Source organism: Coffea arabica, chromosome 10e (assembly GCF_036785885.1).
Source record: "Coffea arabica cultivar ET-39 chromosome 10e, Coffea Arabica ET-39 HiFi, whole genome shotgun sequence".
NCBI classification, from domain to species: Eukaryota; Viridiplantae; Streptophyta; class Magnoliopsida; order Gentianales; family Rubiaceae; genus Coffea; species Coffea arabica.
Window position 1 is genome coordinate 15,153,777 of NC_092328.1, and position 72,089 is coordinate 15,225,865.

Consider the following 72,089-nt stretch of genomic DNA (forward strand, 5'->3'; position numbering starts at 1 on the left):
CACAGTTGGCTATAAGAGAAATATAAAGGCGTTTCTCTACGGTCGTCTCCTTACCTTGATTTTTCAGCATTTTTGTGACGCCCCCACTTTTCCCAAGGGCGAACCCGAGGGTATCGGGGGGACGCCTGCCTAGCTCGCGCCAGGACTCGAAAATACAAAACAATAAAAACTAAAGAAACCAAAAGAGCACTATTCACAATATACAATCCCCAAAAGATTTCTATTTATATTTTCAAAAGTAGATATCCAGATCGCTACATCATCGCATGATAGTAATCAAAATTAGAAAGTAGACCCAAAGAAGGGTTTTTTAATACAGGTCACCAAAACAAACAAAAATATCTTATTTGTTCAACTATTACAAACCAAACCTAACTATACTAGTGATAGTGTTACAAGGGTGTCCCCGCGTCGTCCCCTGCTAAGGAAAACAAAAGAAAAGGAGTAAGCTATATGCTTAGTAAGTAAACAGGGGTAAAACTGTAAATTTCACATATTAAACGAACAGTTACATCATAAAGATGTCAAATCGATAATATAAAAGTAACAACACAAGTTAAGGATACAAGTTGGCTCCAAAGCCAAATCGTATGCCACGTGTGACCTCCTGTCGACACTCCGTCGACCACAAATAATGGTCCGTAGAACTCCACTTGTACTCCCACCGTACACCTTATCACCCTCACTGGCCAGTTACCTCACAAAATGACTCGACCAAACGAAATTGATCTTGGTTCACAAGCTCGGTTCACATACTCGGTGAATCGGATTCACAAACTTGGTGACCTCAGACTAGGTTGGACTGACTTCGACCAAGCCCCGGCCGACTCGAATAGTCCGTCTAGGTCTTGAGATCGGGCCCACAACTTTATCATATTTCACAAAGTTCACAAAAGTCACCCCGAGCTACAAGCTCAAGGGGTTCAGCACCAAAATAATTCATATATACACAGCTCATAAAGAAGCACAAGTACAAATTAGGGTTTAGGTCGAGTGTGATCAAGTACACCCTCGCCTAAGTACCCTCTCATCCACACCAAAGCACATAAGCAAGTTATACACAAAAACGGCCTGAATAGTTACACACAGAACAAGGATAGCAAAAGCACGAAAATCGCGTCGCGAATGATAGCTAGTAGGCCCCACTAGCTCCATCTAGCTCACCACCGTCTGAAATAGAAGAGTGTACCACATTATTCCACAAACGACTACTAGAATGCATAAATCAAGCAAAACGGCAAAAGTGGCACATGCATGCACGGAAACGGCTTGCGGAAACGGAACGGAAACGGGCATAGTTGCTGTCCCAATCTGTTTTGATCAGATTTCAGGCTACAGGTATTGGATTGAAGTGCATGAGATACCGTTGCGAAGCTAAGAAGAAGGGCTACAACTTTGATGAAGACACCTCAAGCCAGATCTCAATGGAACTAGGACAAAATTGCACAAAACAGTTCCAGCCGTTTCATTTCAGATTACCAAACAGGCCCTGGTTGAACGACCATAACTCATTACTCACACATCGGAATCAAGAAATTCCAAAGGCATTGGAAAGCTTATTGATAAGGCTATAACTTTTTTGTTTTGACCAAAAACTGAATCAGTACGAAGCATAGGGAAAAATGGGTCCAAATTTCCTGTCAGAACTGGCCAACTTCAAAGGCAGTTCTGACGCCCGATTTTGTTTTAAGTATAACTGGAGCTACAGAACTCGGATTTGGACACATTTTATACCGTTTCAAAGCTAAAACAAAGATCTACAAATATTGTGAAGACCTCAACACCCAGTTCACACGTTGTCGAGGTGAACTGAGCATGGTCAGAAGCGAAATCAAGAAGCGCAGCAAAATTCTGGGTTTAGAATAGAAGCGAGTTTTTTGGCCATAACTCAGGTTACACAGATCCGTTTGACCTGAAATTTTGTAGGAATAACAAAGACTTAAGAAGCTACAACTTTCATGTTTTGGCCAAACTCTGAATCAATACGTAGCATAAAGGAAAAAGGAGCCAAAGTTCAGGTTCTGGTCTGCCCTGTTTTCCAGATTTAACCGTTTTCGCACGTCTCAAACGCATGGTCCGTTTTCTTGGTTCCCATGCAAATTTTCCAACCAATGTTATACCAAATATACAAACATAAACCACCTCCTATTTGCCCTACAAGAAAACCGAAATTCCTTTCCCAATTTAATCCCGAACTTATCAAACACTAACCTTAGTCTAGGCACTAATCTTGCTAACTCCAACTAACTTCAACATCTTAACCAACTAAACCCTAGTCATCCAAACCCTAACTCAACCAAAATGCCTCCCTATTAAACTAGGGTTTCATGGTCAAATCTGTTTTTGCTAAAATCTAACCATACAAGAACAATTAATACATCACAAATGCCATTTACAAGCCATCAACCAACCAAATCAACTTAATGAACCATGAAGCAAAAACCCTAACCTTTCATAGTCTTGACCGAAATTTAGGCAACCATGTCCCAACAAACAAAAAAACCATTAAACTTCAATATAAACACCACATACACCATACAAGTCCATAATCACAACAAAATACATCACTCTCTATTAAACTAGTCCCTATTAAACTAGGGTTTCATGGTCAAATCTGTTTTTGCTAAAATCTAACCATACAAGAACAATTAATACATCACAAATGCCATTTACAAGCCATCAATCAACCAAATCAACTTAATGAACCATGAAGCAAAAACCCTAACCTTTCATAGTCTTGACCGAAATTTAGGCAACCATGTCCCAACAAACAAAAAAACCATTAAACTTCAATATAAACACCACATACACCATACAAGTCCATAATCACAACAAAATACATCACTCTCATGGCTTCAAAAATTAATCCCCCAACTTTAACTTCCAAGAGAGATAACTTACCTTCAAATAGCCTTTGTAGTTGATCAAACCTCAACAATCAAGTACCCAAGTTGATCCCTTAAGCTCCAAAAGCAAGATGGAAGGCTAGAAGATGAAGAACTTGAAGGAAATTTTTTCTCCCTTCTCAAGCTTAGGTTCGGCCACCTCTCTCTCTCTCTCCCTTGGTTTGTTTTGTTTTATTTCTTAAGCTTATCTAGCAAATCCTATGATATATAGATTAGTCAAAGCTTTGGAAGATATTTTTCTCTAACAACCAATCACATAAAAGCTTCAATTTGCTCTTTAGCCCTTACACTCAAACTTTGTATTTGATTCACTCTTGCCCTTAAACGTTTGAACTTCTTGCATTTTACTCCATAGGATCTAAACTTAATCTAATCCCAACTAATTAATCTTACTTAGTTTCTCTACTAATCACCCTACTAACTTAGTTATCTATACTTAAACCATGTATTAACATACACAAATGCAATCAAACAACAATCTTTTTATCATGGGAAATATTAAGGGTTTAAAAACCCAACTTAGGATTCTAATAAATCATATCACTAGAAACTTTTTCTAATTTAGGGTTTTTCTAATTTTTAAACTCACGTAACCTATATAAAATGGATCAAATCCTATACTTACCTGTACTAAATCACACACTAGAATATCTAACTTTACCTACAACTCGAGCTTGTGAGTAATACAAAAGCTAGGGTTTAATCTTAACCTAAATTAGGGTTTGCTAATTAACCCTAAAACCCAATTTTTTTTTTTACCGCACAAATAAGGAATCTCACCTAATATCAAACTTAAGAACTAACCGGGGTCTCACAATTTTGTTGTAGATGTTGCTAGTAAGAATTCTGAGATAGCAGTTACTATGGTCAACAAGTCTACCATCAACCACATTGCATACAAGCCTACTGAGAATTCTAGTGAGGACGAGGAAGAGGAAATAAGGCACATGGAGCCGGGAACGGGTTCATCCCAACAGACGATTGGACCTTTTGTTCATGATTTGTTGCAAACCGTATTAATTGAAGTCCGGGGTACCCATGAAACTGTGGAGCACTTGGAGAATCGAGGGACGGGGATAGATGCGCTCTTGACAAGCATTGAAGAGGGGCTAGTTTCTTAGCATCCATATCGATAAGGTCCCCCTTCATATCTGTCTTTCTTTTTGTTATTTTCATCTTTCTTGTTTTGGAGTTTGGAGGTGGTGTGGTAGTTTAGGTTTTATTTTTTGGGTTAAATGCAGAAAACCCCCATGAACTTTCATAACTGTTGCACAATACACCCCGAAATATGTTTATAGGCACTTTGCACCCAAACTCCATTGAAAAGTAATGGATCTTTACACATCGTTTGCTTTATCAGTGAAATGACAACTTTATCCTCAGATAATAACTAAATGGACAAAAGCACTCTTCGTCCCAATTAGCCATTATGTCGCCTGGAGAGCTGTTCAAGGCAAAAGAAAAGTCTGAACTCCTTTTCATTGCTAAAATTCTTGAGTTTGCCCAAATTTTTTGCTTTTTTCTTGCGATCGAAGAAGAAGCAAAGAGGAATCACTGCAAAGGGTGACTAGAAGTGGGAAAATAACAACTTGAAGAATCTAAAACAAGGTAGAATCTTTATAGAAACTTAGTAAATCAGGTAATATGTAAAGCCCTAGTTTTTTTTTCTTTAATCGATTTTTTACCCTTTTTCTAGATGTCCGAACTTGTAGTTTGGGATTTAGAATGTGTATTTCTATGGTTATGATGAAATATATTGCATGTGGTCCTTATGTTGGTTTAATTTCAGGCCGATTGCGATCAAATTTTGTTGTTTGTCCTTTTCATGCAATAATTGGGTTGTTTGCAACTTTCTTTGCAAGATTCTATTGTGTTGAACATGGGTTGGTGTCTAATAGTGTGTTTTAAGCTTATTATTGCTAATTACAGTATGTTAACTAAGTTCCATAAAGGTGCTTTTGTGGTCCCTCACATATATTATTATTTTTTTTGTCGCATACCAATGTGGTCATCACAATTGAAAAATATGCTCTCATTCGAAGTCCATTATGGGGGTCATTTTGTACACAATCCAGGACTAACATATGTGGGTGAGAATATAAAATAATTCAATGATATTGACCCAGATTATCTGTCAAGATTTGAGATTTGAGGGATGCTAAAAGGAATACAACTGCCCATAAACATTCAAGTTTGCTATAAAATGCCAGATGATGAATTTGCCTTACTAAATAGTGAAGCCGTAGTTATGGAAATGTTTGGAATGTTTAGGGATGAACTATACATTCATATATATGTTGGAGAGGTAAATGATAATGGAGATGTAGAAAATAATAATGGGGATGAGCAAGATGATAATGGAGCTGAAGTAATGGCAATATGAATGCTAATCAAAGAGTTGGGAATGGTAATGGTAGTTTAGGGGTTGGTGGGGTGAATGATAATCTTGAACCAAAGATTGACCATGATGTGAATGAATTAGAAACAGAATCTGATGAATCATACACACCTGAAAGTGAGCAATCTTTTGAATATGACTCAGATTTTGATTATTTCTTAGATGGGGACACATTAAATAATGGTTGTGATATTGGTGATGATACTACTGAGGTAACTAGTGGGCTGGATAACAATATTAACTTAGGATAGTACCAATAATATGTTGATTTAATTAGTGATGAATATATATCTTTTATTGAGGCTAGAAAAGAGGGTACATTTGTTGAGCATGAAAATATTGTTGATATTGAAGTACTAGAAACTGCCATTCAGTCCTCTGATGATAAAAATAGAGAACAATTTCCTGAGTTTAATGAGGAAAGAGACTTGGCTGATCTTAAAATTGTGGTAGGCCTCCTTTTCACAACCACACGTGTTCAGGAAGGCAATTTGGATGTATTCCATTCTTAGAGGTTTTGAGTTGAAATTCCAAAAAAATGATAGTAACAAAATCATTGCAATATGTAAAAGAGAATGTGGTTTGAGGATATATGCAAGTTATTATAGAAAAATAAAGCATTGTAGGTCAAGAGCATAAAGGGCACCCCTCATAGGTGTCCTTGGCCTTATAAGAATATTAGTGCAAATTCTATATGGTTGGCTGAATATTTCAAAAAGGAATTGGCTGATAATCTTGACTAGGGACTTAAGGGATTTCGAAGCACAATTAAAAGAAAGTTCAAATTAAGAGTTTCTAGATGGAAGGTGTATAGGGCCAAGAAACATGCACTTTCTAAAATATAGGGAGATCATAAGAAACAATATTCCAGACTTGGAAATTAGTATGCAACCATTATGCTTAAAAATCCTGGTTCTACAGCCTATATAATGACAGAAGTTGTTCCTGTCTCTATCAATCCTATATTTCAGAGAATGTTTGTTATGTTTAGGGCATAAAAGGATGGATTTATCAGTGACTGCAGACCAGTTATATGTTTAGATGCTTGCCATCTCAAAGGAAGATTTGGGAGACATCTAATGCATGTTGTTGGGAGGGATGGAAATAATTAGATGTTTCCCATAACAATGGCATGTGTGGAATCTGAATGTAAGGAAAGCTGGCATTGGTTTCTAGAACTTCTGGCTACTCATATTGAATCACCAGTTGACATGAATTGGGTGTTCATTTCTAACAGACAAAAGGTAAACTTGTCATTTATTTTTCCAACATTCATATTTTAGTTTATTACTATTATACAATTAAACCCAATCTGATTGATGGTGTTTTTGTTTTGTAGGGTCCGGTAGAGACATTTGCTGTGTTGTTTCCTGGGGTGGAACATAGGTTCTGTATTAGGCATATGTATGCCAATTTCAAACTTAGGTTTAAGGACAAATCACTTAGAGATATCATGTGGGCTGCTGCGAGGGCATAAAAGGCAGATGGTTGGACACAAAAGATGAGAGAACTCTAGGTTGCTCATAGGGAAGCTTATGATTGGTTGACTGCTATTCCAACTAATCTTTGGTCAAGGTGCATGTTTAATCCAAGATAAAAGTATGATCTTTTGAGCAACAACATTAGTGAATCTTTCAACCAGTATATTAAGGAGGCAAGGGAGGAGCCAATTTTATCTATGTTTGAAATGATTAGAAGGCTTATTCTGTGTAGCTACCAAGAAAAAAGAGAATTCATAGCTAAGGTCAAAGGAAAATTTTGTCCAAGAATCCATGACAAGGTGGAGGAAATTAAGGCATGAGAAGTGGAATATGAAGCTGTTCAAACTGGTCAAGACATATGGGAGATCACAAGCTATGCACGGCACAAAATTGTTAACCAGAATGCAAGAACTTGTACTTGTAGAGAATGGGATATAATTGGTATTCCTTGTGTACATGCATGTGCAGCAATTATAAATTTTGATTAAGAACCAGTAGCCCTTGTCCATCCATACTATAGTGTAGAGTACTACTGTAGAGCTCATAAGAGAATGGTGGTTCTTATTCCAAAAGATAATCTACGGGTTCAAACAGGTGGATTGCCCATTCAACCACCAAAACTAAGGAGAAGACCTGGCAGACCAAGAAAGCTACGAAGAAAAAGTGCAAATGAGCTAGTGAATAGTGATGTGGTATCCAAAAAGGGTACTATAGCCCACTGTAGCAATTGTAATATGTCTGATCATAATAAGAAGACATGCAAGCAACCAAGACAGGTTGTGTATGATGCTTTAAATTGTATTTGATAATTTCTTTACTTAGCTTATTTACTGATTTGGTTACTTTAGTAGGATGAAGGTGCCACTCAAACAAGAAGGGGAGGAGGCACAGCCCCACCAAGAAATGTTGGTGGAAGACCGAGAATAGTTAATGTGGACACACAGAGTGCTAATATCAATGTAACTAGTGGTAATGGAAGGGGAAGAAGTAATGGTAGAGGAGTGGAATCATCAGCTAGAGGTGGGGGAAGAGGGAAAAGAGGGAGAGGTGCATTTTTAGGATGTCCTCCACCGCTTTCTAGATTTGGAAATTGGAATGGTATTAGCATTTTTGACGGTAGAAACTTCATCCCAACTGATGTGGTGATCTAATATTATCTTAGGCATTATGTAGATTTCTAGACTTTGTTATTTTTAACTTGTACTAATGTCTTTCTCATTAATGGCAGGTGGCAAGAGTGACCATGCAACCTCGTAACACTTCTGAAACCCGGATAGTTCAAATGGCAAGTATTTCAGATGTATTTTTGTACACTTTTGCTTTAATTTCAGCTGCATTTTAACTAACTAATGTCATGTGTAACTAGTGGACAAACGATCTCCTGACTGGAGGCTCACAATTGAGCACTAATACCAATGCTAATGAGGGTAGTATACCCACTACTCAGGTACATATTGTTACTACAGTTCATATACAATTCACAGGCAAGGTAAATTAAACATACATGACCAATATCTTGTTTCTATTTGTATCAGATCCAAAGGCATGCAAAAAGATTTGGTGATGTTTTATTCTCCAGTCAATCTTCCAGCATTAGGACATGTATGCATCAAGATTCTCGGGTACCACCTAATGAAGGTTTATCTAACTATTAAGACGATAATATAGCCCATAAATGATATATTCCTCTTTTGTAATGGATACATACTTTTGAAGGGTTTAGACAACGTACATGGTCTTTTTTGTTTGGTTGAACACTAAAATATGATATTTTGGTATTTTGTATTAGTAAGGTGGAAGATGATCTTCCTGGTAGTTTATGCAGTATACTTTATAGTATTTCATCAGTGAACTATGGACTAGTTTATGAAGTTATTGTCTTTGCTCTTTCTATTGTTATGTTGTTTATTTTTTCCACATTGCTTTCTTTTTTTCTCTAACATGAAACTAGCACTGTGGTGCAGTTTACAACAAACCATAATTTTACACTAGCTTAAAAGATTCATATTACATGGTGTTCATGGTAGGAAATACACTTGTTCCTTTTTCTTTTCTTTCATTACTACAATTACAACTACAACAAGCACCACTACAATTAGAGATATCAGCTTCCTCCCTTTGGAATTGATTTTTCTTCTTTCTTTAAGAGCCCCTTTATACTTGGCCACTGTTTCCTACAATGACTGGATTGTAACTTTGAATTCTTCACATTTGGTCACCAGCTATTCATTTTGAAACATAGTAGCAACTCTTGCAACATTCACTCTTGCATATGCTCTTTGTAGCTACTCATTTTGTTGCTGCAAATGGTTAACCCTTGCCTGCATTTCTTCCATTTGGCCATGAAAATATTCTCCAATTTTCATTCCTTTTTTTCATGTTTCAGGTTCCACCCATTTTAAATACTCGCATGCATTAGTATTCTGTTTTTAAAAAATCCAAAATAAGCAGCTATTATTACCTTTGATTCACTAAAATTGTATGAGATTTGGACTTACCGAATAATTAGAACATGCTAAGAATTTTCTTCCTAGATTGTGAATGGTCCATGAAATCCGTAGAGGTGCTATTCTTCCACACCTGCATCTTGAGTTGAAGTTTGTTGTTTCATATGCATTGCTTGAGCTGCAACTATTTGGACTGTGTTCCATATGTGTAGAAGAATTGTGCATCTGTGAAGAAGAGGAAATAAAAGGAAAATTTTATGAGGAGAAGCAAAGGTAGGTGGAGACATTTATATTCGTTTGGAAAGAGGGCAATTCTAGAAGCAAATTTCAACATACAGAAAGTGCAAGCCACGTGCTTTGTTTGACCGTCAAATGTGTGAACAGTCGTTTTCTTAGGGTGCAATATAAACATACTTCGGGGTGTATTGTGCAACAGTTATGAAAGTTCATGGCGGTTTTCTGCATTTAACCCTTTATTTTTTTTTAGGTAGGGATTTTGGTGATGTATTAACTCATATTTGTAGTTTTCATTTCTTGTTTTGATGTTGAAAAGGCTTCATTGGAGTTGGATATTCCCTAGATGACGAATGGCAGTTGGATTCTTCACATTAATCTATCAAGGGAGTGTTACTTTCTTTTCTTTTGCGTTTTTATTTCTTTATTCCATCCTAACATTGGGGACAATATTGCCTTAAGTGCTGGGGGGTGTTCCAATATTGCATTAAGTGTGGGGGATGTTCTCTAGTTGAAGAGAAGTGACATTTTGGTACAAAATTTTTAAAATTTTTTTGTGCAAAAATTTTCAAAATTTATGTTTTCCTTTGGTATGCAATGACTTGTATCTCAAGTGTGGTCATTGTTAAAGTTTATCTGTATGAATGTGTTAAGTGTTGAATAGTATTGTTTTAAGGCACTTATTTGGTGAATTGTTGATGTTTTGAAGCTCTTTCAATTTATGGCTAACTTTATTAGATATTGTAAATATTTAGTTAGTATTTCTAGTGTGAAATTGACCTAATTGTTAATCTTAATTCTTTATGTTATTGGAATATGAAACAGACTGTTGTGTCATATTTGTGCTCAAAAGGTGTATTACATTTTGTATTGCGCAGGTAGTCGTTGCCTAGTAACCGAGAGTTTTCACCTAAAAGTGTCAACTTTTGTATCAAAAAGTAACGAGAGTTAATATGTGGTTCTTAAGCTGAGTAATCGGGTTCCTTCAATTGGGAGATGTCGGAGTTCACGTCAAAAAGTTTGAACGGCTGAAAATCAAGTAATTCCCCCGGTTAAAATGTGAAAAAAAAACTTAAGTGTGGGAGAGTTTAAAAAAAAAGGGAAAATGTGAAAAAAAAAGGAAAGAAAATTTATTATAATGTTAGCCTATGGATTCATGTAGGTATACATTTCAAATTTTGCTTAATGGTTAGGCCAGTTTACTGAGAAATGTTGTGAAATATTTTATATACTTAGTTTAGTTAGCTAGCATTGAAAGAGTTGATGGTATTGAAGGTTAACCAGATAAGTGATTCCTTGGCTTTCACTTTTAGCACCTAACACTTGTTTTGCATGGTTACCTTAGACAATAATTTCCTTGACTATAACCACTGTGCATGTTTCACTAGTATTATTTGGGTGCTTGGGGACAAGTAAGGATTAAGTGTGGAAGAGTTTGATAGAGCATAAATTAGAGGGTTTATGATTAATTATTTACGCCGTATATGATTAAATCAAATAGACAACAACTTATTTGGTGTTATATTTTTCATAGGGAGTAAATTAAAAGATTAAAGAAATTGGATAGAAATTGCACGAAGATTTCAAAGTTTGGGGCTAGAACCCATTTCAAAAATTGGAAGCAGAAAGTCAGGCCCCAAACATGGGGTCAGATGTAGCGTTGGACATCTTCTAGAATAGAAAAAAATTGGAAGATTGCTAAAGTTCGGTGCCAGACTTGTCTCCGGACTTTATCGGAAAGTCACGTGTGTGTATATCTAAGAAACCTATTCCAACTGGGATTCAATTGTAATGTTTAGTAACTATAAATAGGGGCTATTTAGGATGTCTTGAGGGGTTGGAAAACATTAGCATAACTTAGTTTAACATTGTTTTATAACTTTTCTTTAGTGATCAAGATCGAACTCATGCGAATCAAAGAACGCGTAAGGAGAAGACTGGAGCGAGTGACTAAGAAGTTTCTTTCTTTGATCCTTATCTTTGTATTAATTCAATGAATTTGTGGTTCTAAATTTTCTATCATGTTGAGCTAAATTTACGTCTAGGATTAGGGTTTTTATAAAGGGATTTGACTAATTTTTCAAGTTTAACTTCTTGACTTTTACTATGATTTGTCTATCTCAATTTTAATTACATATTTATACCAGATCAACATGAATATGATCTTTGAGTTGTATTAAGCTGAAAAGTGACACATAGCTACGCACTAGATAGATGAACACGCTTACGAGAGTAGGTTAGGGTTCGTGTGGCTCCATTAAATCACCTATGTTCTTAAAGGATTTAATTAAATTCTTGTGATCTCGAGAAAGACATGAGATTTATTAGACACACTTTAGATATGTCAATAAATAATCTAAAATACCTTAGCATGATTTGTTCATAGCCAATCCAGAAAATAACTAGTTAAATTAACTTGAATTTTGGATAAAAACCTAAAACCCTAGGTTCTCAACTGTTGTTTTCTCAACCACTATTTTATTTGATTTATTTCCTTGTGTTGCCACTTACTGAAAAGTTTAATCGCTTAAATTTAAATCTTGTTATTTGCTAAAATTTGTTAAATAATTGAAGTAGAGAATTAACTCATTTCTATGGATTCGACCCCTGAATTACTCTAGGTGATTTTTATTACTACGATGAATCCTATATACTTGTAGGAAATTGTCGATCAAAAAGTCATTTTCAAAGCAATTTTTACTTATCCTCACTATAGTTCCTCCTATTTCAAAAGATGTACTAATAAATAACTAAGAACTATATAAAATTATCATCAAAACAAGAGTTGATCACTAATTAAATACATGTGATGCAACTTTTTTCATTTATTGTGAAGTTAAGAACATTCTTATGTACCCCATCTATTTAAACAAGATCAAAGATATGAAGATCACTAGATGGATACCTAATTCATTTTCTTATATGATGTTAACATATATAGTATAGTATTTAAGTATAAAATTGGCAAATAACATCACAATCTTTCTACTAGCACAAAATAATATGCTAAATTTAACTAAATCAGGGTACAATGATCTAACACTTAAACAAGAAGATACATTATACCTAGTGGATAAACTATATCAAATTTAGATAGTTTAGCATAATCTACATAAAAAATTCATAACAAGTTAATCATAAAGGATTTTGAACCATATAAATACTTTTGAAGAATAAGACCTCCCTCTTTCTTTTGCAAGTCATGAACTCATTTAAAAAATAATGGGAGTTATCACAATCAAGCACTCATATGTCCAATCAATTCAAATCATATTTTTATACATAGAACATCAAAATAATTAATCATTCTAAAATCATGTGTACTATTCTCAAAAAAAATGTAAATTAGAATGTATAGTACAACTAAGCATGTAATCAATTCAACTTGTAGCATCAAGATGTGAAGAAAATAATATAGTTTGAGTTTTGAGATCATACGCCATTGTTGACACATTTTCTTTTAGCTTAAGAGACTTATTTTCTTTTGTAACCCAAAATGAATCCTATCATTACTTTAGCTTCTTGCTTATTTCATTCTTTTCTATCCTTTCATACTTTTGGTTTCAAGTAGCATTCTGTGACATCCATTAAGTTTTACTTGGGTCAAATTCCCATAGTAAACTTAAACAAGAGAAATTATTTTGGTGTTCATTTGTTTTTGGGTCCGAGAGGAATTAGTGGTATCTCTCAATATCCAATTGACATTCATTCTTAAATTAGCATTTCTTTTCACATAACAATCATCTTTCATATGGCCATATTTACGACAATAATTATACACAACATCATCATTTTTAACATGAGAAGTATTCATAAAGAAAAGACCATCCTCTCTAAAAATAGCAAAATTTTTGTTAACAATTGGTTCCCAATATATTTCTTTTCTAAAATATCTCACTTCTCCTTTTGAAGAAATTCACAAAGATCATCCACTCTTTTGCTCAACAAGATTTGTTCTTCCTCGTCATTTCATAAACTTTTATCTTTTTATCTTCTCATCCAACGTTTCTTTTCAAATCTTCATCTTTATATGAAAACTCAAATTCATTTTGCTTTAAATCATCATTTTCTTTTCTCAACCTTTTATTTTCTTGAAAAAGTTTGAAAATTTCGTTCAACAAAGTATTTATTTTAATTTTCAATTCCTTATTCTTAGCATAAAATTCTTTCAAACTATCATCCAATTCAATTATAAATGTCTCATAATCATCATCATCATCATTTTCATCATGAGAGGAGTTATTAGAAAATACCTTATTATCTCCAATGGCAATGAATATTATTTGAACAGTTTCACCTTTTTCTTCAACTTCATCATCCGAGTTGCAATCAATCCAAGTAATTTAAAAGTTGTTGAAGTTTTGCCCTTTATCTCCTCTTGTTTCTTTCTTTTTCTTCATTGGGCACTCATTCATGTAGTGTCCCATTTGATCATATTCATAACATTTCTCTCCTTACCTCTTGTTGTTACTTGATCCTTCTCTTCTAAATCTTCTCTTATTGTTGTAGATCTTCTTGATGGTTTTGGTCATAAAAATATAATTTTCATCAAACTCCAAATCATCACTATCAAAATGAGAGTAAATCATTTTCTTCTTGAAAGGTTTTAAGTGCAATGCTCCTCTTAAGTCTAGTTTCCTCTTAATCTTGCACTTTTGATTTTAGTTTCAACTCACAAGAGATTAGTAAATTGACAAGAAATTCAATCAGCATGGAATTCAAAATTTTTGCCTCTTCAATAGCCGTGGCCTTAGTTTCCCAATCTTTAGGCAAAGTATTCAAAATTTTTCTATTTCTTTCATTCAAAAAGTGTTCTTTACCAAACACTTCAAGATTTTTAATAATGTCATTGAATCTATAATACATCTTATCAATATTTTCATGAGGTTCCATTTTGAAAATTTCATATTTAACAACTAGTAAAGATTTCTTTTGTTCTCTAATAGTATCACTACCCTCATGAATTTCTCTTAATTTATCCCAAATCTCTTTGGCCAATTTACATCCTTTTAATCTAATGGATTCATTGGTATCTAAAGTATTATACAATACATTCATAGTCTTTGCATTCAAAGTGAGATTAGTCTTATTTGAGCACTTAATTCACTTCTAGTTTAGGTCTAAAACTACCCAAACCCGCATCTAAAATATTGGCTGCATAAGGACCTTCATTATGTTATTTCGAACTAACATAATTAACAGCATTAAATATAAGAGGTGTAGTAATAGATTGATTCTCTAAAAACAAATCATTATTGGGTGCCATAATCCTCTTCGCATCATAGCTCATTGAGTTTAATCTCTTAAAGAACAAATTTTGATACCAATTGTAAGATCCAAAAGCAACCTAAAAGGGGGTGAATTAGGTTGTTCACACAAAAAGCAAATAATAACAAAATTTCACCCAATTTGTACTAGACAAAATAACCTAAGTGCCCACACACTTAATTTAATACAATGGCAATGAAAATGAAGCAATTAATATATACAATCTGCTAAGTGCTTCATCCAATGTTGGTGAAGCAAATCAACTTGTATAAAGAAGATCTCACTTCTTGCTCATGCCAAGTTTTCCTACTCTAGTTGGTCAAGAAATTTTACAACTTTCCCTAATTAAACCTCCCTAAACTACAAATGAATGCCCATCCAACCAATAAAGAAGTTTTACACTTTTCAACTTCATAATGAATACAGGTACACCCACAAATAGTATTTTTTTCCCTCAAAATCATTCTTACAAAACTTGTAATCAATGTAGGAAAAAGTCCCTAAATGTTTTAGACATCTTGGGTATTTGTAGTGAGTGAAAAGCTTTTCAACAGTCATAGATATAGCTATTGAAAAACTAGTCATTAGGCACTTCGACCGACCTAAGTCAGGTTCAGGCGGCCTAAGTGAGTTCTGCCAGTTGCTTAGGTGGGCTAACTACTCCATAAGGCACTTTTAAAATCTACTACAGTATTGCACTTTGGCAAGTAATTCGACTATCCTAAATAGAATTCGAGTGGTCTACTGACTTCGGCCATTGGTTCAGGCAGCCTACAATACCTTTGTTACAACAACTTTTTCCAATTTTTCTGGTGTTTCTTCTTTTCTTCAAATTTTCTCAACTTCTCTTTCTTCCTCAATTTTTCTTGATGTAATTGAGATTTGATTCAAGATTTAAACCACCATTTTTCATGCTCCACTACATTGATACATACTTCTAGACTTTTCTTCATTTTTGAATATCATTCTTCATTGGAATAAAGCTTTTTTACCACATGCTTGACACTTTCTTGAATTCTTGATCATTTGTAACCACTTTGTTTTGAGTTATTTTGCAATGATCCTTGTGACAATCAAAGACATCCTAAGCTCATTTTCTTTATTTTCTTGCTATTTTGAGACTTTCTTGACTTCTCCTTGAGTTGTGTTCTTTGGTGAAACACTTGAATAAGGACTTTCTTGATCTTGTTTGATACTTCATTTCTTATTCATTTGATGCTACATTTTTTATATTGCTTCACAGTGATTCTCGAGATGGCCAAACATGCTTCCAAAATTTCGTTTCAATTTTTTTACATGTTTACTTGTTCTTCAATCATGTTTATACGTTCTCATCCTTTTCTTTGATCCATTTAGAGCATTCTACTCCATGACATCCAAGTTTGAGTTTATTTCATCTAACAAATCACTTAATTGAACCATTAGTACTTCACATCATTATTTGTTATTCTTCAAAAAAAAAAGAGCTCATTTAGACATGTGGTCTTTAGTGGGTCATTTTTTTTTATCTCTCTTGGGAAGAATAAACTTTCTCGATAACTTTTTGACTCACCTTTGTTTCAATCTTCACAAGTACCGAGTTCATTTGCCATAGACTCCTTATTGTTGAGCTTTGAAGGATGCTTTCCCCGATTCTTGTTCTCTTGTCTCTTATTGCTTTGACAAGGAGGTTGAACCTCTGTTTTCAAACTCGGACCGGACCGGCCGGTCGAACCGGGAACCGGCCAGGTAGCCGGTCCGAGTCACATTAAAAAACCGGAAATTTAAAACCCGGTCAAAGCCGGTCAAAAACCGGGTTTGACCGGGAAAAAACCAGTTTTCCGGTTCAACAGTATTTTTAAAAAAAAAAATTCAAACTTTTTAATATTATGTTTTGACCCCCTAAATTGTTAAAACTTATTGATATACCTCAAATATTTGATACTTTATAAATATTGTCAGAAAATTTGATGTTATTTTTCAATTAAATTCATAATTTTAATTCTAAACTTGTTAATATTTATTAAATAATATAAATTGCTACTTGATTGTTCTAATTTCTTTGTATTTTCTTGTTAAATATATTTGAAACATCAAATATATATGGATATACCTTTATTAATATCAATATATTATTAGATATTATATATATAATATTTTAATTTTTAAATAATTTTTATTTATGACGTCATCCGGTTCGACCCCCTATCGACCCCCGGTCGAACCCATTGACCCCTGACCTCGGCCGAGTCGCTATCCGGTCCGGTTCTGAAAACATAGGGTTGAACACTAGGAACTTGAACAAGAGGACCATCAATTGCATTAGCTGGAATGCTCAATTCCATATCATCAGCTTTAATAACTAATTCTTCAAAAGTGCTTCAACGGATGCCTTGCAAAATGTAGCTCAAACTCCAATGTATACCTCGTTTGCACATCTCTATTGCATAAGCATCAAAAAGTCTATCTTTACATTTTTAGATTTAAACTTCTCCACATCTCGTTTGCACATCCCTATTGCAAAACCTTCAAAAAGTTTGTCTTTACAGTTTAGACCTAAACTTTTCCACCTATCAATATAGTTGACCATAGGCTCAATTTTTCACATGTGTGTGTTAGTCAACTCCGACATGCTGACAGTTCTCGAAGTGCTGTCGAAGCGATTGAGAAACTCTTGCTCAAGTAGCTCACAACCATCAATGGATCCAAGTTCAAGATCGGTGTAGTGTACTAATAAGAAACATTGCCCATCAAAAATCAGACAAACTATTTGACAAGGAAATCACCATAAGTTCCAACATTGTTACATGTTTCGATGAAATGGGCTATGTGTTGCTTTGGGTTCCCTTTTCTATTGAATTGCTGGATCTTGGTGGTAGCCAACAGGCATCACGAGATTGTCAGTCCTGATGGTATAAGGTTTGGAATAAGTGAAACTTGATTTCGAGCCGCTTTCTTTCTTGGCTTTGATCCTGTCTTCAACCAAGTCTTTTAATTGTTCTATAGAAATTGCTTCTTTGGTGGTCACGTGCACTTTTTTCACTTTGTTTTTTCTTTTGGATGATGAACTCTCAAATTCTTGTTGTTCCTTAAAGTTCATGCAACTTCTTTCAGGGATGCTGTCTTTCTAGTTGAGGAGCTAAGTGATGAAAGTATCTTGGTCCTTGTTATGTTGCATCATTGTTTCCATCATCTTGTATATGTTTGTCACTTGCTCTTCCAAATTTGAAGTGTTTGTCATCATGAGAGGCATCATAGAAGAAGCAGAAAAGGTAGTAGAACCTTCAACAGAAAGCTTCAATTGTGGAGTTCCATGGGAGCATATCGATCCAATACTTGACAGGTCATCATCGTTACTTCAAAGATTTAGATCTAGAGCCAATCTCAAGCATTACAAGAGTCTTCTCTATTGAAACCAAAAAATCTTTGAGACCCAATGTGGGTGAAGAGATTTTTGGTGATATTGAACCGAAGATATGAGTTGATGGAGAGGAAGGCTCTAGGCTACTTTGAGGGAGAGCTCTTGTCACATTCCTTGTTATTGGATCAACAATACAAGGATTTGTAGTAACATATACAGGCTCATTAGCAAATTTGGCATCAAAAGCCGTGGAACGAGTAGCCATGGATTTTTCATTCTTTGGGGCCATTGATTGATTTATGCAATCAAATATATGAAAAGAAGAGATAGAAGGTAGAAATGGTCCACGGGTTACGCCAAAAATTTGTACGCGATAAAATTTTAAGTCTACAAGAAAATTACAAAAAAAATATGCGATAAATATAAGTTATATGAATTTAGAAAAGATATGAGTCGCAATTTTCAGGATTTCTCAATATTGTAGAGACTTTCGTTCAATTCTTTTGTTCGATTCTTTTCTTGAAACGTTAATCCAAGGGCTTTGCAACTTGCTTTTGGATCAACCATTGACTTCTTTAAATCTTGATATGGAAGACTTCAAGAACTTGATGAACACGATGAAGACTTCAAACCTTGATATGATGAAAATTTGAAGAAATTTTTGAAGATTCAAGTCTCGATATAAAGAGGACTTGAAGAACTTGAAGATGCAAAGCTTTCACAGCCTTGGATCTTCAACAAGTTATGAGATATGTATCTTGTGTCTTTGGTGCAGAGACCCCTATTTATAGCTATAGAATGGGGTAGAAGCCGAAAACATGTACACCACCTTACTAGTCTTGCAAGACATACGATCATATAAAAACTGCACCACCTTGAATATTGTCCCTTTATTTTGTATTTATTAATAAAGAAATAATGATGATAAGTATTTTCTTAATTTGCCAAGATTCTAGAGATATACAACGCGGCACAATTGAACTAGATGAACCATTGTAGTATATAGGACATAAATAAGGATTAAATAACTCTAATTTTATCTCTTTAACAAAGAAATAAATATTTAGATATTTATCCATAATTTGCTAAATCATAGGGATATATGACATGGCATAATTTTATTGGTGAAGACATCTTAGTATTTTTAATTGGTCAGGACACATCAACTTGGCATGTGGAGAGATCTAATTGTCCAAATTTTCAAGTGTGTATGACATTTGGTAATATTCAATTGAATAAAAATAAGTCATGAAAAATAATTTAAAGACTAATTAAATATTAAATTAATGAAAATTTCATTATCTACAATATCTTCTATGGAAGTAAATCTAAATAAAAGAAGTTACCTTCCCTTAAAAGAACCTGAATTTGTGGGTGTTAATGTAACTGAACATAATCTCGTAAAATATCAATACTAAGATGATGATAATTAGCTAGATAACCCAATAGGTAAAGTCAAACCTTGTTATATGTTGTTGGATGTTAGGAAATTGATTGACCACAAGAGGGCCTCGCTAAGCAACCCGAAGTTGGTTGGATAAAAAGGAAACACATAAAGTACTTCTCTACAAACATTTAAAGGTACTTCTCTGCATTCATTCGAGTTATCGTTACTATATTTTGATTCACTATTTTTAGACCATTCTAAATGACAAAATCTACCGGCATGTGCCATTAAAAAAATGAAGGGACCACCGTGAAGTAACAGTCATTCAATCGACTATGATAACGTGCATAAGACAGTAGATTCTGAAGTGTGAGTTGAGCGTGAAAAAAAAAAGTTTCAATGGCACCACTATGATGTAGCAGTAATTGAACAAATTAGAAAAGTGGAAGGGCTAGTGAGAATTATTGATGGAGAATGAACAAGACGCTCGGAATTAGAAGATTGGTTGAAGATAAAAGGAGCTCCAAAGGAGGTATGCCCTCACAATGGGAGAAAGAGCCTGTCATTTACGAGTCACCTTAATATTTCCATATCTAATTTGTGTGAAATATAATAACATGTTAATCAATAATTAAAAATCCAATAGTGACATCCACCAAATCTTTATTTTTTTTTTTCAGGGCAATCGAATCTTTATTTCATATAAAAATTAGGCTGTGCGAGTCCTGATATCAGCAAGGCATACTAATCCAACTTGTTAAACCCCCAACTACCAGCCCAAAACGCATTTCGTCCAAAATTTTAAGAATACTTAGAAGCCATTCATTACCTACTACTTCCAAGGGCGAAGCCGGAGGACATTCAATAAGCTATCGCACACAAGACCAAAAGAAGTCGATGGGTTTGAGACAATTTCGGCATCACACTCAAAACCAAGTTCACCAACATTGCTCAAGTAGTAGATTTCATTGTTGAAGAGGTACATTTTAGTGATATACAAGCGGGAGAATATGGTGACAACTATTACCGTATCCCTAATAAAAAAATATAAGACCGGCGGAAAGGCGGCTAACATTTACTCTAATGTTAGAATACACAAAATTGAAGATGTACTCGAGATCAATATTGAGTAAAAAGGAATCGCAAAACCTAGCTATTGAGTACAACAATGCTTGAGAAGAATCTTGAAGCATTCAAAAATACTGAATGTCACAAAACCTGGTTGACGTTCTCCCCGAATCAGCAAAAGAAATGTTGTTAACATCTCTCCAAAACACAAAATCAATAAGCATCTAGACATTGTAAGCTATTAGTTGCATAAATCAGCAGTCTTAAAAGAATGCACTAATAAATGCAGCATGTAATGACTCAGAATCGTAGTTTCAGCAAGGTCTCATTACAATAGCTACAAAGGAAACACTAGAATTAGCACGGCAACTGTATACTATGAGCTCAAGTAACTTCAAACCTATTGCTGCAAGATTACCTGGATAAAAGCGTAACGGCAATGAATACCACAAAGTTATCTCATTGGTGATGTACAGTTTAGTTCAATCTTTAGGAGTCAAAGAAGCAATAAACAGCTATCCATCTTCTGGATTTTATGTCCTAATTTTGTTCTTTAACATGCATTACGTAACTAGGCTTTGGTGTCACTTTCCCACATGACCTGAGTCCATGACAACTCTTGCCTATTAATGACATTCCCCACTGGTTCTCTTATTCATTCAGTATCTTTGATCAAGACTTCTTATTGCCTGCAACCAAGTTTAAGTTATAACAGATCATTCAGATTCTGTTCTAATCCTTCGATATCCAGATTAAAACAGAGAATGCACAAAGGAATGGTCAGATAAATGCATCAAACGTTCTAGAGTTTCTTCATTTACGACTATTTGTTTCCATCCATGCACGAGAGCATCCATGCGTTATGAGACCCAGATAATTACTACAAAAGAAATTTTTTTTTTTAAGTTTCGTGGTGCGGAAAAAAGAAATTGATCACAACAGTTTTAAATAGGATTCTTGAGGGCTCAATTCACCTTCAGGTACGAACCCACAAAGGTTCCAGAGAAAATGGCTTCTCACTTCGGATTTGAGTTGCAGCAGCCCCAAGGGGAGGTGCATGGACAGTTATCGGAAGAAGCCACTCACATTTGTCTCTTCCCTCTATCAGAAGTGGATGCTCATATCTGACACGAAGCAGTAGTTTCAACACATCAAGTTCAAACTAATCGAAGGAAATACTAAGAATGATTTAGACACACAAGGAAATATAACTGCACAAGTACTCAATAAAATGTGAAGGCTAGAATAGCACTCATTTGCTTACAATCAGTTGATAATAGCACCTCCTAGGCTGCAAGCTGCTTACAGGCGGTCTTATTACTTTTTTTTTTTTTTTTGGTGCTTGTGTGTCTGTGTGTGGCACATTTAGGTGCTGTTATATAATTCTGTTTGACTTATGTAAAATGTTGAAAATCATGATTGTCAGATGTAGCCCTTGAAATGCTTCTAAAAACAGATTTTGGCTTTTCAAACCTGAGAAAGGAAAACGTTGAAGTTTTCAAGCAATCATTTCAATATCCAATTCTCCATAATTAGTTTTAAGACTAACAGAAACAGGGGCTCTGAAACAACTATAAATCTCTACCGCCAGAAGAAAAGGAAAATGCCAAAATACACTTTAAAACATGTTAACAAATGTACCTGTTCAAAACCAGACCAAGAACTGGCAAACAAAACATATCTCAAGGAAACTCGGTTAACTAATACTATGGAGTTTCAAACATGTGTGTTCTTTCACATTCCTCACGTTTAATGTTTTGCATCTGTCTGTTACTTCCAATTGGGCATCTTAATCTGTTAATGTTTCATAGGTAAACAGAACTTGATTTTATTTTTAATTTTCTACTTCTCTACATAAACTAAATATGTACCACTAAAAATTATCCCCATAAGACGTTAGTTTAACAACATTATCAACTGGATTTGATACTTCAAAACCCTTTACAGTTTCCCTCAATCTAAGGCATGTACCATCTGTTTTAGACAACACTGCTTCAAAAATGTAGCGCATTAACTCTATTATCTTTAATGGCTTTAAGGTGCGACCTTTTCTCTACTTTCCATATCCAAAAGAACAAATGCGCAAAAAAGCTATCAGTTCTACGGCAAAGTTAGAAAACAATTCGAGATTCATATGCTCTTTAAAATAATGCAAACATGCACAACTGCAAGAGAAAACACTAAAATATCCAAGAGACACCCCTAGAAGAGAATGCCAAAGCTTCCAATTTCGTCAGAAACTTTAGTTTCTTGATGTCCAAAGAATTAAAAATAAGACAAACACTTAGAATGACCACCAAGGTGCCAACACAAATCCCATGTCCATCACAATTACCAAATATTATATAGCCAACATCACAGTTCACTATCCTCTTTGTTTTATTTGCACAACAGTATACATTCTAAACAACTGCACTTAAAAGCCAAGAGGCAGTCAACCACATAAAGCTTGAGGATTTTAATTCTCCCAGGAGACAAATAAGTAAGAACATTACTCTTAAGAGAAAATACCCACAGCACTAAATTATGCATAAAAGCTACATTGTTGGTCTTAAGAAGTGCATCTCATCTCAGTCATTTTTTTCACTGCTTATTTTACCGTTGGCAAATAAACTTTCTGCAGCTTGATAAGACCTACAAGTCAAATCAACTACTCACTTTCCCCTGACTTCAACATCAAAACAAGTCGAGGAAATAGCTTATCCAAGTTTTTTTGAATGGGAACTACAGCTTAAGAAGTGAGAATGGAATATACGGCACAAGCACCACCTATGTTAAGATGTTATAATCTGAGGTTAAGGCCCAGATTCCTAATTTTAGAGAAAACTCTTTTCAGCAATAGTTTTTTTGAAGTAGTATAGTCTTTTGCATGGCACTATGTCTTCTACATAAAAAGCCATATAAGTCCATAAAGTTATCATCAACCAAAAGTTTTCCAACGTTTCTTTATTTCCCATGTTGATGTACCTCTCTGTGTGTTTTTTCTTGTCAAGAGAAATATCACACATTAAAGAGTATTTGTCGGGTTTTGGATGTAAAAAAATTCCATTTTCAAAACCAGGTAAACATATCATTGTACCATCATTCCACTACGAATCTACTAGCGTTGTTAGCATTCCAAATTAATTTATGTCCAAATCAAGATAAATATCAAATTGTGGTACGTGGAATTTGTACTGCACATAGGCAATTATACCTGGTCCAGTCGACATTCTTAGGAGTGGTAAGGAATTCGAACCGCAAAGCCCATTGTACAGACACATAACGAGTGGAAAAAGACATAGGCCCATCCATGGGAATGGAAAATAAAAAGCTTGTCTGCACTAGATCTGCAACAACCTCATGGTGATCACTGTGGACCTGCACAATAGGCGTAAAAAAATTGTAAGAATATTTAGGACAGCATATAACATTGGATTCCATTTTTGTGGTACCAAAAAAAAAATAATCAAATTGCCTCCAAGTATTAAAAGATGCACCTGTCCTCAACATCTTCATTGCTATTTCTCTATTCCTTAGATAATTTTATTTATAACTACCAAGCCAAAGGTATGCAAAGTATCAGAGGCACACCAGATTAGCCCTTAACAAAAGGAACGACCACTAAAACACAAACAGAAACTGAAAGGAAAAGGTTGAACATTATACCTTATTCCAAAATATAAAGTGAACCATATGTCATTTTCCTAAGAACTTTCACAATAAGGCATTAAATTCACTATGTTCTCAACTTCCAACACCATTTCTAAAAACCTAAATAACAGTTGCTGTGATATGATAATTCACATAAACTTTATTCTTCTTTTCCTTTACTAAATAAAGGAAGTTAAGATCTCCAAAACGAGAATGAGTATCAGTGACCTTCTAACTACAGAATCTGAGGGCTTAACCAACCTCAAATCAACTAAAAATTAGTACACAACATGCAGAGCTATGGCAGCCTGTAACAGTTATGATAGTGTCAATTACTTAAGAATCAGTTAATGTAACCTTGGTAATAGTTGGAGAATGTTTCCTAGATGGATGGACAAAGCGCCTACTTATAGTCTCTGTCATCTCCAGAGTAACAGAAAGCTGAAAAGCACCAGTGAAGCTGGTCAGTTCCATACCATACGGGTTAAAGAAGAATAAATCAACATAATATGACTATTCACTAACAATTAGTCTGACATGGGCACAAACCTCAAGGCATCTTCTAGCTCCTTCTTCATGAAAAAAAGTTAGAGTTCCACCTATCTGATGACAAAAAGGAGGTAAAGGAAATCAAAATTAAAAACATAAATGTGCACAAGCATCTAGATATAGCATTATACCATATCACTGAAGTAATAAGTAGAGTCAGAGTTCTTTGGAGAAAATCTTAGTAGAACTTGGTCATCCAATCTGATATTATAAGATCTTCCTCGAACAAACCCTTCTGCTGCAGAAAAGTTTAGCAGCTAATTAGATTTGAGATTAATGCATTAAATGAGTCAAAATAAGTAGAAAAAAAGAAACACTGCTAAAAGATGTATACAAGATTACAAAGCATGTGGATTTACATGCTCCAGCTTCAACAGTTCCAGGGGCAGATGGTACTCTTGTTTCATCATCTAAGGAAAGGGATCTTGTGTGTATCCGCAGTCGACTTTGGAAGGCAGTATCATCAGACTTGCTGGGGAACAAGACTCCTGCTCACATAAATAAAGACATGACAAATAAAGCAACACAGTCAACTCAAAAGTTAAAATACACATAGGCCAAGAGAGGATAATTAGATGATATTCTAAACTTTATCCTGATAGTATGCAAAATTTTCAAAACATCAGGTGCAGAAGTTTAAACAACTTGTAGACCTAGACAAACATTTTACCATCACTATTATCGTGCAAGACTTCAGCCACTGCTACTCGAGGTAATGCAAGATTCGAAGATATGCTTGCACGTCCTTCTAGATTTGACAAGTCTTTACTGGAAGACCTTGCAAGAGTTGACTGCAGTGACAAGGAACTCCCAAAAGCTCGGTGAATGTCTTCTTTAATGTAGGAAGAAACTGATAAAATTTCATCCCTCGAACTTTCATATCCTTCCTCCACTCCATCAAAACTTTCATTTGCCCTAGTCTATACAAAAGAAAAGCTATTGCTCTCAAAAGGAGGAAAAACAAGCATTTCTTTAAAGAATGGAAAGTAGCATTTTTACGTTACTTTACCCATTCAGAATCTCCATCCACCTCTTTCCAATACACATCCAAGAGAACAGAAGTTGCAGGAACAATACCTGAAAAACAAAAAGGAAAAACAAAAAGAAAAGAAAAACCCAATTATCTTACTGCTTAACTTTCTTACAGCACACAAAAATGAAATAAAAGAAACAAGCTCTGCAGAACAATAAAGGTACCCCATGCCCACATGACTAGAATCCAAGCCTGGAGCAGATGCAATAAAACAGTATAAATTATTCAGCATAAAATTGCGTAAAAAAAAAGTCTCTTTCTCCCAAACTGGGACAGAGACAACTCTATAAACACAAGAACTCCCATATTCTTCTTTTGTAATCAAAATATTTGGCAACATCTTTTGCCTCATCCTCTTCTTCCCCTACCAGTAATACATATCATACCACTTACTGAGCAATATAGAATGTTCCAACCAGAAATAGAACACAGTTGTACATACATTCATTGGAATTCATCTACATCTAGGCATCACAATGGAAACAACCCATAAGATGGTCATTCATCAATTGCTATTAAATTCTTCTTGACCCATAAGTTTTCTGCCTAAAGAAACACTGGATATTTAGATATATCTAATAGCATCTACATCAATACACCACAAACCAAAAACTCCTTGACATGACAAAACAACACTACATAGGAGGTGAAACAACTGACATTCAAACAATTCAGGAAAATGGAGTTTCAAATCGTCTAGCCAACAGGCCACTAGACAATATACTTGAGAAGATCAAAAGGTCTCCATCTTTGCTGCAGAAAAGCATACAGCCAAATTCAATATATTAATCTACACCTCAAAAATTACCTACAGACAAAATGGCAGCAGTGGAAAATCCCCTAGTCTCATTCTTACATTTTAACTACCAAAGGAAACAGACTGCTCAGTTTATGGAATATGTTTTGGACAGATGACTGACACTTGAGTATGATCTTTCATCATTGGAAATTTCACATGGATAGTCCTAAATTCTAATATTCATAAACCAGCGCACTCGGAAACTGATGTTGCATAAGTTCTTTTGAGCATAAATGAAATAACTATGAGGTACTTACAATTAATTTCTCTCACAAACCCTACATATTACAGATAGCAGATAATGTAACAAAAGGTGGAGTTAAAATAAAGCCATGACCAACCATCCAAAATCTTTCCATTTTCTTTGCACATCCCACATCTGTTATTCTCCCTGTTTAATTTTACTTTTAAACATTCATCAAAATCAGGTGTCATTCCTTAGTCAGGGAAGATCTTCCTTGTGGACATAAATTTTAGACCAGAACATCAATCTTCATAATAAATTGATTGAAATGGCTCTGATTTTATTGACCTAATATCATAGAAAAACTGAGAAACCTCACCAATACCCACTTTACCATGAAAATCTTTAAAAGAACCCATAAATAATCAGTTATCCTATCTAGTCAAGCCGAACATCAGGCACTACAGATTTTTTAATTAGACTAAGCAGACAACCACATATTGCAACAGTTTCTATAAAACCTAGCTCAACAATTAAGTGCATTAGTTCCTACTTCATTCAGACTTGAACGACAAGACAATAATACATCAATATACTTCAAGAGTTTACGCATTGTGCATCAATCAAACGACAAATTTCTGATACACCATGATGCAGTTTTCTTAAACTAAGAAAGTAGTTATCCACCAATGGAGACTAAATGAAGCATCAAAATGCTTAGCACTATTAACTGTCATTCCTTCTCGTGTCTGTTTTCCATCCATAACATCAAACCTACAACAGAATGCATCAGTGGACATTCTTAGAATGATGCCAGAGACTATTATGTAAGTAAACAATGCTGCAACATGTGGTACTTGTTTCATGAACTATTGAGAATTCCTAGGTAGAGAATCATTCTCATAATAAGAAATGTTTAAGAACAAAAGGGTGGGTGTACATCTTGAACATCAGTTGGCTAATGATATGTCAAACAGGCAGAAAAATATCTAAGATCTGACAGGGAACCTTAGAATTGTCCAGTTGAATAAAGGAAAGTGTGGCAAATGATAGAAATTCGTATTCTGAAACTTTCTCAGCATCAGATGATTTATATCCACAAATGTTAATGAAATAGTCTTTAGATGCTAAGCATAGATTCATAGATTTTATAACCAAAAAACAAAAAGATATAAAAGCCAAGAAGAAAAACCAGTAAAAGCAACAAGATTAGATGACAGAGTAGCCAGAAAACAAATGGGACATATAAAAAGGTTTACCATCATTATAATCTCCTTCACTCAGTAAACCATTGGTTTTCTGAGTAACCCATATCTGCAACGGTATCCGGGCTTCCTGCAGACATTAAGTTTCTCAGAAAATAGTCAAAAGAAAAATAACAGAATTGATGGAAAATTCACACATCGACTATTACAATATGATATTTATTTTTAAGGTAATTAATGGAACATGCATTAAAATAATTTTAGCCCAAACCAATCCCGTTATACATCATCATCCCAGAGCATATGCAGGTTACAACTACCAAACCATCTAGGATATGCAGAAGGCATTCTGCAAAGCATGATGCAAGATGGTTATCTCACAGGCAGTCAAGGTTCATTAACTGATTTCCATAGTATTTGGGATACTGACTAAAATGCTTATAGAGGCAAATGTTTTTCTTCAAGGCCTTTGACTTGTCTATAGTTCTGTACAATTTACCTTGATTATGAAATTCGATTCTCAAATTTAGCAACGTATATGGAAAGAAGACCTGTTGTAGCATTAATACTACCAGTGTATTTAAAGGCACGTCTTAAATTGAAAAAAGGTAGTATCTGTAGTTTTCAACATACAAGCACCAATACTACCAGTGTGAGGCATTCTACTTAGACTCGCCAATTGCCATTGAGCACAAAGGCATCTAAGATAAGAGAGGTTTGGACATCAAAGCTTTCAGCAGCACTTTTGTTTTGCTTGATTTGATTTGGGTGCTTCTTACATTTAAAAGTATATTTAATTCCCCACAATTTCATACTCATACATGAGGAAGCAAACCTTATCTAATACTAGTATTTCAAATAAATTGACCATGATTGTTACATGCATTTGCTAGCCCAAATATCATAAGGCAATTCAATATTGGGCAAAGAATGTCCTTTTAGAATTAAAACAAAAAAATCACAATTTAAATCTATTGAACTTCTATAATCCTTGAAAAGCACAAGATACCATTTATTTCATGCTTTATTGAATAGAAAAGGATTACTAGCCTATAGTGTGAATACAGATCAAATGACCTGCAAAAGGCCTCAGATATGCTCCAAGAAAATTTGAAAAGCCTTCAGTTGAACCTAGGACTATTATTTGAAAATTTGGCTGAGGGCATGTAGGCATATCACACATCCTCTGAATAAACAATAATTTCATTTCTACCAGATTTTGAACAAAATAAACTTATTAACCCTCAAGTGATGCAACCATCAATCAGAAGATATAGGTGTTTTCTCAATTCATATTCATTTTTCATATTTTACCCCTAGGTGCTCAAAATGAATGAGAATCAATTACTGCATACTAGTGCTCATGCCTAATTCTCAAGGAGAACTGTAAAAGTTAAATCTCAAGCAAGGGGAAATGAAGGCACTCGGACAATCTAAATACATATCAACAAAGATTGGAATATAGATATCCATTGAGCAAGGTAAGAACCAGAAAGATGCAATTATACGTGCCTTAGCAAATTTCCAGTTCATTATAAAATAAAAGCCACCGATAATCCAAGGGGTACGAAAAACAAACCATCTCAGGAAGGTCTTGTATTGACTCTGTAGCAGAGGGACCATTCTCCAATATCAAGTACTTCCCAAATAACGTGCTTCTTGCGTAGTATAAGTAACGAATTGTTGCACCTCTATATGAGGGTGGAATAATGTTAGGTAGAATCGTTCGCACAACATCTGTAAATGAAAGCAGCATTCAAAAGTTAAACCATACTTAAAAGGGATTAATAGCCAAAAAACACCAACTGCATATCAAGCATGGTAAGAAACTGAAAGTTCTGCTCTAAGAACTCCCAATGCAATGACAACATTTTGCAAAAGGATTAGAAAACCACTGTACAATTTCTTCATCAAAATTCCAAATAAGGCACCAAATATCTTTTCTCCTTGATCATTATATTAAGAACTATTAATCATTTCTCCTTAGTCATGATTTGAGAACACCACAATTCATACAATAAAAATACCTTTCCATGAAGCAGAAGTTTTCTAATCCTAGGTTTCAGATGCTCTAGATGGACTTTGTTTGACATCTTCGCGGTGGCAGATCTGTTTAGGGGAGGAAATCTGTAAAATACTTTTGATCATAACTAGCTAGATTAAACATGACAATCGGAAGTATTTTGTGTTTATGAACATAGGTGATGTGGAATCCCTTAGACACTATTTACCTACACATGAATTGAGTATACAACTTCAAAGACACTAACCAATATACAATTAATACCAACTTCTTCCACCTCAGGACATAATTACCTTGACTTCTACTGACCTAAAAATCATTTCTTTATAAGAAATAATAGCAGAATCAGAAAAATCACCAAGTGACAAATGGCAAATGGTTATATGGAATTGTCATTTAAAAAATGAGATAGTACAGAGACGATAAGGGAAGGAATGTCACACAAACATATAATAGTGCTTCAGGGAAAGTTTTACCCCTAATAGAAGAAGGCCAATACCAATTAGCAGTTAAAAGTGTCAGACTTTAAGAAAGATTATCAGAAAAAGCAGATGAAAGATAGAAATTTTGTGACATTTAGACTGTCACTGGTCCTTTCATAACTGAACATGCAAGATGCCCCCAGAGTAATTTTGGCCAGTAAATGAATCAGTATCACCAAGAGAACCATCCAATAAGTAACATAGCCTTACATCTCGTGGTTGCCCCAGCTGCAATGATTTGATTTGAAACTATAGTAGGTGTGAACCAGTCCATGAAAGTATATTCTCCTGGCAAGCAAGGGATAAGGATATTCAAATTATTTCCAGAAATGAAATTAAACAACATCATTAGCTTCATCTTTTGCAGTAATTCTGCAGTCACAAACTTAAAGTGCTAAAACACCTAAGTTAGTTAGATCAAGGGCCAACTTAAAAGTATTACAATATGTAATAAATAAATAAAGAGATGATGCCAATAGAGATGAGTCCATGCAATATGTGAAAGCACTTTGTCTAGTGATGGCTTTGCTTATATTGAGCCTAAACAAGATATCAAATAAAATTCCATAACTAACTCGCAATTACAGAATAAAATTTGAGCTGATATAAGAGGACCGATTAAATCTCTTGTCAACTAATTATACATCATTACCACCTGTACGAAATGCAAGACCAATGTCCTCAAAGTCCAAAAGAGTAGATTAAAAAGAATCAATAAACAAAACAACGAAAGAATAAACAGTAGTTAAAAGAAAAATATTTCCAAAAGCTACATGGTTACATTGTGTTCTATTTTCCAAGTTCTCAAAAAGCTAAAAGCTGTCCTCAAATGCACTTCAAGGGCTGTTTCTCAACAAATGAAAACAAGAAAACCTCAACCACAGGTCTGAGCTTGAAAATGCCATAAACAGCTGAATTTAATCAAAAGAGAACGCGCATTAATTCAAAATGGTCATTAGTCTTCCCACCAGTTTTTCCAGTTCCTTCAGAATTTGTAACTTTTGTAAAACGAGGGAAAAAGGAAACATAAACTTGATAAATTGTCCAATAATGCCTCTATATTTCTCCATTTTGTATTTTACAAGTTCAACAAAATGCAAGACCATTTCCAAAATCAACAACGCTTTCCCCATCTCCAAACCTAAAATCCGAATGAAATTCATAACTTTATTGCACATTGCTTAAATTTATTAAAGCAATATCACCATGAGCCCCAGCACATTATCAGTTCAGTACATTAAGTAATGCTCAAAAAAGTAAAGCAAAAAATACACCATAATTCCACAATAAACTACAAATATTAAGAAGTAACAGGGAAATAACAAATTATACCTCGACGCTGCTTAGAATCAGGGGAAGGCTTAGGAGTACTGAACCAATTAGTATCCAATTTCTCGATCCCTTTGATTTCGAAGCTAAGTTTTTCGATCAGAAGCGAAAACAACGCCTTTGGGTTCTTGATTTCAACTGTAATGTTGACTAGATCACCAGGTCGGTACACTTCCCTATCCGCCTCCATGTTCAGCTTCGGTGGATCGTCGGTTTTACCATTGTCTCCGGCTCCGCCACCTCCGCCGCCAGCTGCGATGCCGAAGAATGAGAAGCCGCGAGAGGGTTTTTTCGGTGGTGGCATTTTGAATTTTAATTATTATCGTTTTGAGAATTAATTAAAAAAAAAAAAAGGTTTTTGTAGAGTTTGAGAGAGACAGAGGATAGATCGTTAGTAGGACTGGCAGAGTTACGCAAGTACTATTGCTGAAGGGATATAACTAAATCTGGTTGCAGATGAAATGATCAAAAAGTAAAATACGAAAAAGACCCCTATGATTTAACTTTATCCTATTTAATTCCCGGCATTCTTGAAACAGACATTTTAGCGCCTCATGGTTTAAACCACTTCGCAAATTTGATGTAAATTGTCAAAAGTAAAGAGATTTGCAAGATGCGCTTCATTTGGCAAATGAGTTTTTTAACTATTTGTCTAAAACTTTATTATAACTTAGGCCCCGTTTGGAACCTGAATTTTTTGAAAATTTATCTAAAACTTTATTGTAAATCACTATAGAAGTTGTAGAAAAACTTTTATAAGATGAAAAACATTTTTTCCTTTTCATTTTCTTTCTTTCTTTTTCTTTTTTCTTTTTTTTTTCTTTCTTTCTTTTTTCTTTTCTTTCCTCCCTTCCCGCTTTTTCTCCCTTCCCCTTCCCTCCCCTGTTCCTCTCTCGAAACTGCCATCAAGCAGTCTGCAGCAGAAAACATTTTTTTTTCTTTGCATTTTCTCTCCCCATTTCCTATCCCCCACCTCTCCCTCCCCCGCCACCCATTTTCTCCTTAAACCTCTCCCTCTTCCCCTCTCCTCCCCTCTGCCCCTTCCCCCTCCAACACAAAAATTTTAAAAAGCCAAATCCACTCTCTCCATTTCCTTTTCAGTTTCCATCACTCACTCACACTCTCTCTCTCTCTCTCTCTCTCGCTCCGTTCTTCTTGGCCGTTTCCGGTAAACCTCGTTCTACTTCACTGCTGTAACTTTCCATCTTCATCTTCTCCACAAGATCTCGCTCAAATCACCAAAACTATACTGCGCACTTCACACAATGCTTATCTACGCGCGTATCTGCATTCCCGTATAAGTACTTGTAACTGCATGTGAGTTGTCCTTTATGTTTTTTCCTGGGTAATTTTGGTGTGTTTTGTGGTGAATCTGCTGAATTTTAGTGGAAGAGGAGATTTGTAAAGGAAAATGTGGAAGCTGAAGATCGCGGAGGGAGGAAGTCCATGGCTGCGGACGACTAACGGCCACTTTCCCTATCAGTTTTGGGAACGCCGCCGTTTCCGAGGGAGAACTAGCCGCGATCGAGGAGGCTCGCAAGAATTTCTGCATTAATTGATTCGAGAAAAAGCACAGCGGCAGAGGGGAGGATGGTTGGGGAGGAAGAGGGAGAAAGGGAAAAAAAAGGTTGACCGGCACCGGAAGAGGTGATCGGCGCCGAAACCGGCGCGGGAGGTGGTGGTGGGTTGGGATGGGGGAGGAAGAAGAAGAAAAAGGGAAGGGAATTTTTTGGAAGTTTTGTGTGTTTTGGGTATTTTGAAGTGTGTATGTTAAAAACTTTAATAAGTTTTTTGGGATTCCTGTAGCAAAAGTTGTTAAAAAACTAGTAGCATACAAATTTTTGAAAAAACTGAGCTTCCAAACAGGCCCTTAGTGTAGAAATTGTAGGAAAAATTTTTAAAATGAAAAACTTTTGTTCTTTTCTTTTTTTTTCTTTCTTTCTTTTTCTCTTTCTTTCTTTCTATTTTTTTTTCTTTCCTCTCTTATTTTTCTCCTTTCCCCCTCCCCCACAGAAAGTTCCAGCAGAAATAATTTTTTTTTTTTTGCTTTTTCTCTCCCCCTCTTCTCCCTCTCCCTCTCCTCCTCCTCCTCCTCCTCCCCAACCGGAAGTTACATCAACATAAACATTTTTTTTGGCTTTTTCTCTCCCTCTCCCTCTCTCCCTCCCCCACCACCTCTTCCTCCCACTCCCTCTCTCCCCCTAGCAAGATCATAGCTGCAATTTGGTCGCGAGCCACAATCTGGTCGCGTACGATCTCGTCCCGTGATCAGATCGGGCAAAGAGGGAGAGGGAGGGTGGTGGGGTAGGGAGAGGAGGAGGAGGAGGAGGAGGAGAGGGAGAGGAAGAAGAGAGAGAAAAAAAAGTTGTGGCCGGTGCCAGAAAAGGTTGCCAGTATTGGAACCGACGGCGGATGTGGTGGTTGCTTGAGGTGGAAGAAGAAAGGAGAAAAAGCAAATTTTTTGTGTGTTTTGGGTATTTTAAATTGGATAGTTTAAAATTTTTGAGAAATTTTTTAAGGTTACTATAACTAAAATTACTAAAAAATGGTAAGAGACAAATTTGGCCTAAAACTCATTTTCCAAACAGGCCCTAAGGTTGTTAAAAAATAGATTTTTAATATACAAATGTGACCCCATTTGCTAAATATACCCTCGCGTTTGAGTTAAAAGCACCTGAATGAAAACGTTTGCTCCAAAGTCGCTATACTCTTGCTGAAAAATAAAAAAGAGACCAGAAGAAGAACATATTGGATTGAACTCCAATTTGTGGTTTACGTTGTGTGCACTTGAAGTTAAATGTAAGAACTTTCCTTCTCTTATGTTGAATTAATTGCTGCTATTGGTTAGTGGGATTTAATTGCCACCATATCATGTTGCATTACTAAAGTAAAGTAGATAGAAATTTAAAATGTCTTCTTCGAGCTCTTGTGGTGGTGGCGGTAGAATTAGGTCTGAGGTATCAGTACAAGCTTTTATGATTGTCAGTGGAAGATTATAGTGAAAATTGTTGATCCAGAAAAGCCATCAAGAGGCATGTGACACTTGGTCTGTGAACTGGATGAATGCAGCGTTTAATTTTGACGTAATTCGATAAGCCAAGAAGAGCCAAACAGCTAGGTTAGTTTTGAGGCTCTAGGTGCTTCAGGCCGTTCGAACTTCGATGGTGGTCTATTTTTTGGAATTTGAAAATTGAAAAATGAAGTGAAAAATATGAAGGTTTAGTTGTTTGTAGTCTTATGGTGTTTGTAATTTCAATTGTGTTGTTGATGATGTCTATGAAATGAACTGAGAAGGTTGTATTTCTTGTTCTCAAGTATTTACAATGAAATGAAATAATTTTAGATCTTGGCAGAAAATGCTAACAGTTTTTTTGCTATGGCTACTAATAATTCTTTAGCTGAAAATTGGAGATAGAGCAGAATGGAATCTTGAAGGGCTATGATTGTGGAAAATTTTGTAAAAGAAAGATAGTTGTATAACACGACATAAAACTATGTATTGAAAGTAAGTTATACATATTAATCCAATAATATTCGTTGACACAAAGTAGCATAAAATACTTTAAATCTACAAGTAACTATGCGCAAACATCATCTTTTAACCAATCCTTGTCCCATAATATTCTAGAGCATATTATGACCCTCCTACCTACATATTCTATCTACATGTGTACTGAATGACATTAAAATACAAAAGATATTTCTAGACAAAAAGAAGCCATATGCTCTATGTTAACTAAGACTATGCACTTTTGAATTTCTTGATCCTAAGTTTCTATAGCATATATGAAATAATAAGGCCTCCTAGCTTTCTTTATAGGTTCATTTGTATTTGCAAATACACCATTTGCACCTCTAGCACTCAAATTTCAGTAGGCTGCACTAGCAAAACTAGTAGAAAAGTAAAATTGAAAGTACAAAAAACCTACACTATATATATATATATACCTTTTTGTACAAAAAAGCATATATATATATACTTTTTTATATACTGAAATGAAAAATATAACCAAACTTTGAGTCAAAAAATGATACTCGATAACAAACTTTGCTCTTATTGGAAATTGTTAGTGGTGTGTAAGCCTTCTTAAGGTATATTTGATAAATTTGAAATTTGAAATTTGAAATTTGAAATTTGAAATTTGAAATCTAAAATCTAAAATCTAAAGTTTGAATCCATTAAATTAATGAATTGTTAAGTACTAAATTTGATACATTTAAGTGCATATCATATGATGACATATTCCTAATTATATACAAAATATCATATATATATATATATATAACTTTGCAGATTTAGACATATAAGATTGATAACACAATAAAAATTTTAATAAATTTAATATCTCAAACACAAGTATATATAAGAGTTCAAATTGGTATAAATGTAGCATAATCTTGAAAAAAATATATGGTAATTTTAATCATATTTTTGGTTCCGTATCTTTCAAATATATGTGTATTATTCACTACAAATTTATATGTGTAATTTTACCGCATGCGTATTTTTTGCGCCAAACTTTTAATTGTATTTTTGAAAAAAATCCATATAATATGTGTACATATAATATCCACTATTATGCATGTCTCGTTTTTTTCTAACTATTGCATTAACAATCATTATCCTAAAATTCATTGAGATGTGATGTTAACCATTTTTCTTATATATACACACATATTAGATATACCCAACTTTTGAGCCCTCGATTGCTTTATTTTTCTTGCTGCTTTTGCTTGTGTTAGTTATTTATTTTATTAATTTTTGTTAATTTGAAGCTAATGAACTTATCATGTATGGTTTGTCTTGATTTTTTTTCTTTTGCATGGTTAAGAAATCAAATTTGTTGAGCGAAACTTTTTTATTACTTTTTTTATTTTTTTCCTGATCTTTATGTGAATATTTACTTAACATTGTATTCTTTTCTTCGTTGGTTGTGTTAGATTTGCTTTCCCAATTAGATCTTTTTGGAGAATAATATGAATTTTGCTTTTATTTTGGTGTTGCTAATTTAGTTTCAACACTCTGATTGATTAAACCTCTGGTTAGCAACAATACTTGAAACTTAGTGTTTGCTTCAATTGTTTTTGGTGTTTTAGCATATTTGCATAGTTAGAATTGCACTTCTTAGTTTTAAATTTTTTTTCATTGTTTATGTTTTTTAATTGGATGTGCATAGTTAAATTTGGTTAGCATGAGCACTGATATTGTGAGTTTGGTAGGATTCTAAATTAATCAAGTATCTAACTTTTGTTCAAACCTTTTAACAGGTGATGCAATCAATAGACTTTTTATTTGAGTCAACATGAGCACTATCGATTTCATGCTGAACTATCATACTCTCAGTTTTCATATCAAACTAAAAACCATGATCATTTGCCCTACATGTCACTATAAATAATATATGCTATTGTTTTTAATTGTGGTTAGTTTGATATCATTAGATAGCTTATGCTATTTTCAGTATTAAATATTATAATTTTTTTTTGTTCAAGGAGAGACTCCAAACCCTTACAAGAGGGAAGGAGAAAGGGAAGGGATTAGAGCAAAATTATAACTATATCAATTAGACTAGCATTTAGTAAAAAATGCTTAACTTTCCTTCAGTAATAATTTGTTGGTTCTTATGTCTATTTTTTTATTAATTAAAAGAGGTACAACATTTGAAATCATGTTATTTGATTAAGGGAATTTCGCCAATTTGGTCCCTAAACATTTTCACTTAAATCAATTTCGTCCTTCATTAAATATTTTAACCAATTTAGTCCCTGAACTAGTTTTTTACTTTCAATGTAGGACTTTTTACTACATTTTACTCAATTCGCGTGGACCAAAGGGGTATAATTGTCACACTGGCTTAATCTCCTGCAATTATCCACTGAAACGGATTAGATATCATTATCCCGCCCATGCGATTATCCTTGGAAATAGAACTCAAATGGGAAAAATTGGGAGAACAACTAGGGCGAGCGGTGAACAGACGGTGGAGGCCAGAATCAAAATGTCTACGCCACGAGCTTAGGCAATGGACGATAAGATTCTGTAAAGGATGGCAACGATCAAGTGGAGTCATCGGGCTTCGGTGAACAGACAATGGAGGCCAGAATCGAAATGTCTACGCCACGAGCTCAGGCAATGGACGATGGCGATTCTGTCAAGGATTGCAAAAATCAAGTGGAGTCATCAACAAGATCAGGTAACTCGGCTTACTTCAAACCTAACCTTCATCAACCGTATGCATAAGGTGCTTGAGTTGAGTGCCACTACACACTAGTATGTTGGAATGGTGATATAATGTATAATGGAAAGACTTGAGGGAGGGGGGTTTAATTTTGCAGTATTGTACTTCAGTGGCGAGGCATGAACAGGTTAGGGGATATTAAAATTTTTTGTTAAAGTGCTTATAGATTCCACATGGGTAAAATAAAGCATTTAGTTTGGGTATGGTACTTTCAAAATTTTACTTTGTTTTCCTGAGATTTGTGATGTTGAAATGTTGGTAATTTTGAAATTGAATATGTATGCTTTTGATTTAGGTGGTGAAATTTGGTCTCGATTAAAGTAAATTTGTTTGTTTGTGAACTGTGATGTGGTCCCTGTGCCTTTAAAGTATACTATGCATTGCTTTCATGTTGATGAAAAGTCAAACATAACTGGGGCCAAGGTTCTGCATCTGAGAAATAATAAAAGATTTCTGTTTTTTTAAATAAAAAAGCAGGTCAAGATGTGGACTATTTTACTTTGAAAGTACATTATGGTGGTGTCTATGTTAAAGAGCCAAAACAAGCATACGTAGGGGGTAACGTGGAAACATTTGAAGGAGTTATTCCAGAAAGAGTTAGTAAGTCAATTCTGAGTCACTTTTGCACTTCTGTGGGCTGTCGGGAGGATTCAAAGATGATGTATGGAATCCCCTGTGAAAAAAATGTCCTGAAGTTTCGGTAAATAGATAGTGAGAATGATGCAATAGACGTGGCTTGCATTATTAAAAAATATGGAGAAATTGATGTGTATGGTGTCTATGAATTCCATATACAAGATGTTAATAGCAACACTGATTTAGGTGCAGCAACTGTTGAGGAGATTCAACTAAAAGATGATAATTTATATGTGGGGCTCACCTTTGATGATATTGATCTAGCTGACTTAGAAGAAATACCAGTCAAAGTTGAGCAAATGATGGAGCATGTGAAGTCAAAAAATGAAAAAACAAAGCCTGCTGAACATGGAGGAAATGATGGTGATGATGATGCTGTCCATTCGGATTCATCTAAAGCTGAAAGCTTCCATGATAGTGATTATGATTTCAACCATGATGAAGAAGATGTTATATTTCAGAGTTGCGTTGTTACACCTAAGCAAGGGTTAGGTTGTCGAATTGGAAAGATACAACCTAATGGTGGAGCAAAAAGTAGGGGCAAGGAGTGTAAGAAACAGAAAAGGTCTACGCCTGCAGCTGAGAAGAAAAAAGATAGAGCCAAAGATCATTCTTTGAAGGACTTGCACTTAGATGAAGGAGATCAGATTCCAGTCCACGAGGAATCTGATTCGCTTACCTCAGATGAGTTGAAAAGTTGTTAGTCCTCCTCGGATAAAGACAACAAAAAGAAGAAAAAGGCTAAGAACTCGAGTCTTGTGAGTTTTGAGCCTGATGTGGATATGGAAGATCCTAAATTTCATGTTGGACAGGTTTTTGATAATAAACAATTGTTGAACTTAGCTGTGGATAACTACACAGTCAAGTGGGGCAAGGATATCTAATGGGTAAAACAAGATGCTACACGGATGAGAGTTAAATGTAAGGCAGAAAATTGTCAATGAATGTTGTTTGCCTCTAAGGTTGAGGCCGGTGATGACTCTCTTGTGATAAAGACTATGGCACCTGAGCACACTTGTGGCCGGACATTCTACCACAAGAGAGCTATCTCTGGTTTTCTGGCTAAAAAATATGCAGAATTTTTAAAGTTGAATAAGAGAATCACTATTGAGGAATTTAGGGAGAAGGTGCATTTGGAACTTAATGTTCACATCACTATAGCACAAGTATACAAGACATTCATGAAAGCAAAGATCATAATCCATGGGAGCTATAAAGAACAGTATCAAAGGCTTTGGGATTATTGTGACGAGTTGCTAAAATGTAATCCGGGTTCCACTGTGTACATGGAGACAGAGTTAGATGAAGACATTGGGAGAGAGAGATTCCAAAGGCTGTATGTCTGCTTTGGGGCACTAAAAAGAGGATATAAGTCTGCATGTAGGCCCGTCATTGGAGTGGATGGCTGCCATTTACGAGGTCCACACCCCGGAGTGCTATTGACAGCTGTTGGGATTGATCCAAATGATTGCCTGTATCCCATTGCTTATGCAGTAGTAGAGGCTGAAAACCAGATGTCTTGGAAGTGGTTCGTCGAATTTTTGAAGTACAACTTGGAAATTTATGACCAAAGAAAGTGGACACTTATTAGTGATAGACAAAAGGTACTCTCTTGCTGAATTAATTAATTTTCATTCTTACGATAAATTTAATACTTAATTCTTACTGAAATTTAATAATTAATTCTTACTGAAAGTTAATACTTAATTTTATATGTAATCTTATAACAGGGTTTAGGGACTGCAATTCATGAAGTGCTTCCAGAAATTGAGCATAGACACTGTGTTAGGCACCTCCACAACAACTTCAAGAAGTTGCACCCGGGCTTGGCATTGAAGGAGAGATTTTGGACTTGTGCTAGGTTGTCCTACATGACATGGTTTGAAAATCAGATGGAAAGTTTGAAGGAATATGATGGAAAAGCAAGGAAATGGCTAATTGAAAACACATCACCTTGTCATTGGTCAAGATCGCACTTTCGGACCACACCAAAGTGCGATATTCTGCTCAACAATTTGTACGAGAGTTTTAATTCAGTCATTATGGCAGCTAGGGAAAAACCAATTTTGGGAATGCTTGGGACACTCAGAATTTATCTAATGGAAAGACTGAGAACCAAAAAAGAATGGATGAAGAAGAGAAATGACAAGATATGTCCCAAAATTCAGAAAAAACTTAAGAAGGCAAAAACAGAAGCTGCTTCAAACATTGCAAGATGGTCCAAGGAGGATCAGTTTGAAGTGACACATGCATATGACGGAAAGTATGTGGTTAATCTCAAAAAATAAACATGCACGTGCCGAAGATGGGACCCGACTGGCTGGCCTTGTTGCCATGCCATATGTTGTATTTCCTTGACTGGTGTAACTCTCGAATCGATGGTTCATCAGTATTACTCAAGAGAGAATTACTTGAAAGCCTATGAACCAGCCATAGCTCCAATGAGTGGTCCGAATGCTTGGGTCCAGTCCAAAAAAAAGCCGATGCTACCTCCAACGAAGTTAAAGCTCCCTAGTAGGCCAAGAAAAGCACGGAGAAGAGAGCCTGATGAGCCAAGGACCAATTCCGTAGGTGTAACAAAACTGCCTAGAAGAGAACTTGTGAAAATAAAGTGTTCAAACTGCCATTTAGAAGGTCATACTGTTAGAAAATGCCCATTGATCATTCCAGTGAATGAGCTGCCCGGTTCATGCTGTGGTAGGCCACCATCGTCTAACTCCAATAAATGCAGCTTCTGTAAGGAGAAAGGCCATAATAAGAGGACTTGTCCACAACTAAGTAAGACAACTGAGAGGCCTGAAGTGAATGAAGACCATGGATCAACTACCACAGCTGGTACTGAAGATTGCTTGCTGAATTAATTTTTTTTTATGATTAATTCAAAACTAACATTAATTGATACTTTTTTGTTTAACAGATGTAAATCAGGCCTTCAATGATGGGGAAAGTGGAAGAGACCAACAAAAAGCAGCTACCGTATCTTCATCAAATAATGGTTTGCTGTGTTTCTATGTTTTTCTAAATTTTTCTGACTACAGTTCTTTTAATGGCTGTATGTTCTTTTACTCAATTAATTGTAAGCTTTTCTAGTCCCAGGTGGAACTGCGGAAGCTGGTACTGAAGATGCTGAAGTGATAGAGTTCCAGCTTTCGGCTCCCCAAGCTATTTCTACTGATTTGCGGAAAAGGTGATGAAGTGTTCAGTTTGCAAGAAAACTAGACATAATAGGCAAACTTGTGATTCCTTTTAGGCTCGATCTTGGAGAAAAAGACGGGCTGCTATGTCAGTTTATGGTCCATTTCCTCCTTCAAAAGGGAAAGGGACCAGGAGAAAACAAATGGTCCGTTTGCGTGTATAATTGTTAAGTAAAATTGGAAATTCGTTGTATACTCTATTCCCTAACGCATGTATATGATTTATACCGGCGCATAGGGTGTTAGATGAAGATGATGATGAAGCTGATATAGCAATACTGGAGGGATGATTAATAGATGTGAACCCCCCTGACTGCTTAATTTTTTGTTGCACATGTTTAGGGCATGAAGTCTCCCTAATATAGATCTTACAATTATAATTATAGCGTACTGATCTTGTGGGGGAAAGAGAACAGAAAATATCATTGTGATTGTTTTGTTTTGTAAAAGTCTGCCGATGTTACCTTGCCATGTATCTCATTGCCTAGACATGAGCTTGGCATTGATCTCTTTTGGACAATTGGCATTCACTGGTTATATGAAATTCCTAATATCTTTTGTTGGTTGCATATTCATTAGGTGTTACATGGGTTGGTTGTGTTTAGAGAGTGTCAAATTTTAAGGCAAAATCTTGCCAAATTTTTTAAGACACCATTAGCTACCTGAATGGCTATCCTTACCATCCAGAATGAGATTAAAATTGCAGAATTAGCATGTCTATCCTTACCTAACTCTGGATGGTATAGACATTTCTAAGTTTAGTAGCACAGGTATGAGAGATGGAGTCATGACTTTCTCGTGCTTATGTAGCTTTCCTTTTGTCTGCCTTCTTGTTTGATATAACTAACTCTATCTAGCAAAATAGTAGTTTTTATTAATTTTGCAAGTTTTATTAATCAAGTTGTACAGCTTATACATGGAGCAGTCAGCTCAGTTACATTAATAGCTCATTAAACATATCTATATATTCCTTACTATGAACAATGAAAACATAATCGCAACATGATACACCTATCAAAACAATTATGAGTGAAATGTTTGTGGCAAAGCAACCAAAGAGTGAAGGAGAACCGAGGAATGCTATCTTTATCCTACACAAATTTGCATCATTCAACCTTAGCTCCAACAGGTCTCAAAGCCGATGTGAAATGTTCTGTAGGAACCAGCTAGCCATTTAGTTTGATCAGCCTTATCTAGAGTGGGAACAAACAGATTTGGAGTGAGGTTCTGCAATTCCCTCACTAGCCTACATCAGATAAGGACACTTGAGAAAGTGAATAAAACTGCGGATCAACTACAGGTTCCAACAAAATTTGCTAATTCTGCATTTCATCAACAGAAGACAGCTTCCAACAAAACAGATTACGATGGGCTAAATCTAATTTTTAATCTCATTCAGGAAGGCCTATCAACATGTCCATATACAAAATTTGCCCAAAATTCGATATATATATATTAGACAAATGCTTTATCAACTGCTTACACAGCCTTACAACCAAATCATAGTCAGACAAAATTAAGGCCAACCATAGCCACCTTACAACTTCGTGAACAAAAGGCTAACAGCAACTACATACGTTTCTCTAATTCATCTAAACTAACATTTGGAGCCCGAAGTCTTTTTTAGCATGTCCTCTTTTCTCATTACCAACAAGCACAGCAATTAACAAGCAACCACAACAAACAACAACAAAAACTAGCAACTTGCTCTTATATCTTAACTTTCGAATTTCAGCCTTCATCATCTTCTTCTTTTCTTTCAACCTTGCAAGTTCAATCTTCATGAACTGGTTCTCTTGTTCAGCTTTCCTTAGTTCCTTCAAAAGTTTTGCCATTGTATTTTTTGTCATCTCCGGCATTGGTGGATCATACCACAAAAAGTACTTGCAAGCCTTTGGTGACTATAATCAATATCAATACCTCAATTAGATTACATATTATTGCAAGTTAATCTAAAGCACAAATTACTACTAAATACCCATATCCGATTATACTGCCAAAATTAAAAAATTAATTCCCCTGAAATATATTAACAAAATAGAAAAAAATACCCCATAATTCTTGCAGCCGTGGAATCTTCTTCCTGGATTTGACAATGTCCACGAAGTAGCTATTCGACATGATTCATTACAATCACAAAACACGCTCTCAGATCCATTGTACTGACCTACCTTCTCTCTCTTCACCCCTAATAAATTTTCACTTTCCTCATCCTTATGATTTGAGTGTTGGAAGCTGCACGAACTTGATGCTCCATTGAAATATTTTTTCCCTTGATGCATCTTACATGTGCTCCTTTGCAGATACAATTGGGCAACTAAAAATGAGCCCTAATGTCTTCAAACCAGATGCTCGCCCCTTTTTGTAATGATATCTAATCCGTTTCAGTGGATAATTGCAGGAGATTAAGCCAGTGTGACAATTATACCCATTTGGTCCACGCGAATTGAGTAAAATGTAGTAAAAAGTCCTACATTGAAAGTAAAAAACTAGTTCAGGGACTAAATTGGTTAAAATATTTAATGAAGGACGAAATTGATTTAAGTGAAAATGTTTAGGGACCAAATTGGCGGAATTCCCTTTGATTAATCATTAACCAAAATTTCTTGGATGGCAAAGTCGTTGCTCAAATTCATTACTGAGGTCCCTAATTTTCACAAGGCTTCGTGACTATCTCGACTTTTTTTTTTCTTACCTCATTTGTAAATTTTTGTTGCAAATACACTAACATGTATTTTGTTGCTAAATTACAGGTCTTTTATGTTATAATTTTAAAGGGTTGTAGAAGGAGCAAGATGATTATAAACTTTCATAAACTGAATGTTCCACTTGGTATCATTTGACCTATTGGTTAAACAAAAGAGAAGGTCCTTTAATTTTTTTTTTCAAATTTAGTCTACAACATGTGAAAATTTTACTTTTTGTAATTAAAGAAGTAGAACATGATAATTTGAACTAAAGATAGAACTCAATCTATGCATCCAATTTTTTTTTCCTTTCTTTTAATTTGCATGCACTTTCTTCACTTTCTTTCATGGGATATTTTAAGAAGAAATCCTTTCTCTTATTTCTATGTTGTTGTTGAAGATAACTTTAGGTTATTTTTGCTTTTCTTGAAGATATCACTAATGGTACCTATAAAAGATGCAAAAATGTCCATTGAAATATTGACTTCGACTTCCAATGATAGATTAGGCTGAGCTATGTATGGGTTTCTTTATTCATTTGGAAGTGCTGGTATTCCCAATTAGATTAAAATGAATTAGGAGTTGTGTTCAAATCTTGATAAAAAGCAAAATACGTAAAATTTCTGTTGTGTGTAAAACTTTAATTAATTAATGTAGTTTAACTACGTCCTTGGTTTCTTTATCAGCATATGGTAAAAATGCTTGTTGTTGTGTTTTTTTTAATACTTGTTGTTGCTTATTCTTCATCTACAGTATTAGGGCTATTATGTGCACATGCAATTTATTGTTCATTGATCTTGTCTGCTTGGTTTCTTTATTGGGCCATTTGGTGATGTTTATGCCTCATTTTTTTTTCCTTGGGAGAATTGGACAAACAAAAATAATAAAACATTATCTAGTTCCTTAAAACACCAAAAATAAGTGTTTGTACATGTTTAAAGAACACATTAAATCAAAAGACGTGGATGAACAGTGAACTTAAATGAGGTGTAGCCATTGACCCTAAAGGACTTCATTTTTTTCCTTCTATCCCTGTCCTGAAGTTGATGCAATCTCTAACTCCCACTGCAATCCTCCAGACCTCTAGGCTGCTTTAAACCGTAACAACCCAAATCTAGTAACCATAACAAGCCTTCTATCTTGTTACTTTAATTGAAGTAGATCGGAATTTAGTTCAGGAAGCTTGTAAACTAGCTACTGATGCACAGAATTTAAAAGGAAAAGAAAAAAGATGTTCTGTTACATAACATTTTTTCGATGTTGTCTATCTTTTTGCAGATTTTTTTTGATAGGAAAGATGCAGTACTAACATTAAAAAAGGAAATATAGAAACGATTTTAAGAGTCATAGATTACAGTCATTCCAGGAATAGATTAACCTCTAACATAAACAAAGGGGATACAAAAGCGGGGCATGAAGAATAAAAAACAAAAAGAATATTAAGCTCGGTGCCCTTCTTTGCCCATGTGTCCACATAATGGTTGGCTTCCCGGTGGTCATGCTTCACGGTAGCTTGTTGGAAGTGCTACAACAGCATCTTGGAATCAGATATCAAGGGGTACAACTCACGAGTGATAGATAGTTTGGACTTCAATAATTTGACTAACACCTGAGAGTCTAATTCAACTTGCAAATGAGAAATATTTAATTGGCCACCAACAGCATCCCATTTCTTAGGCCCCAACACTCAACAGCTATCAAAGGTGAAGCTGATCCAAGTTTTCTGGAGAAACCCACAACTCAATTTCCCTGGCAATCTCTAGTTAGTCCTTTCGCGCTAGATTCTGAAGTCCTTAGTTTAGAGGATCCATCTGTATTTAGGTTGAAAAAATGGTACGATGGGGGGGGGTCCATTTGATAAGAGATTCTTCTCTTCTAACAAAGGAGAAATTTCCCAGCCCTAGGAACAAGAATTCTGATGCTTCCTTGATACACATTTTTACAGGGTCCATTCTCCTGATATTGAGCTCAAATAAAAACTTGTTCCTATTCTTCCAAATAGCCAGCCTGGTATCCAAAAGAAAATAAGGTTCCCCAAGGCATGTCTGCCACATGGGAAGCATTTGAGTCTAAGCATCCTTTCTTCATCCAAGATATGAAATCTTAAATTTCTGAGTCTGTTCAGAAAGGAGGGACAATTCCTACATAAGTTATTCTATAAAAGGCGAGCATAACGGCACGTATTAAACACATGTTCATTATCCTCGGAAGGATGATTATAGAGTGGGTAATTGTCATCAGGGTAACATTCTGTTTGCTAAGTCTGGACTTTGTGGATAGTTTGTTAAGGAAAATGAGACAAAGTAAATGTTTGACTGAGGTTGAGGTGTTCACTTTCCACACCCAGGTGCAACAGTCAAGAAGACTATCAATGCTAGAGGAATTCATCCTATCTATGGAATGACACAAATAATAGGCAGATTTGGAATTCAATAGCCCATTTGAAGAATTTTCCCAAAGAATGGAGTTAGTTTGCTGATGATTTTGAGCTCTACGGTAGCTGAAATTGCCTCTCTTATGTTAGGGGGTAGGACAAAGGATATTGTGGACAAGTCCTGTGTGCCATTTGGACCAAACTAGCAGAAATATACCGTGCTTGCGCACGGTGAAGAATTAATGTAATGCCCACAATGAGCATTACAGAGTATGAATTTAATAAAGTACTATAATTTATATTTGCAGTATGATGTGTATAAATTATGTGGTTGTAGGGGAGATAATTATAAAGATGAAAAAAAGGATAAACTAACAATTACTTCAAATAATACCGCCATCTGAATCAAGAATCCAAAGGTTAGTAGAAATTAATTTTTTACCATGTAACATGAAATTTGGTAAGTAGCGGATTGCAATTATAAATTAGCGATATGGAGAACTTGGCATTAATTAAAAAAGAGATAATTAAGGTAGAATATAATAAACTTAATTATTTGGCCCACCCTTAGTGTAACAGATAAAAAAAAATTTGTAGGCAATTAAAGTGAAAAGATAACTATTTGTAGGCAAAATAATTTACTGTAATTAATAGAATTAAAGAACATTAATTACAAGTAATGTATTTACACAAATGTAGCTGATTGCAATTTTATTAACGCATCAATTTTCTTAACACAAATGTATAATATTTTTACTTGGCATCAATTTTCTCAACGCATTCTTTTGTTTGATAGTTTCCCTGGTTTACGCAACAATATATTTCAATCGTACCGTAGTCATAATAAGCATACTGTTCTTAATAAAAGCATGAATTTAAAGATAAAATGGTATTTTGGCTCTGTGAAAAAAGCCTCATAAAGGTGCATATGATATGAGAATAATGAAGCGGTGACAGTTGAGGTTGTAAATTTATTCAAAGCTTTTTACAAAAAAGCAAGCATGGTCCTGAATGGTTGAAATAAATCTGCGGCATGTTTTAGATAAATTGCTAAGGTAAATTTGGTATGGAAAAAAGAAAGGACAATAAAAGTTGGCATTCATATGTTTACTGAACATATAAGAAGGATAACGTTTCTCGTAGAATAAATGTAAAACAAGTTGTCTAAGTTCTACCGGTTGGTGTATCAGAGAAGATGCAGAACTTATTGTACCAAGGAAACAGTTTTTCGACTCCACGTTTGTCGAAGATCAGGACAGTATAGCAAGACTCTGTTTCAGGGATAAATACTAAAGCGTCGCCAAATTGTAGCTGATGCTCAAACTTAAACGTGTTCCAATTAGTTGTAAACTGTCTCCGACGCATTCCAAGAGTGATTGTCTTGTTTCCAGTTCTTAGGGTGATCAGAGGAGTTTTCTCACCATGTGTGAAGAAGGATACAAATTTGGGCACTTTCTATTGTTCAGTGAAAAAAAAATGATTACTGGGAAAGAAAGTAATGAATGAAAAAATAAAACAGGAGATAACTGAAGCTCACAAAATTATGTTGGTTTTGCTAAGTGAAGATCTCATAGAATGATAGACCATCAGCTATGTCTTGAATGAAATTTGGTTTCATTGCCGATGCTACTTTCTGACACTGCATTCTTTGTTCTGTGTTTCATAAAAAAGGTAAGCGTACAAAGCTGGCAAATAAAACAAGAATAATACTAAAAATCTGGAATTTTTTAAGCACGAGAAAAACTAACTTTTTAGGAAAACATGCTCTGGAGTATCTAACATACTAGGTAGCGGATGAGTCCAAGGTAAGTAGTCATGCGTTTTTGCTGCTGAGTAATGGAGCATGTTGAACAACAAGTTTCCGGAATGCCGAAGGAACATTGTGTCATCTTCACGGATGATATTATTCTCGCAGAAGTCTTGCCATCCTTCTCCAAACCATGTTTCTAAAATACTGATAGTCCATGTTCTATAGCCTTCTCGAATAGTTATCGTACGTTGTTGGTTTTTCTTAGAAGCAGCAGAAACTGAGCAGGGAATATCTAATTATTTTGAAAACACTTTGGTTATCATTAAAGAATTTACATTGCATGAGAAAAACTAAACTATATAGAAGCAAAAGTACCTGCTTAGAACTGTTACTCCTAAAGAAGAAACAGTATTCCATGCTGCCGGTAATATTTGGTGGAAGACTGGAGGGTCTAACACTTTCAAAGAACTCCATACTTGTTTGTTATTATAACTGTAATAGGCTTTTGAGGCTGTAGATTTTAGTAGGTTGTTCTTGTCATATATATATAGAGGCTTCATAACAAGAACAAGTAGCATTAATTGGGCTGTATGAGTATCTGGTAACCAGTGGATTTATTTAAAGTGGTTGAACTAATAGCTGTAGGATCAGTAATGAATGCAAAAAGGTAGTCTTGGAAAGGTTCAATGTGGTTTGATGTTTGCAACCAACAGTTAATTCATAGTACATTATATCAGAAGAAATGAACTGGAAAGTGAAAAAGCTTTGATAAATATATTGAATGGCGAAATGTTTTGCTGTTGGCAATCAACGCTACTTTCAAATAGCATAAATGGTACGGGATGATGTGCAAACATTATAGCGATTATGGTACTTTCAAATTAAGTTGGAAAGGCATGCAGATTAACGGGCAAAGCTTAACAGTGTGTAGAAATACATAGTTCAGCCATATGAATATTTCATAGGCACATCAGTAGCATGACAGTGCTCAAAAAACGTTGAGACTTGGTTTCCTTCACCACACAAAAAGGCACATAGCACCGAATGCAGCAAAAAAAATGTAGCTTGTTTGGAAAGGGAACTATTCTAATCTTGTCTGGGTTTTTTCCTGGGGCTGCTCAGAAGAGCTTCAGAGCTTAATTGCCTACTTTCATTAGACTCGTCAAATTTTTGAAGAAGACAAACTTTAGCTTTGGAAAAAGACGTTCCGCCTATTGAAAAGCAGTAACCATACCTGACTCAGTAAGTTGGCTATTTCATAGAAAAACAAACATGTCTATAGTACAGATTAAATGTAATAGCACTTCTTATCTGTAGAGTTATTCATTCACATTGTAAAACAAAGATGATTAAGTAGAGGTTATAACCTGATGAAGGACAAGGAACGGTCTGTTCACTGGAGTCTGTAATAAAAACTTGTTCATGAGAAGCTTCTTTATAGTATACCATTGTGAAACGCTGATTTGCATCAGCCAAGGGAACTTGTGCAGGTCTAATGTACGCAAGGAACTTTTTTTATTTTAGGTCCTCATGCAGAATTTCAAGTGGTAACACCATATTCTGCAAGGTACAAAACAAAAGAATATATATATACACACATATATAGATATGTACTGATGCGGCATGGTAAGAGCAAACCTAAAAATAATGCTTCATTGCTTCTTTTGCTGTGAACGTTAGCAGTTTCTCAGCTAAATCACCAAACAGTGTGGTTGTGACTGTTCCGGTGTCATCAGAGAGATCAATATCAAATTTACACCTATTAAATATGCAAGTTTTATATAAGGCACAACAGAGGGAAAGAAATGATAATATAATTAGCAGTAGCAGCAGAAATGATAAGTAACAAATAAATTAATGATGATCATACCTTGGTTCAGCCTTGTGCTTTTGTTTACAAGTATTACACATGAACAAGACACCATAATCCGCAGACGTGGAGCGGAAGCATTTTTCACACCCCATGTACCAAAATTTTTGAAAGATGTGTTCAAATGAGAATGATGCTTCCACCCACATATTCTAAGAATATAGTCAGTATATGAATTAGTCAAACTATTTGCAGGCTGAAATCTACTGATCAGGTTACAATCATGGCAGTACCTTGTGTTTTGAGCTGATATTTGAGATATCAGTAATTTTTTGATCTGCTTGAAAAGAGATATCAGGATTGTATCGATTATATGTTCTCTTTTCAACAATGTCTGCAAAGCATTTGGCATTTCTACTTGCCCTGTATATAGGATACTAAGATTGTTAGCCAAATAGGGAAAATATCATTTTTTTATATGCAACTGAGACTGAAAATTATAAGAGTGAAACCAGCTCTTAAGTATCTCTGACTGTCAAAAAATAGATAATTTATAAAGTCTATAAGCAACAAATATTGAAAATTATAAGAGCAGAACCAGTTCTTCAGTTCCCTTGCTTCTTGGACAGGTGGATTTACAAGGATTGTTGAATCAAATCAAGTAGAAAGAGCTACTCCTATAAAAAAGAAAAGGGGAAGCAATATGTCATTTGAAAAAATGCACAGATAGAAAAAGGTTAGATGTTCAAAACATGTAAGGGGCAAATGTTATACTTACCATTATAATTTTGAACCTTTAGCCTTCTTCTAATAAGAACAGGATAGTTCTGAATGTTTGAAATAATCTTGGAGCCTTCATTGTCAATAAAAGCATTCCACATAGATAGCATAAGTGTCTGCAATCTGACATATTTGAAACAGAGGAACTCTTAATATTTTCTTGGAAAAGGCTGTAATCTGTAGCAGCAGATAGTCATTGTATACAAAAATTAAGGCTTCTTACTCTTCATTAACAATGACAAGCTTCTGGACTCGTGCTTCCTTTGAATTAATCGTGACTTTTTTTTCATCCACCGCAGGAATAACAATTCCCATAATATCTAGTGAGAGGAACCTAAAAAATAAGCCTAACAGCATATAATAACCAAGGTAGATCAGTTATGGTAGAAAAGGAAGAAACTCACCAACAGAAATGTCCTTTCGATCCATGTACTGTGCCAAGTCCCTAAAGTTGGTATACGTAAACTTTGCAGCTATAACATCCTCTTCGTCTACAATCTCTTCAATAAGTGTTCGACTGGTGATTATCCATTGCTTTGCTAGCTCAGTGGTTCTAAAGTTATCAGGGATCCTTTTCACCTGAGCATTAGAGATGAGGTATTTTTTGTAAACCTCTATTCTGGGGCTCATTATAGCAATATCAGCATTAAAAATGATGCCTTCAACCTTTGATCCCTGAAAATGAATTATTATGATGGTGGACAAATGAGTAGTATATAAACTCCTTAGTTTAGCAAATAGGATTATGAGAATAGAAGTTAAACTGCAATAAATACCTCAGAATCAATGAAGATAAATTTTTGTTTCCTAGTTGGTGTGCTAATTGATGAGGTAACTTGCTGTTTATCCTGGACAATGACCTTTGCTGTCCACTTCTCCATCCCGACCTCAACATCATTGATAAATAATATAGTGCACATCCTATACTCATTAGCAATAATAAGAGTAAATAAGCAAGAATTTCTGTTTGGAAGGCAAAAGGAAATTATAAGCTCTGAAAACAATAGCTAACAACATTTAAATGTCAAGATACCTATGAAGAGTGCAAATGATCAATTAGACAACTGCAATATTTCATCAAACACAATATTGCTTGTTTTGCAGTCAGTTTTTACTTCAGCAAAAGTTCCTGGAAGTATGAGAACTTTAACTGCATTAGCAGTTTTTGCTCTAGAGAGTGCAACGTATAATTGTCCATGAGAAAATATGAGTTCCTTTAGATATACACCAACATAGTCAAGAGTTTGGCCTTGAGCCTTGTTAATTGTCATTGCAAAACATAGGCAAACTGGAAGTTGTGTTTTGATGAATGGAATCCCATTCTTTTCAGTATTAGGTGTCTGTAATGGGATTCTGGGAATGAAAATCTTCTTCCGTTTATGCTGACCAAAAGCTATCTCAGCACAGATAGTGTGGCGTCTTAGCTGTCGACAAATAAGTCTTGTGCCATTGCACAATCCTTCAGCTGGATTTAGATTCCTGAGCAAGATCAAGGGACAGTTTTCTTTTAGCATGAGTTTGTGTGGAGGAAGAACCTTTGGATTTTGAGAATTCAAAAAATCCTCATAATCTGCCTGAAATCTCTGATCAACAATTTGGTCAGAGCTTTTATAAGTAAAAAGCTGTCCAGGAAACCTTTGAATCATCATTTCATTGATGTCTTCAACAGAGGTATTTTTTGGAGTTAAAATACATCTACTGATCATTTCATAAGGATCAGATAAGTAGAGATTCAAATCTGGAAACGTGTAAGCTATCAACCTGGTTGAAAAAGTTTCTGTTAGCAACCTGTGCAAGATATATGTAGTAATACTGATGGAAAAAGGGCAGGAGTGTGCGATAAATACAGGAAATATAGAGGACCTGTCAAAAGAATCTTTCATATTGTGGAATGGTATAACCATATGACTTGGTAAACATATCTGGTTATCTGCATCAACAGGTTCTGCACCTTCCCCAACAGCAAGCAAGAATTGTGAAAAGGCAAGATCTAAGACAGCCCTCATGTTCTGTGTTAACTTTATTTTGTGCATCCTAAACCATAATGAAGAATGTAGGAGGCTAGCCTGAATTAACTGGTCCTTAGTAACTCCTAGAATAACGGGAAGAGTTTGGCGAAAATCGCCCCCAAAAATTACAACTTTGCCTCCAAAAGGATCATCAGTCTCCATTACATCTTTCAACAATTCTTCAAATGTTTCAATACTTTCTCTTTTTGCCATTGATGCTTCATCCCACAAGAACAACTTGCATTCAATGATTAATTGTGCCATGCTGCTTTGCTTGCTCAATTGACAGGTTTTATTCTTGGAAAAGTCCAATGAAATTTTAAATCTGGAGTGAGCAGTTCTTCCTCCAGGACGAAGTGATGTTGCAACTCCTGAAGTCGCTACAGCTATTGCAATGTATCCCTGCGATCTAAGTGTTGCAAGAAGAGAACGATATAAAAATATTTTTTCCATTCCCCCTGGACCATCAATGAAAAAGCTCTGGCCTTTGGACGAAAAAACAGTCTGCAATATCAAATCATCAGCATGTTTTTTGTTCTGCATTTAACTTTGAAGTTATCAAGAAATCTTCTGGTGACACCACAATACTCTTTTCACTGTCCACTTCCTTTGTCATGCTTTCATGACAGCTAAGAGCAACAGCATTTACAACTAAGTTGTAGTCACTGATATGCCTCCCCATATATTGGAGCGATTTGTTAATATCAGACAAAACCTTTTGTCTTATTTCAGTAGCTGAACAATGAGTCTATACCTGCGCTCGTTCGAAGTCTCTGGAAAGTTTCATTTCAAATTTTTCCCACAAAAGACTTGGATTTGTTGGAGCACAATGCAAAAGCAAAGTAACAAATAAAAATCTAAGCAAGGAAGGCATCTGAAAACCAGCAGCTTCTTCAAGTGTTGCCTCAATGAAAGAATCAGATTCTAAGAGGCCAAGCTCTAAAGCAGCCTTTCTAAATGAATTCAGTTTACATCCATTAACTATCAAGAAGTCATCAAAGGATGCAGGAGCTCGAACATGCGAGAGAAGAAGTCTTAAATAATACCTATCACCTTCGCTTGGTTTAACAGTGACTAACCTGCCAATAACCTTGTGTTTGCTTCTTTCTATCCAGTTTCTTTTAGCAGGTGTCCACACAAAAGTGCTGAGCAAAATCTCGATGCAAACATTTGAGACTTTGAGCTTTTTTGTTAACACGGTTCATTCTAAAGAACTCAGTTAACATAGTTTTGGAGAAATAAATTTTTTTTAAGAGCTGTGAAAGATTAGAATCTTGATTAAAGGAAACATATTGATGACCAGGAATATGAACCTGAAGACTATAAACAGCAGGGGTCATTTCATTCAATCGAAATGCATAAATTCGCCACAAAGCTTCTGGAAGAGAAACCCATCGACCTCGCTGGAACTCCTTGATCTCATCAACATCTTGAGGTGTTTCATCAGCTATGGTGTGGAAGTTGACAAGATCATGGCCTTTAAATATGTATTTGTATAAATACTTAACTAACTTGATAGTTGAACAAATTTCCACGTTGATGTGACAATCAATCAAAGCTAGCAAGTATGGAGTATACGGGATGATCCACCTATTATCCAAATCATAACCTTTGACTCTGATTTTTTTGCCATCCTTTCGTTTGCGATAATTTGGATAGCTATCCTCACCGTGAGTCATATGTTCAGAATACCCTTTTGGATAGTAATTTTTGCAAACACTGTTTTTCATACAAGGGCTATTTTTGTTCATTTTTCCACAAGGGCCATGTATCATGTGTCTTACAACAAGAGAATAAAGATGAGGACGCTCTTTACGATCAAGCAGCTCAGCAGAAACAATTTTATCATAGGCTTCTGGATTAAGAGGCTTAAACTGCAGTTTCAATATAAACAGTAAGTGAGCATGGGGAAAGCTTTTTTTTTGGAATTCAATAACATAAACATAGGCTGCAACGTCTCCAAATATTTTCTTTGCAACCAACTCTACTCTCAGTATTTCAAACTTTGCCCTGAACACTCTAGCTAAAAGATCGGGTCTGTCCTGAGGTTTTTCTTTGTACTTTAAATGTTCCTGAATTTCTGGCCACAGTGGATTGCATGTCATGGTCAAAAAAACCTGACCATGCATGTCATGGTCAGGCTTTCCATATTTTTTGGCTAAAGCCATTGCATCAAGATATCTACGCCTCATATCTCGCGGTCCTCTGAGAAACGAAACTGGCAAATATATTCGCCGGCCAACTTTAGAACCTGACGTCTGGCCTAAAAAGACACTGTCCATTATTCCTTGAAGAGCTTCAGTCCGAATGGTATTTTGTTTGTTTCTGTGAAAATCAAGCCTAGATGTCTCTATCTTAACGTAGATATCAACAACATACTGCTGTAACAATCTCAGTGCATGTAACAACATGGACTCATCGTCATTTCTCATTTGAAACCTATAGTAGTAGTATTCCCTAGCAGTGACATTAGTTTTCTGTTTCTTGCCATGATCAGCGACTGAAATAAAATGGAACTATGTATTAATGACATGAAGGAAAAAGACAATATGCTTGAAAATTATAACATGCTTCCAAGATGTTAAGTTAATACTTGCCTCTTTGTTCCAGGTTAATCAAATTAGATGGACCACTGATAGATGCTAGATCAATAGGAATATCATCTTCACAAACATGACGCGCTCTTTTCCTATTTTCGCACGTAATCCTTTGAATTCCATGGTGCCATCCAGACTCACTACAAGGAAATAATAAAGGATACTGCAAAGAGTCATAGCAAGCATAATAATGCTTAATCATATGACTTTGATCGGAATGACTATAAACCTGAATATGAACTGACTTATCAACTGATTCATCATCAGTCTCAGTCCATATAGCAGCAACTTGAGAAGCTAATGGAAGATTATATATACACTGATCAAGAGCAGGATTGCAATTAAGAACAATTCTATGGTGTTCGAGATCAGGAATATGACGCAAATCCTTAAAGAATTTGGCATAAGGATTGCCGGCTAAAATGCGCATAAGCAATTTAAGGGTGCTTTCGCGAAGTCAAGAAGAAACATCAAGTCTCCTTGTAAGTTCCTCATCTGTATAAAAAAAGTACAATTGAATACTAGATGGTTTATGATGCTGTGATACCAAACCATCAAGGAAGTGATATACTTGGCCTTGTATTCGAAACGTATAAACACCGTGTTTATTTTTCGTCAGTTCTGGATCATATTTTGCAGCAAAAGTAGTGAAAGAAACATTGTTGTTGTATGTACGAGCATTCTTCCTGACATCATCACCGATAAAGAGGCGGTGAAGATCATAAGGCATTGGTGCAGTGACCAGTGAAACTTCTCCTCCTGAACAACAGAAATTAGGAGGTTCTAAATGGAACCGTATAGCTCCACAATACTGACAACTTGGAGAAGCAGGGAGAATCAAAGAATGGTCAGAAATCCTTTCTAAACGAGGGAGAATAATTTTCCTAGATATTCACTGCTGACCTGGAACAAAGGGCACTTGTTTGTTTTTTTTGTTCCATGGATAAGCTGGACAAGAACTAAACGTGAAAAGGTAATAATAAAAGATTTAACTAGACACAATTAGAATGCAACCTGAGCTGCATGTTTTTCTGGACACTGGAGCACGTTTGACAGTGTTAGAGTGAGTTGCATTTCCTGTGAGTGAAAATGAGCTAAGCATGCACAAAAAGGTAAGAAGATATAGAGAGGTTGTAGCTATAAGGAATGAGTAATATGAATGCGGATGACGAAGGAAAAACAGGCAGATAGACTATAAGAGCTGTTTAAAAGACCAAAGTAGAAGGGAAAAAGAAGAAGCTTAACAGATTCACTCAAAACAGTAACACGGTAGAGAAAATAGGAAAAATGATGAGTAAAGTGTATTAAGACAGCAAAGCTGAAAACTAAGGTTAAGGTCTACCTTGTTGTACATTAGACAGAATGGAACTTGCAATAATAGAAGAGGAAGCATGCTTTTCACTTTCCAATGAAGCTTTTGTAAAGCTGAGCAGGTGCGGTAGTTCAGCACCTGTTAACACGTTTTCTGACTGAACGTCAAAAGAATATGAAGCTCTACCTGCTAACTCATCACTGATCAGAATATCAGCATTTTGATTAGAAGCAGCGTGCAAAGAAGCATCAGGAATACTAATGGTTGTTCCTACAAGATCAAACGGAGGTTGTTCAATGGAATTTGGACGTTTTCTCTTAGAAGTGCCAAAGTTTGGCACACAATCAGAGGCAGAAGGGGGCATATTTTTTTTTCTTTGAAGCATTAGCCTCCCTTTGACGGCGTAAAAGATCATCCTTTTTATCTTGTGGCATTTGTGCGTAACGACGTGTGCTAGCTGCCCTTTGATAGCGTAAAAGTTCATCCTTCCTTTCTCGGGTCATCTCTTCATAACGTTTCTGGCGTTTTGCATTTCTATCCATGATATTATATGATATGATACGAGTCGTGTGAGAGAACTACACAAATGGCTTACAGGTATTTCCAACCGCAAAGTAGGCATATTAGACAGGAAGTAAAAGCAGAAGAAGATAACGTGGCATATACAAAAAATGAAGAACAAAGTAGCTAATAACTGTTTGACAGAAGGAGATGAATAGATCAGTAAAGATAATGCCTGAATGACAATAAAAAAATGTTAAGTACATTTTGCTGAAGCAAGGAAAAGTAGTAGCAACTTGTAGCCGGCAAAATCTGGAGGGAATTAAGAGGGCCACGAAAAATAGCAAGAAATGTTACAAAACAACAAAGTGTAGAAACAATAATAACATGAAAACGAACATGACCAAGAAAGCACATGAAGCATATAGAACGGAGGCAATGTTTCAGAATGAAATCCGACAAAAAAAGGAACAGAGGCAACAAAAAAACTAGGCAGAAGCGAAAGTAAAAGTGGAAACTAAAACAATAAGAGACAACAATGCAATAAACGATAGAACAAACAGAATCGTAAAACTAAAAAAAGTGCAAGATGAATAATAATAGCATCGACAGGTAGAATAAAGCAGTAAGCAGGATAAGTAGAAGGATATGGGGAAAAAAAACAAGACCAAGGGTAAAAATATAAAGATTAGTACAAGAATAGGGATAGTGAAATTGGAGCAGCACTTACAGTAGATGTAACAGCAAACAGCAGAAAAACAGCAATAACACTGATTGAAGAAAGACGCACAAGGAAACAGAGGAAAGGAAAAGCTCAAGGAAGAAGAAGCGGAAGCAATGCACAAAACAAAGTAAAAGAAGAAGGAAAGCAGGCTAAAATGCAAGGGAAAGAAATTGAAATGATTACCTTGCTTCTCTTGCATGCATGAGAACCCAGGAAAGCATGTCTAAAGACGTGCAAATTTTGTATGGAGACGCCAAAAATTAATGGATTGTAGGCTGCGTAAGCTGAGAGATGAATCCGCTGACTAATAGTAGAGACGGGGAAGATGGCTGCTTATAATGGCTCGATTATTAATGTTCTATTTTTTAGTATACTAATCTAGCATTAGTATTAGCAGCATAATAATAAGTACTATTATTATTATGACTAATAATAATTCGATTACAGTATAGATAAGATATGATTAATAATAATTTCATTACAATATAGATAAGATAGATAATATAAGAAAATATTTAAAAAATGAAAAAATGAAAATACAACTAAAATTATTATGCAATAGATAAGATAGGATTAATAATAATTTCATTACAATATAGATAAGATAAATCATATAAGAAAATATTTAAAAAATGAAAAAACGAAAATACAACTAAAATTATTATGCAATAGATAAGATAGGATTAATAATAATTTCACTACAATATAGATAAGATAGATCATATAAGAAAATATATAATAGGAAAATGTAAAAACGAAAATAAAGCAAAAATTATTATGCAAAATGGAAAAAAGATAGTCAGGTAGTAATAACAACAGAATAAGTTATATTAAATACGGGATAAAGAAAAAAATAAATATAAAAAATGAACTAAATATTTATTTTAAAGGAGGAGAGGAAAAAAACAGCATGGGTAGTATATAAAAAAGAAGCAAATATGGATAGTGAAATAATATATAAAAAAGAATTTATAACTAATATAAAAAATATAGACTAAATAGAATATAAGTATATAATATACAATATAATAATATAATATAAAAACAAAGAAGGAGTGGAAAAAAAATAACATGGGCATATAAAAAGAAGCAAATAATGGGATAGTGACTAATCTGAATTGAGGGAGGAAAAATTGAAGATAGATGGTGCATGATGACAGAGCAGCAAAAAGACAGCAACCCACTTAAGACCAGCAACGGGATTTGCACGGCCACGTGATTTGCACACGAGTACGAGGAGGAAAGACCAGCAACAATTCAAGCGGCATTCCCACTTTATATAAGGTTCTTTATATACAATACTTCCAAAGTTAATTAATAAATCTTTGACCAGCATATCTTGCTTTCCCAAATTTAGTGGGCCTTCAAATGCCGAACGAAGGCTTCGTTTAGGGAGCGTTCTCCCATTTGTCTGCCCAAACTCTAGTTTTTCCCCCATTTCCAATGTTCCAAATAAGCCCCATATTGAGGAGTTGTGTTCCCTGCTGTGACATCTTGAAATTTGGAGAGGTTCTGATGCTTGGTTTTGAGTAAAGGGTTAGCGATTTGTTGAGTTCAGTACTGGCTTCATCAACAAATCTATTCCTAACCAATTGAACCCATGGTTTTTTTTTTATGCTGGTAGCCATGCTCCATGCCATTTTAACCATAGCTGTTTTAATTATCAAGGTAGTTTGCCTTAATTCTAGCCCTCCTAGATGTTCTGGGTTAGTGACTATATGCCAGTTTACAAGATGTATCTTCCTTTTTTCAGCGGTCGACCCCCAGAGGGAATTCCTCTGCTCTTTGTCGATGGTATCACAAATGCTTTTAGGGATAATTGCACATTGAGTGTAATGGCTAGGGATGGCAGCAATTGCTTATTGGATAATGGCCTTCCTACCTGCCAGGGATAGCACATTAGCTTTTCAATCTTTTAGTTTGTTCTGAACTTTAAGGAGGAGGAAATTATATGTTTGCTTTTCTTTTTCTTTTTTTTGGCTGCAATGATAATATTCATATAATTTTATTTGTCTTATTTTACAGGAAAGAGGAGTCTAAAGAAATTATATAAGGGGCTAATAAGTATATAGACTCGACTAGATCAAATGGATGCTCTAGCATCTCCTTTAAATTTTTTTCAAAATAAGTGGAATTTGAACCCCCGACTTACAGTCTAAAAAGGGATTTAATACGTTTTTTATGACCACTAAGCCAATGCTCGATGCTTGGAAATTATACGTTTGCAAGGACGGCCTTTTAGAGGAAAGAGGGAAGTTCAAGTACAAACCCAAATCATTGTTACTTTGTATGTTCAGAGCAGAAGAAATAAAAGCCTTAGATTCAAGAGAAGCACTAGGTGAAAAAAGGACTCTAGATTTTTCCACATTAATGGTCAGACCAGAGTAAAGGGAGAAATCTTCTAAAGTCTCAAGACCGCCTCATGGATCTAGAGTCTGTGGGGCTAAACAAGAGAAGGTCATCGGTAAACAAGCAATGAGAGAGGGAGGGCCCTTGTCTACCAAACTGAAGGGGGCTGCCAGGCCTTTGTGCTTACTACATGGTCAATTTTTGGAGAAAGAAATTCCATGCAAATAAGAAAAAGATATGAGATTAGTGGATCCCCTGTCTAGGGCTGCAAACGAGCCGAGTCGAGTCGAGTTTTGAGCTAATCGAGCCGAGCCTCGACTAAATTTTACCAAACTCGAGCTCGAGCTCGAGCTCGATGAGCCGGCAATTTTCAAGCTCGAGCTCGACTCGAATCAAGTCGAGGATTCGAGCCGAGCTCGAGTCGAGCTCGAAAAAAATAAAAAATAATTATTTTATTTTTTAAAAAATAAATAAAATAATATTTTTTCTTAATAAATAATAAAATATTAAGGATATATACGTAATTTTACTATGAAAATAAAAAATAAAAAAATATATATATAATATACGTAATTTTATTATTAAATAAAAATAAAAAATATATATATATATATATACTCAAGCTCGCGAGCCGAGCTTAATATTCTGAGCTCGAATTCGAGTTCGAGCTCGACTCAAGCCGCTCGCGAGCGATTCGATTCGTTTGCAGCCCTACCCCTGTCTAATGCCTCAAGAAGAATGGAAGAAATTCGACTGGCTACCATTAAGGATGATTGCATCCTTAATGAAATGATTCTAATTTGTCATAGGCTTTTTCGGGATCGATTTTTATTGCACATAAGCCTACTTTGCCAGGTTTCTTTCTCATCCTTACTAGGGCCTCCTGGACCAGAAAGATGTTGTTGCAGCTACTCCTGGATTGAACAAAGCTGGCCTGGTATGGGCCTCCTGGACCAGAAAGACGCTGTCGGAGCTACGCCTAGAGTGAATAAAGCTGGCCTGCTATGGAGAGATCAGAGCCGAGAGAGGTCTAGTTCAGTTGGCTAGGATTTTTTATAGGATTTCATAGCTCACATTGCAAAGCCCAGTGAGATCCAACATGTATGGTTGGGCATTCAAGGACACAATGCAAAAGATTATTTACAAAGAACCAAGTTGGCTGGATGGAGGTTCTCTGTGGATCCTACCTTAAATTGCTTTCGGGTCATCTTTCATGTAACCTCTGAGTGTAATCTAATTGTGTGTGTTGGTTTCTATCGTTTGATAGAAAAAAAAAAAAGAAAAAAAGAACCAAGTTTACTCACAAGGCCCATGGGGTATCTCTTGACTGGCACTCGTGGTAAATAGAAATTTAAGAAATAATTGACAATGTAGGAATTAATTTTTTCAAATGAATAATTAGAAGACTTCTAAATTCTAATTGGCAGTTTAGGTAAGTTTTCAACTCTAGTTCTCGTAACATCTATTGACTCTAGTTGTCGTTGCATGAGGACTTCTAAGTTCTCCGTTGTTGAAGAAAACTTAAATTAATTCAACGAAATTATTTTATTTTCCCTTGCATGACACATTTGGTTATTTAAACTAGGTTGTTTACATGTAATTATTTTTTATTCTTACCTATGATATACGATGGTACAACCTTTTGAAGTAAATCATTTGCTTCCAACGTATTTATTGTTAAGTAAACTACTAGTAATTTACAATGTAAAGCAAAATATCTCCTAAAGTCCCCGTGGTATGTGGAAAAGATTCAATGTCCTTCTCAATACCTTAAATTTTTATGGTTTGAGGTCTTTTTGTAGGGGACAATCATGCCATCGTCTAATTTTGCCTGCAATAAATAATGTGTACGTCTAACACATTAAAATATACTGCCACTCCATTGCATTGGTTGATTTACAGACGTGAAACATGTCTACCTATGGATGATTAATTATGCCATGGATGTGACATGAAAATCCAAATAGTCCTCAGATTTTGTTTAGCATAAGAAAGGACAAAAAATGTTCAGAGAGTCGGCCCTTTCAGTTTACGATTTTTAGTGATGAAAATTCACGTACCGTGGGTATTAATAATTAGTTAATCTCTAGAGGCTATAATCTGTTTTGCTGCAGGTGGTGATTTCATAACCTTTATCTATTGGGAAAATAGGAATGGTACAGATGCGGTAATACTACAAACTACTCTTAACTACTAATTTTTTTCAAGTTTTTTTGTTATTTTATCACCTTATCCCTATATTTTAGGTATTTTTACCTCCAAAATTTTAGACACTTCTGTGCAATTATTTAAGATCCCAAGCGATCATAGTAAAAATTAAAGTAGTTTTATATATGTTTGTAACTTTTAAAATTACAACTTCTGTACTACTTTTAGAATCATATTTATTATTACTCGGTATTGTTCCTAAAATTACTTTTGCACGCAAATCTTGCACACGAATATGCATGGTATGGGGGAGAGTACAAAAGGAAGAAGTGTAAGTGAGAAATTCTGAATTCGAATCCTTCCACTTATATTAAAAATATTTTTTAAAAATATGCAGAGTACTACATTTTGTGATGTGATTATGGTGTGAGATAAAAGTACAATTGGAAAGATAAAAGGCAGTTTGGAAACATCTTTAGGAATAATTTGGGAAAAAAAAAAACTTTTGCCAATGATTTACTATCCAAATGTTCTAACAATCTGTTATTTACCTTATTTTTTCCCCTTTTTCTGCACAGTCCTAACTTTCCTTCGTTGCTTCGCTTAAAAATTTTCAGTACTATCAGCTACCTCCTTTAATATTTCCAGAGTTGAACACGTATTAACAATGAAATGGGGGTGTCATTGTTGAATAGTACACATTGTCTTAAGAGGAAACTATTCGCCCTACCATTAAACTATTTTCTTTGTACCTTTTTGAACCTTCAATAATATATGTTCGCAAACAAATCCCTTAACAAAAAAAGTGTCAAATTTAAGGACTTCCATCAAATTTAGCCGTTAGTACTGATAAAATGAGGGTAAAAGGGTATAGAAAGCCCTTAAACTATTCCCATTGTTAAGTTTTGGCCCATAATCTAAATTTTGTCTAAAGTAGTTCCTGAACAATTAAGGTGGCGTTTGGTTCGCACATCGGAATTGGATTCGGATTCGAAATCGGATATCTTGGGTTTGGAATGAGGTCATTCATTCCAATACATTTGTTTGGTTCAAGTACCTGGAATGTGTATCATTACTATAGTTGATGTTTGGTTCGTCGACTCTTTCGGAATGGAATATAATAAATATATTATAAACACATTGTAAATGATAGTTATTGGCTCTTTGTAAATGAGATATAAGAAATTTTTACTAATTAAATATATTAGTATAAATGTATTAGTAAATTTAGTCTAACTGATTAATAATTTCTATTAGTAAACATGTATAATTATTAGTATAATGATAATATTAATTATATTACACAAATTAATATACATTATATAATATATATAACTAATATTATTATTATTATAAGTTTGTAACTAATTAAATTAAATATTATATATATATAATTAAATATAAATATACAAATGTTACAATATAAATATACAATTATAATTATATAATATATACAAATATTAATTATACAAATATTTTATATAAATGTAATATATATTACATATTAAATATAGTTGTTATTATATATTATTATATTTAAAATAATAATAATTATTATTATTATATAATTTATTAATATTACATACATGTATATATTATAATTATACGCACATATAATATACATTTATAAATATACATATATATTATAAATATATTATTATATAATATTAATAAATTTGTATATTTAACTAAATAAGTATAATTTATATTAATTATATTATTATATAATATATTATTATATTTAACTAAATAATTATAATATATAATTATATAATAAAATAATATCATTATTATAAGTTTGTAACTAATTAAATTAAATATTATATATAATTAATTATAATTATATGAAAGTTATAATATAATTATATAATTATAATTATATAATATATAAATATTAATTGTACTAATATTTTATATAAATATAATGCATATTAATTAGATATAGTTATTATATATTATTATATTTAAAATAATAAATATAAATATAAATATATAATTTATCAATATTATATACATGTATTTATTTTAATTATATGCACATATAATATACATTTATAGATATACATATATATTATAAATATATTATTATATAATATTAATAAATTTATAATATATATTATATAAATATAATTATATTTAACTAAATAATTATAATATATATTTATATAATGTACTAATATTATAATTATAATATATTATATATATGTATATATTATAATATATTATATATATGTATATATTATAATATATAATATATATAATATATATAAATATTAATTATATCATTGTATAATTATAATATGTAATTGGATTTGTTTCTTGGAATCAAACTTGGGAATCGGACAAAACCCACCAAAATACTTGGGAATGGAGAAACACCAAATTTTTAGAAATCATTCCAAGATTTCAATTCCCATTCCAGTGAACCAAACACCATTTATGGGGTTCATTCCATTCCCCGAATCCGATACCCTCTTACCAAACGCCCCCTAAATGTATACACTTTCAATCTTTCCGACCATATTAGTCGTAAGTGCAATCAAAGCCAAAGGGCATTTTTGTTCAATCACTTAATATAACAATCAGGACTAAAATCAGAAGGGTTAAAACTAAGAATACATTTCATTATTCAGTGTTGCAAAAGGCTAAATCTCATGATTGTAAAATAATGAAGTGCGTTCTTCTTCTTAATTTTTTTTTTATTTTGGTCTCGATAGTTATATTAAATGGTCGGACAAATAGTTGAGGGCCCGGGCGAATAATTTCCTCTTTTCTTAATAAATAGCGCGGGTAACACCCAAAGAGGCTGAAAATTCTACGACAAGGACTAGTACAAAGTCATATATCAAGAAAGCATTAGATTTCCGTGTTCCTGGATCTTGGCCAAAGAAATATTGCTGAAGTGAAGTTGATGTAAGAACAGTGTCATGCATGATTATTCAATAAATTCTTAGCGGTAGGTGCAGCTAACTTGACTTGTTTTCAGCCTTCAATTTACGAATAGAATCCTTGTACGTCATGCATGCACGTCCATATACAAAGACATTGACAAGAAAGGGATTTTCACTTGATCAAAATTATTGCCATGTTGCATAGTTTGCTCTTGAAGTCAAAAAAAAAAACACTAATGGGTACATTAAGATGTACAGAAATTTTATTGGGATTGTATCTGTAATGTGGCACCGACAAGAGAAAAAACAAAAAATAAAGCAGAATGGAGATGGTTTTTGTAGATTATTGATGTTTGTACAATATCACAATATCATTGGCTTTACTATAAAGGTGCGCTCGAACAGAAGGATTTGGGTGGATTTGGATTTCCAATCACCACTCCAAATTCCATAGCTTGCGTAGATACTTTTAAGAAAGATTTGGATTTTAGATCAACCAACAAGTAGGATAAATCTCACTACTAAAATGAGTGAATTTCCAGTTCACCCAATTCACACGTCATTTATAATCCCTCCTTCCCCCTTAAGTTATTCTCCTTGGCGTGTTTGTGCAATAAAGAACCAAAGGACTGAATATTATATGCTGCCCATTGCTTGCCACCATTCATATGCCAAGATTAACAGATCAATTATTACATAAGCATGTTTTGGGGGGTGGTTTGAGTTCCCCCACATATTCGTGTCTTTAAATGTGAAATTTCCTGCCCTATCATACATAAGTTTTTTCTAAACCTCCAAATTTACATTTTTCCGAGACCTAATTTGGTTAGTAGAAACATTAATTAACTATGAGGTTCTTAGTCTAATTCCTAAGTCCTCTTCTTTTCATTTATTTTTGGTAAGATTTAGAGTATGATTGCAACTAAAAATGTAGGCCCGTTAATAACTTTCTTCTCCTGTTATGTGCATTCATTTTCTACTTTATTTGTTCAATCATTAAAAAACGACTAAATAGAAAATCTAGGTCTGTTGAGAAGAGTGAGAAATTAATAAGCCCCTAAAGATTTTCGAACTTTCTTTTTCTTATTTCTGGACCAGTCTTGTTTGTTATAAGAATTATCTTGAGGCTTTTGTCCCTTTTTTTCGGCAATGAAACGTGACTTGTCAAAATTTTAGATAACGACCATTCTCGTTTTTGTGATGTTGTTCTGTTTTTTCCGTCGGACGAAATGGAAAGGGGAACGTGGAGTGGGGTTGATGCAGAAAGTTACTATTCATAGGTCATATCTTTTTTGAGACGTAAGACATTGTGAATGCTCCAAACATGATGTAAATTGTTCAATGGCAAATTAAGCATTAAAATTTCATAACAACTAGAGTTGGGTTCAAGTTTTGTAGCGCTCCCTTTAGAATACTTGTCAACTTCCTTTTTTTTTTCTTTTTTTGTTTTTTAGTTAGAGAAATTAGAAGTGTCAATCAAAATCCAATTATGTTGATCCGACCAAACCTGTCCAAACCCACCCATTAATTTTGAATAGGTCTAAATGGATATTCAATTAAACACATTTAATTGATGGGTAGAGAGTTCATTCGACTCACCCATTTATACTCATTAAAAAATAATTATACATTTAAACTCAATTTTAGTGAGTGTTAAGGAAATAAATTTGAATTTCTTACCAATCTAATAACAATAAAATACCGTTATTGCTTGTCAAATAACATGCAAAAAATAAAAAAAAATAAGTAGAATTTTAAGTGACTAATAAATGAGTAATTGGGTATATATCTATACCTATTTATTAAATAGGTATAAATGGGTATCCATATATTTAAATGGGTAGAAATAAGTTGATCAAATTATGACCCGCTCAAATCCGTTCAAGTTACCCATTTTGACACCCCTAAAAGAAAGATAGGGTGGAATATGAAGAAGCTGAAAGGGAAGGGGATAATGAGAAATAAGAATTAAGTTTGTCATTGAAAGAAGACAAACGAAAACGTTAACTGCCATATGATGTTTCATTCTCACTTGTCAAGTGTCTATGCCTGCCCTCCCTGGGTTAGCTCTTCTGGTAGCAAACATCTCTTCAGGCCATGCTTACCAGGTTTCGAATCTTACCTGGGGCTACTGTGTCCGAGGGGGTAGGGCCTCCCCTCTCGGATCGCAGGGCGATTAGTCGGTCCGGATATCCCCTATGTCTGAAAAAAAAAAAAATAGTATCTATGCCTAAATTATAGAAGCTAAGGAAGTTTTTACTTTTTTTTTTCTTAGGTAGAGTCAAAAAGATTATTTAAACTTACAATTGATTTTGCTTTGCCGCACGGGTCTTGGTATCTCTTATGCCTACAGGGAGAATTTCGTTGTTGACCCGTTAATGCCTACGCTCAGGTCCTTGTAATTGTTGAGGTTAGTTTCCATCAGGGCAGGACTAAGTAGGCCTGAGGGTGGACAATTGCTCCCCTCAAGTTTGCTAAAATTATATGATAGGTCATTAAATTTTCAAAATTTTTAAATTTTACTCAATATATGCACCCCTGAATTATATAAAAGTCCTTGTTAATTTTATTTACATTGCCCAGCCCTCACCTGCTTCTATATTTCTTCTTTATGAAATTCTCTCCTTCATTTCCATGACCGTTAGCAAAACTACTGGACCTACTCCAAATTAAATATTGGAGTCTTTTTAACAAATTAAACAGGTTTCAACATTATAAATACAGATACGTAGGAAGGGGTTAAGCCCTTCTTGCTAACCAATGTCTTGAAATTGGATCGGACTGGTTGGACCGCGAACCGGCCAAGTCTTCAATCCGGTTCATTACTAGTGTTAACTTTTCATAAAAACTCAGTCAAAACCGCAAAAAACTTGTCAAACCGTTCAAAGTTTTAAACATAATAAAACTTATCAGTGGAATCTTTTGTTCCCAACCCTAATTTCTAAAAGAGTAACTAAACTCTCTATATTTCTCACCCTCAAACTCAAAGATCACCGTTTTTTTTTTTGTAATTCTATTAGATTTTGTTTAATTTCAAAATTTCAATGCATTTTGTTTAACTTTAGAATACGGTTTTAGTTTGTGTGGGATTTAAGATTTTTACCAAGTAGGTACAATTGAGATGAATTTATTTGTTTTAATTTACAATATTAAAAATTTATTTGTGTTTAAAAATATTTAATTTTTTATCAAGTGATGTCTTAAATTAGTCCATGGGACAACAGCCCGGAACAATTGGAACAAATATTCTATGCACAAGTGTGTGTGTGTATGTATGTATGTATATGTGTATATATATATAATATATCATCGAATTGGGGTTGAATCGGTTCAACCGATTAAATCTCGATCCGGTTACTTCACCGATTCAATTAATGGTTCGAATTTCAAAACATTGTCGCTGACTAGTCAGAGGATCAATCCCCGGCCACTCAATTATGGGGAGAAGAGGCAGGGGTTTAAAAAAAAGTACAAATACATAGCATACGTAAGAGAACAATTTGAATTTACAAGATATATAATAAACACAATAAAGCTAGGTCCTGGTTCCACTACATTACATGCAAGTTTTCATTTACAATTGTTCCCTTGCCTACTGGATCCTAACTCCGTTACTGGTTTTCATTTTATTTTGTTTGGATTGGCCTTTATTTCTCCAAATACATTTGCTTACATCATCATTACAATTTCCAATACACTTTTTTACCTTCCCAATTATTTTTTCATCTCACATACATCACATCACAAAAAGTGCTACAGTAAAAAATATCTCAAATAACTTACAATCCAAACAAACCATCCTCGGAGTTACTATCTCAAAGAACTTACAATCCATTTCAGAACTTCTCGGAGTTACTATCAAATTCTAACATTCACTGTAAACCAAATTTCTCTTCCTTTTTATGCCAAACCTTCCTCTCGCATAAAGACATACGAGAAAGCACTCCCTCTTATGGTTTTTTTTTTCCCTCTCTATTTTGTGTGTGATAAAATCTCTAAGATGTCTAAGTGAGAGTTTTCTCGTCTTTTAAATTCTCATAGTGAGAGATTTCTTCTTTTTCAGGGTTTCTAGTTAGAATTTTTCTATCTTAAGATTTCATAGTAAGAAATTGTTTAGTCTTTTTTCTGTTTGTCATATTTGAATTTTGTAATATCTCAGTCTGATATTTGAATTTAAAATAGTTAAATACTAAATTTAATGTTTGAAGACATACGCATATGTCCATAAGGCTATAGATGATATATAACTGAATTTGGAACATATTTTGGAGCTTCCAAATGTAGTCTTTGTTAATGTTTAAATCTATTGTAATCTTTGTTATCTTTTCAGATTTACTTGGATATGTTGCATATTTTGATGTATTTTTTACCATTAGTATAGAGCTCATGAAATGAGATGATAATGTTTATCTATGAAAAGGAAAAAAAAAAAAAAAACTTCTTCTAGTTGAGAGTTCTCTCTCTAAAACAATCAAAATATATGTGAGTTCTCTCTCTAAGTCAAATTTTAGCATCAAAAGCATTAATAATTAAAATCAGCAATCATTTTTTTTTCTATTATATGTGATACTTAGTGTGTATCTTTAACCAATGGTGGAATCTTGCTCATTAAATCTGAATTTTTATATGTTATTACCACTTCCCAAAAGATGTGAGGCACTTTAGAATCACAAATAACTTTCTTATAAAGGACTTCAAACATCAACTTTCGCATCATTTGGAAGAATAATCTCCTCCTTTTTTTTTTTCTGTCCCCCTGTCATCATTTGATTAGCACACCATTCAAAACAAATATGCTATATATTACACCGTGAAAGACACATATAAGAAGCGTCCGACAAAACTTATTCTCGCCTCAGTCTCAGTGTGTTCAAACTTATGATCAACCACATATGCAAATCACAACAACACTTTATTTGCAAACTTAAATATGAATAACACTTGTGTGTGTTTATATATATATATATATATATATATGATAAATTACTTGAATGGAAATTAGTGAGTTGGCGTTTTAGAAGTTATTATCGGTCCGTGCTGAACTTATTATGTATAAAGTACCTAGGGAACTCCTATAGTATGCTTATAGCAAAGTTTTGGCCTTTAATCTAATTTTTGTATCAGATCACCCCATGAACAATAAAAAGACTAACATTTAGGCACTTCTATCTCTTTTTTTCTATAAAACATCATAATTTCATTAAAATTTGTACTAATAGCAGAAGTTACAACATCAAACATACACAGATATCAAAAAACAGATCTAAAATATGGATACTACATATCTAAAAAACTAATAGAAATTACACTGTAAATCTCCAAATGAGATAAAATAATTGCAATTGCATGAACATTTGTGCATGCTTTAAATTGCCAGATCTGTTGATAAACTACTTCAAGTTCAGAAATTATGGTGAGATATGTCGAATAAAGTCAAAACCTAAAAAAAAAACTCAAATCTAATAAAAGAAAAATGAAAAAAAACTACCTAAAACTCTCACTAGGAATTCTTAGGAGAGAAAAAACTCTCACTAGACAATTGTATGAGAGAAGAAAGTCTCATTAGGAAATATTAGGAGAGACTTTATTCACACAAATGAAAGAAATTAGCAAGAAGGTTCCTTTCATGGGGAAAAATTAGAAAAATCTCATCTCTCCCATGGAAGAGTTGAAGGAAGTTTTAACTAGAGAGTTTTTCTTAGGCGCTTCTATCCATTTAATTCGATGGGGTACATTGAATGAAGGGTATTTTTGTCCTATTTTAATAAGAAGGACTCTTAGAATAAAGTTGCGAGGTCAATTTCAGTGCTACTGCAAAACCAGCTAGCAGTCAATATGCAAATAAAGAAATGATGGATGACTCAACTAAATTTTTAAATTTATATCGTTCTTCATGCACGAGTTGCCATTTTCATCTTTTTCTCCAGCAAAATTTATAGAGTGCCACTAGAGTGAGTTGTTCTTTTTTTCTCTTTTTTTTTTTGAGTTTGCTTTTTTTTTTTGATACTTTTGCTCAAGAGTGAGAATATAAAACCCAAAATTGCTTCTCTTAAATCTTAATCAGATCTGGCCAGATATGGCAGCAAGACAGGGGCGGCGAGTACCTTGGAGAGGGGGGGAGGCAGAAAGGAGGGAGGAGAGGTTAGAATCCTTTCCATTGGATTTCTCTCCATTGGTCTCTCCGTTTAAAATCATCCGATTATGTCATTACTTTTCTTTTTATCTCTAGTTTAATATCCTAAACAATGACATTGTTTTGAGAATATTTTGGCATCAATTTACACAAAACATTTGTGTTGGGTTTGGGTTTTATCCCATAAAC

The 72,089-nt window shown here is 34.5% G+C and overlaps 3 protein-coding genes across 7 annotated transcripts; 1 reads left to right on the forward strand and 2 right to left on the reverse strand.

Moving 5' to 3' along the window:
* Positions 1-20,398: 20,398 nt before the first annotated feature.
* Positions 20,399-32,186, reverse strand: LOC113712810 (uncharacterized). Of its 5 annotated transcripts, none has more exons than XM_027236400.2 (13): positions 31,770-32,186; positions 30,648-30,725; positions 29,512-29,669; positions 27,987-28,062; positions 25,721-25,788; positions 25,382-25,631; positions 25,071-25,199; positions 24,843-24,949; positions 24,712-24,765; positions 24,520-24,603; positions 23,726-23,889; positions 21,504-21,653; positions 20,399-20,679 (listed from the first exon to the last, which is right to left on the reverse strand). In XM_027236400.2, the coding sequence occupies exons 1-12, from the start codon at positions 32,068-32,070 to the stop codon at positions 21,506-21,508; spliced, it is 1,617 nt and encodes a 538-aa protein (XP_027092201.1). In that variant the 5' UTR covers positions 32,071-32,186; the 3' UTR covers positions 20,399-20,679; positions 21,504-21,505. The 5 variants fall into 5 exon arrangements, with proteins under 5 accessions (XP_027092201.1, XP_027092202.1, XP_027092198.1 ...); XM_027236401.2 differs by having other exon boundaries at positions 20,399-20,947; XM_027236397.2 differs by having other exon boundaries at positions 20,399-21,218.
* Positions 32,187-39,639: 7,453 nt separating this feature from the next.
* On the forward strand, positions 39,640-40,929 carry LOC140015126 (uncharacterized). The gene is made up of 2 exons (XM_072067020.1): positions 39,640-40,245; positions 40,372-40,929. Exons 1-2 carry the CDS (start codon positions 39,640-39,642, stop codon positions 40,927-40,929), a joined length of 1,164 nt encoding a protein of 387 aa, XP_071923121.1.
* Positions 40,930-52,288: 11,359 nt separating this feature from the next.
* On the reverse strand, positions 52,289-57,518 carry LOC113711336 (uncharacterized). The gene is made up of 9 exons (XM_027234500.1): positions 57,185-57,518; positions 56,390-56,601; positions 56,072-56,161; positions 55,843-56,005; positions 54,559-55,745; positions 54,325-54,428; positions 54,000-54,198; positions 53,100-53,749; positions 52,289-52,997 (listed from the first exon to the last, which is right to left on the reverse strand). Exons 1-9 carry the CDS (start codon positions 57,516-57,518, stop codon positions 52,289-52,291), a joined length of 3,648 nt encoding a protein of 1,215 aa, XP_027090301.1.
* Between the last annotated feature and the right edge of the window lie 14,571 nt (positions 57,519-72,089).

Coding starts and splice junctions, on each gene's coding strand:
- LOC113712810 (XM_027236400.2), bottom strand. CDS start 32,070: ATGCCACCACCGAAAAAACCCTCTCGCGGCTTCTCATTCTTCGGCATC. Junction 24,950..25,070: donor AACTGTTGAAGCTGGAGCAT/GTAAATCCACAT, acceptor ACTTTTCTGCAG/CAGAAGGGTTTGTTCGAGGA. Junction 21,654..23,725: donor AAGAATGTCGACTGGACCAG/GTATAATTGCCT, acceptor GCTTCGTGTCAG/ATATGAGCATCCACTTCTGA.
- LOC140015126 (XM_072067020.1), top strand. CDS start 39,640: ATGGCACCTGAGCACACTTGTGGCCGGACATTCTACCACAAGAGAGCT. Junction 40,246..40,371: donor TTATTAGTGATAGACAAAAG/GTACTCTCTTGC, acceptor ATCTTATAACAG/GGTTTAGGGACTGCAATTCA.
- LOC113711336 (XM_027234500.1), bottom strand. CDS start 57,518: ATGCCCCCTTCTGCCTCTGATTGTGTGCCAAACTTTGGCACTTCTAAG. Junction 56,602..57,184: donor TCTGTCTAATGTACAACAAG/GTAGACCTTAAC, acceptor TCTGTTGTTCAG/GAGGAGAAGTTTCACTGGTC. Junction 53,750..53,999: donor GAGACTTCGAACGAGCGCAG/GTATAGACTCAT, acceptor TTGATATTGCAG/ACTGTTTTTTCGTCCAAAGG.